Genomic DNA, 72,089 nt, shown 5'->3' on the forward strand with positions numbered 1-72,089 from the left:
TTAATTTTTGTAAGAGTTGAATATCAAATTCAATAAAAATGTTAGATACTAAATTAGTACTAATATATTATAAAATATAAAGATAAATTAGACAACAAGTATTAAAATATAAGAACCTAATAAATAATAAGTAGTTAAATATAAAAACTAAATCTAATAGTTTAATAAAATTAACGACCTTTTTAAAATATTTATAATCTCAAGACTTTATTTAAAATCTTCTTAATTAAATGTTAATTATTCATGTTGCTAAACAATAATTCAATTTTTGATGTATGTGTGATGATATTCATACACACCTCATACCGTATAAGTGCAAGTATCTACTATGCAAATATTTAATAAATTCTAATGTATTTATTTATATAAAAGCAATTATTACTATATTTATATCACATATAAACATAACACATACAAATATTAACTTATTACTTTTATATTTTTAATTATTAATTTGTGAGGATCAACAACTTATTTAAAATAATATAATATAAAAGAATATAGCTAACAAAAATTAATTTTTAAATAAAAAATGCTTATCAATTTAATATTCCAGACAATCCAATTCAATAGCTTTAATTTGATACGATGTTATTGTTAAAACATCATAAACAACACCAAAAACATATAGAAAATTTTGATGTTTTTTCTTATAATATGGATATTTATATATAATTAATATGATAATTGAATAAAATTATTCATTTTATTTACGTATACTATTATACTATCTTTATTATCTATTAAGTTTCTAATAATTGAAACATTCAATAATTTTATTCGCAATTACTATATGTTAAACTACAAACTTCATATTTATTTTTTGTCTTCCTAGTGTGAATCAAAATTTTCAAATCACAAAAGTCTTCTCTTTTCCCTTTTTTTCAACAATTTAAGTCTAAATTACAAGCCATAATCTATAATCTTTTGTTAAAAAAAGAAAAAGTCCAAACCACAATATAAAAGATACGGTTTGATTTATTTTACATCAAAATTCAATCAAATTATCTAAAATAAATATTTATAGTAATATTTTAATTAAAGTAATTTAATTAAATAAATGTTCTTAAAATTAAATATATTTAAATAAAGATAAACACAATAGTACTTTAGAATTTAGTTAAAAATATAGCCATTATCAAATCATTTATTTATATTATCTTATTAGTAAATTAATTAATATTTTGAAGCAATTTAATTTGGAGGGTAAGAAAAGTTAAGATTATTTAATAATTTACCTAAAATAAACTATAAAATGATAATGAAAATAATAATAAGAAAAGAAAGCGTATAAAAGAATCTTAACCCTAGATCTTCATTCTCCACCAAACTTCTTTCTTCTCATTACTCAACAACCATCACACTTTCCTTTTTCATTTCATTTCCCTTTCAATTTTCATTTTCAGATCTCACAATTCACACTCCTCTCTTCAAAAAGCCCTAATTTCTCATCAAGTTTCACTTCAATTCCTTCCGATTTCGCATCCCATTTCGTGGGATCGTGGTGCTAGTAGTATAATTTTGTACTTTTTAGTAGTAGATTGTGAGAATTTTATATATTAATTGTGATTTTCTAGTTAGTGAGTTAGTTTTCATGGCAATGCCAATGGGAAATGCAGTAACACCGGAGATTAAGCATTTTCCGGCAGTGGTTACCGGCGGGGAGATGCAGTACAGGCCACAACAGTGGTTTGTTGATGAGAGGGACGGGTTTATGAATTGGCTTCGCAGCGAATTTGCAGCTGCGAATGCGATTATAGATTCTCTTGTTCAACATTTGCGTGCTGTTGGCGAGGTTGGTGAGTATGATTTTGTTGTTGGTGCAATTGAGCAGAGGAGAGTTAATTGGACTCAGGTGCTTCTTATGCAGCAGTACTATTCGGTTTCTGAGGTTGGGTATGCTTTACAGCAGGTGGCGTGGAGGAGGCAGCAGAGGCCGGTTAAGCCCGTTGTTAAGGAGTTTAGGAAAGTTAGGCAATGGCAGAGATTTGAGGCTGCCAATGGTAAGGAAGGTGGTAATTCTAGTGTAGAATCTCGCCGTTGGGAAGCGAATTCTGTAGCAAAAGGGTCTCAAGTAGTTGATAAGAGTGAAGAACTTAAATCTGGTGGCAAGGTTGGAACTAAGGATGATAAGAGTTCAGACACTGCCGAGGAGAAGAAAGGTAAAGGATGGGTCTTTTGGATTATTCGACTAGTAGTTTTAAATCGCGGTTGTGTGTATGTGATGTTAGATTTAGTAATAGGAGACCATTAAACCATAATGTTAGGGTCACACAGTTGCTGTTGTAAATCACTATTTGAAACTGTGATATTCATTATACCATGTGTTGTCAAATAGGGACGCTAGTATAGGAAAATCGAATAAATCGTTAATGTGCAGCAATAGCGCTGTGGTATAGCAGAATTTGAACAAATATTATTTTCTGTTATCCACAATTGGCAACACTGATTATACTACAACATGGTTAATCTTGGATTTCTGGGTGATACTGTTCTTTGCAGCTTTATCCAATATTTGTTCTTATGATCTGGACTTTATGTGTTATTATGGTTTTGAACTGCAATGTTGCAAACTGCAATTTAAAATTATGACGTGCATTATTCTACAATACTGTGAATATTGGATCTGTATCTTTATACATGAATTCAGACCTTTTGACCTGATAAAATTAGTAACATTTCAAAGTTTCTGTGTTTTTGAATAATCTCTCTGCTTGAAGCCATCTTGATTTTTTCATCTACTGGCTGCTTGAGCAGATACTGAAACAAATCATCAATCTGATGTCATTTCGAAGAGCTCTGTCAATTCTCAAGGATCACTGTCCAGTGCACAATGTAAAGCTGTGGGTGTAAATGAAGAATGTGCATCAAAGTCTGGAGGTTTTATTCCTGTTGACTATGATTTGAATAATGATATATATTGAATTCTAGAACTCATGAGACTATGCTAGGTTTATACAGGAACTTTCGGAATAAAGTATATACTATATTATCTTAGATTCTAACAGCAAGTAATGCTCAGACTCTGTCCACTATCTTCCCTGTATTTGTCACATGTATTCTATGTTTTTTTAAAATATCAATCTATAGTTTCTTACGATGCCTAGTTAGTTTTCGCATACCATGTAAGGGTTGGCCTAGTAGTGAAGGCTTGGGTCCTAGGTGCAAACAATTGATGTGTTGGGCCAAAGTCCATACAGAGCTTTGTTTTGGCTTTAAACGGCCCCCGCAAGTGGACGGTGGGATTGGTCCCCTTAGTAGGGGTGTACGCGGGTTGGGTTGGACCGGGTTTGGCCTAACCCGTTACCCAACCCATTCAAACTTCAATGGGTTGGGTCCGTCATCCAACCCGCAATTTCATTATCAAAACCGACCCGTTTATTAATGGGTTGGGTTGTGTTTCAAATAAATTTTTTTTTTTTATAATTCTTTTTTGTTGGTTTTAAAAAAATGTAACACAACTCAATACAATCATACTCATTTATAACACTCAAATTCAATGAAACACTTCATATAATATCTAATAGAATTTATCTACACGACATAACACTTTATAATAGTATAAAATTCAACAAGACACGTTATTTCCATAAAATACATAAGTTAAAAATGATACAAAAGAAAATAAGAAACAACATTTAATCTTGGAATTACGTAAACTCATTGATCTAGTAGTAATATTGGTGGAGAATATTTTTTTTGAAAAAATTATGGTTATTAGTGAGATATTAATTTTATATTTTTATTTAAAATAATAATAAATTACTAAAGTCACGTGGACGGGTCAACGAGTTGCAAAACTCAAATCCGATACCCGAACCAAAACTATACGGATTGTTATGGGTTGGGTTGGGTATACCCGTAAATGAATGGGTTCGGGTAATTTATGGGTTGGGTTGGTTTGGGTCAGCGGGTTCGTGGGTCGACCTGCATCCATGAACACCCCTAACCCTTAGATTAGTTGGTCGCAAGGCTGGATACCAAGATTTCAAAATAAAATAAAATTATAGAATCAGTCACCTTATACACATAGTTTTCTGTGAAGATTGGTTTGATGTATGTTTTTCATCATATTGATACTCTTGTACAACGTGTTTCCAGAAAATGATTCACTTTCTATGCAAAATCAACAGCAGAGCGAGAATGGTTCTACCACAGGAAAAACTTATATTAGCAATGAGATGTTTGACGGGAAGATGGTAGGATCTTTTAAATAGTTTCCTTTTTCATCATCTTTTCTTCCTTTTTTCTATCTTTATTTGCTATTTTATGGTGCATCTGTTTTTAATCTTTAGGTTAATGTGGTTGAAGGACTGAAGTTGTACGAAGATTTATTAGATAGTAATGAAATTTCTAAACTTGGTTCATTGGTCAATGATTTGAGGGTTGCTGGAAGAAAAGGACAATTGCAAGGTAAGTTACATCTTCATATTGGAGGAATTTATTGCTGATGCCTGATTTGTATTGGTTCTTTTTTAATAACTTTTCTCTGATTGTTATGCATTAGCCAATGTGTGCGGCAAACACTTGATACTTGATAGGCTCTTCGAACATATTTTCAATGTTGGCCATGTCAGTGAATAATGATAGTTTATATGCATTATTTTTCCAGTCTTTAAGTAGTTGAGTAGTTATAAAAAGGAATTCCTTAGCATTACCTATGATGCTAACTAGTAACTAACATCTTTAAAGTGGGAGCTCGACATTTGCTTATGCCAAGTCAAATATTTACTCTACTGTTTATTTTCCGACTCTTGCAATAAACTTTATGTATTATCTCTTTCTATTTGTTAAGATGCCATAAAAGGAGATTGCTTTTGTAAAACCGTTACAATCATTTCTGAATCTTTGGTTAAAATAATTCTTTATCTAGAGATGAGGGCTACAAAACAAAAGAATACTAACTCTTCCTAGTGCAATGAAATAAGAGGAGGACACAGTATTTGAAGAAAGTGATATCAGCTCGAAAGGACATTTTCTTACAAAAAAGCAATCAATATTCTCTTCTTTGTTCTTTCCTAGTGAAATCCAATTATTGAAGTTATAGGTTTTCAGATAAACAAGAAGAGAATAAAATAAAGACTTAATTGTCATTATGGTTTGATATGATACTTACCCTTATTTATGCTAGAACTAAACTCCTAATTCTAATCAAATAGGGATGCTCCCAACGCGTTGTTGGCATGCTCCCAACATGTCATCGACACGTCCTGCCATCATCATTTAATGTAGGAGAAACAATGTAAGGGGATGCAATTGAAATTGTATACAATGCGAGGGTTAGGGCAGGGGAGGACGGTTAGGGAAAGGAATGAAGATGAGGTGGCAAATTGACTATCACATGTGCCTCGATGAGTGTCAATGAGGATGTTTACATGGATTTTCATGAGTCGTCTCAACTTGAATTTTAATTTCTGTTGACCATAAACACCATGTTTGATAATTATTGGTATTTGAGGGATTAGAAGTTTGTGAGGACCGATAGCGAGATTCTTTAATTTTTAGACCAAAATCATATTTAACTATTTCAATGGTTCACCTCATTTTGTCCATTGACCTTGTAACTCTAAGGGTTATAATTCAAATCTGTACGATGAGTTAGGGTTCTCTCCGTTATGGGAGATATAGATACAAAAGGTAGATAGTGGGTCCCTCAATCAAGCGAGTCTCAGCATCATTAATTGTTTCTTATGTTTTTTCGAACTTCATTGTATCTATCTCTCTCCAAATGGATCTTTCCATTTTTTTGTTGAGAAATAGAGAGGATCCTAACCCCCTCACGATAGTTTTAAAATGACTATTAGTACAGTTTTAATAAATTGCAAGTTCTTATTTCCCAATTTTAAAAATAGTCCACTTCATTTTATTTATGAGTTAAAGTAAAATATTTTTCATGTGTGGCTTTAGTAAAAAGATAAACAAAGAGGTGGGCGTTGTGAGCCTTGGTACTCATTCAGGATACAAACAATGAGATTAGATGATGATGTTTTAGAACATTAAGTAATAAACTAAAGTAGCACAGTCTTAGCACAAGTTGAAAATTGTTTGTTAAAGCAAAAGCTCCTCCTACCTATAGTTTCAACAACCCAACGAAGTTTCTACTTTTGAATACCAATTGCTAACTCCTAGTATTTTGTTAATGTATATTTTGGTTGTGTTTATTTCTACAATAAATTTTAGGTTAAAATCTCTCTTCCACATTGATTTTAAAATTTTCTGGAAACAGAACAGAGTAATTAAACACGCCCTGCCTAAGTCAAGAGTTCAACCATTTTAACTTATGGACTTCTGCCAATAGTTAAACTCTTAAGCCATCCCTATTAGTTCCTAGGACTTTAACTAATGCCCCATATTATCCCTACATTAAAATGCTGTTAAATAGCCAGTTAATCACAACCATCTATCTGTTAAATCTAGACCTTTGATTTATTTTTTTATTTTTAATATATTCATATTAATTAAATAAAAGCTATAAAAAAATTAAAAATGTTAATTCAAGCAGTGTGCCATTCTGGAATTTGTTTAATCGATTGCATTTTGTAGAATATGTATGGATTGCTCTCTTGTCTTCTAAAGTTATCAGTTTTGTTTTTGCTCCAAGTAAAACCATAGGATAAAATTGCCATTTCTGAGAGAAATAAATCTACTCATACCATTACATCCATTTCATTCTTTCTGGGAATTATGTTAAAATCAAAATTTGATATATTAGAGGTTATATATAAGTTTTTATTTTTCAAATGAATTTTTTATCATATCATTGGGTAATGTGTACTGAAATAAAGGACTTATTTCTACAAACTGCAGCACAAGTTCCTTTGCTAGTACAAATTACTTTTTCATTTTTAACAACTGCTAGTTGCTGATATGTTTTATGAACAGGAAGTCAGACATATTTGTTTTCTAAAAGGCCCATGAGAGGCCATGGGAGGGAGCTGATTCAGTTGGGTGTTCCCGTTGCTGATGCACCACTAGATGTGGACAATGTGACAGCATCGTTCAAAGGCAGGTTTTCCATCTCACTCACACACACTCAAATACAAACAGAGAGAAAGAGAGACTTACATATGTCTAGTTCAGTTGTGTTTTTATCTGCAGTCATGCTATTTGTCTTTCGCTACCTCTAATAATGACCCATGGAATTTCACTAATTGAATTTGACAGATAAGAATGTGGAACCTATGCCTTCCTTGTTTAAAGATATCATTGAACGCATGGCTGCCTCGCAAGTGATGACCGTGAAGCCTGATGCTTGCGTTGTGGATTTCTATAACGAGGTAACTTCTTGTATGTTGTTTTGGGGAAAGGTGAGTTATATTGGGAATTTGGCATGTTATCAAATTTGCTAATGTAGCCCGATATCTGTATTACAATTATCTATAGGGTGATCACTCGATGCCAAACAGTTGGCCGTCTTGGTTTGGAAGGCCTGTTTACATGCTTTTCCTGACTGAATGTGACATGACTTTCGGGAGGACAATTGTCCCAGATCACCATGGGGATTATAGGGGCAATGTCAAGCTTTCTCTTGTACCTGGGTAATATTTGTTAGCCTTATTTGTTGTGTATGCTAGTGTTTATGCTGTTATTATTATTATTATTATTATTATTATTATTATTATTATTATTATTATTATTATTATTATTATTATTATTATTATTATTATTATTATTTGTACTTAGGGTCTTTGAGAATCATAGAAGCCAGGTAAATTGTGGTATTTCAATTTCATTTTAGAAATGTCTATTGTTTGGTTTCAATTTTGGAAGGTTTGAAAGCAATTCTAGAGATGTAGAATTGATTTTTAGTTGATTTTAATGTGTTTGGTTCTTCAAGTAGAATTGATTATGCCTCGAGAATTGATTCTACCCGATGTTAGGATTTGTAGCTTTTGAGCTTAAATGTAAATTTTACACAAAAATTTACTCTTCAACTCACCAAACATAAATCACTTTATCTTCAACTCACTCTTTACCAAAATAAGTTTTATAGAATCAATTCACTAAAAATCAATTTTTCGTTTCCACGGAACCTAACACGCATGTACTTAGGAAGAGTAAAATTGCCTTCATTGGTTGAAACACCTCTAAATGTACTCTGACAAAGCCAGAGGTGTTATTATCTAGGTAGATCTTTTGATAATTGAAAAATATACTAGTTGAAGTTTAGTTGATAACTATATGATTTTCCTTGCATCATGACGTGTTGTGTTTCATCATCTATGAATTCTAGCTTTTTTGCATCCAATCAAAATAAGCTCTATTTTTTATGTTTGTATTTACAATTTCTATGGATAGTATTTACTTCTTAGTGATACATCTGTTTTCTACCATGATACTGTGCTTATAATTTGGCTCTTGTAACTTGAAAGGCATGCTTTTAGATAATTATATTCAAAGGATTTTTGCTGCCATGAATCATAAAGCATGTGATATGGGGACTGGCACTATTTATCATTGTCGCAGTTTTTCAACTGTTGCTCAATACTAGGTCCTTGTAAGCTTAGAAGAAGTCTTGTACATTTATGTTTGTGGAGGTCAATGGTTAAGTTAAATACATTGGTTATGATTATTAAGGGCAGATAGCTTATTCTGTATAATACTGCCTATTTTTTCTTTACTCAGATTCAATAACTCAACACCTGATTGATTATTATGGCTTATTATTATCTACTCTGTTGCAACTGTAGATCCCTTCTAGTGATGCAAGGGAAATCAGCTGATATTGCCAAACATGCTATTCCTTCTATTCAAAAACAACGCATAGTTGTTACTTTCACAAAGTTTCTACCTAAAAAGTCTCAGCCAATCAATGCTCAAGGTCTTACTTTGCCGGCAACATCACATTATTCAGCCAGATCTCCAAATCATATCAGTCATCGGGCGTTAGCTCCCAAGCATTATTCTGCAGTTCATGTAACCGGAGTACTGCCGGCTCCTTCCCTACAAGCACCTCCTAACAGCATGCAGCCATTGTTTGTGCCGGCACCAGTTGCTACTCCCATGCAATTTGCTACATCTGTGCCGATCCCGCCTGGCTCTACGGGATGGACCACAGCTCCTCCAAGGCATCCTCCTCCTCGAGTCCTTGTTCCCGGCACGGGAGTCTTCCTTCCTCCACCTGGCTCAGCCAATTCATCTCAGCACTCACAAGGTACCTTATCTGAAACCAACCTAGGTGTTGGAGTTCCAGCATTGTCGATAAAGGAAAATGGGAAATCTAATCATAACAATATTAATGGTTCACCAAAAGGTAAAACGGATGAAAATATTCAAAGGCAAGAATGCAATGGAAATGCAAGTGGAACTGAAGTCGAACAAGCAATGGAGCAAACTATTGAGAAAGAAGAGGAAAACAATGGAGAAACAGTTGCAAGCTAATGAGAGATTAGAGAGAAAAGAAAGGTTCATCAAAGAAAAAGATAGACAACTTAATTTGAGTTTGAATCAAATGTAAAAAGCGGCAACATTTGAGATAACATTATATACTGCAAAGGAGAGAGCAAGAGAAGGATGTAGAACATTTTGGTTCTCTTCAAAATCCTCTGTTTGATCCATCCTTTTTTTTTGTCTTATTAACTTCTATAACTTCTATAGTAAGAGAAAACTCATTCTTAATTCAGATTTAAATGCAATATGGCTGATTTCTTTTGCGCATTTTGCTATTGATTTTTATTCTAGTGATGTTTGCTTCACGATTTTTCAAAAAATATTTAGTAGCTTGAAGCATGTAAGATTCTTGTCTAATCCATGAGAAGCTTCTCTGAGCTTTGCCGAGGCAGAGAGAGATAAGGGAAAAAGATAGAATGACCTCATTTATTGAAGTAGTGTTAGTGGCAAAGACTATTTAAACTGCTTCTGTATGATACAGAGTTATTCTATGACTTTGTTTGAGAGTTTAGACCGAGGACAAGACTTTGAGAAAAAGAGATTTAGATATATAATAGATTAATTTTTAATATTTTTAAAATAAAGAATTTATAAAGAATGATAAATAAATGTTTATTACCTAGAATGCAAGTTTAGTAAAAGAAAAAGTGTTTTTAATCTGGAGGTGAAAGATGAAGATCATATTATTCCACAAGTCATGTAATTTAAATATTTTTAATATGAAATATAAAATGATGGAGAAATAGACGAGGATGTGTGGTTGAAATGAAAGAGGATTTCAGAGATTTCATGGGATAGAAAGGTACTGTTCAAGTTGAAGGGAAAGTTTTATCGGATTGCACTAAGACCTGCGATTTTATATGAGACAAAATGCTGGGTGTTGGATATATGGTAAGTCTAGACAGAGTATTGAGATAACACCTATAGTAGAAAAAATGGTAGAGAATAAACATATTCAAGTTGAAGGGAAAGTTTTATCGGATTGCACTAAGACCTGCGTTTTTATATGAGACAAAATGTTGGGTGTTGGATATATGGTAAGACTAGATAGAGTATTGGGATAACACCTATAGTAGAAAAAATGGTAGAGAATAAACATAGGTGGTTTCGATATGTAGAGAGAAGACCTTAGATTAAGGATAGTAAATCAGATAGAGATGGGTCAAATAGTTAGAGGAGTTAGAGGAAAACTTAAGAAAATTATAAAAGAAATTATTAAAAAAGATTTTGAACTTAACAATTTAGATAAAAGTATGGTTCTAGATAAAATATTTCTCCGACTTCACTTAATAGGATAAGACTTGGTTGTTATTGTATTAATATTAGTATATTTTTAATTTTTTGAATGTTATAACAACATAAATTGAAATTGAAGAATTTTTTTAAATTCATCGAAACCAAACCTCTTCTCCGGTATAGTTTTTGAGTTTTTTAAATTAAGAAATTTTTGTATCATGAATATATAAAACTCTAAAAAAAAATCATTTTCACATAAATCTCTCAATTCTTTTTACTTAATTTTTTTAAAGGATTACTATTTTCATCCTTATGGGTGCTCCCCCACCAGCGTGAAAAGTCTCATCTCCAAACGCATCTCTTTTTAGGAAATCCTCATCACAAATTGTTTAGGTATCCTATTTTTGCCAAAATTTAATTTGGAGATGTATATCTTTATGCGTAAATGGTGAGTCTGGAGATACATTTCTGTAAATACCATTAATTTAAAATCCAGTGGATGGTTCGAAGATGCATCTCGGGACACTTTTACTTCAGATACTCATGCCAGATCATTTTCTTCCCTTTTCCTCCTTCATTTTCTAAAAAGTACTAAAAAATACCATTTGAGCTCTCACATTCATTCAAGCTTCTACAATTGCAACTATTTCTCACTCATTCAATCTTCTCATCCATTCAAACTTCTCTTTCTCATCTATTTGATTTGGTAAGTTTTTCAAAATTCTTTCTTTCTGTTTTGAATGATGTTTTAGAGAACATAAGTTGTTTTAGCTATATTAGATAGTAGTGGAATCGAAATAAGTAGCCTAAAAATGGACATGTACTGACACTTGTTTAGAGGGTTAGGGAAGCAACTGCGTTTCTATCATTGCCGAGAAAATCACGACTTTATCCGGGGTCCGAATAAAAACACCATAATTGAGTACATAAGGTATTTCGAAGATGCATCTATGGATAAATTCAAATAACATACGAAGATGCATCTCCACACCATATTTTTATTGAAAATGAGGTGGATATCAGAAAGACATTTGTGTGATTTTGGGCGAGTCAAAAGACGCATCTCCGGACGTATTAAGGGTAATTTTGGGTTTCCAGAGGTGTCTGGCGCACCCCTAAGGATGGACAAAGCATTTCCCTTTTCGAAGTTCACCATCCTTCTTCAAACTTCTACTACAAAGCCTAAGTAGTGTAATCGAAATAAGTAGCTTAAATGGACATGCATTGACATTTGTTTGGAGGGTTATGAGAGCAGTTGCACTTCTTCCATTGCAGAGAAAATCACAAATTTATTCGAAGATGCACCTCTGAATAAAAACAACTTAATTGTGTACATAGGGTATTGTAGAGATGCATCTATAGACCATATATTTGTTCAAAGTAGGATAGATATCAGAAAGATGAAGACTTGTGTGATTTTGGATGTCCGAAAATGCATCTTTAAACGCCCTAAAGATAATTTCAAATTTTCAGAGGTGTGAGAAAAATTCCTTAAAGTGGAAATATCATTTCTCTTTTCAAAGCTCTCCCCCCTTCTCCAAACATCCAATCAAAGCCTAAGTAAATATTTAAATATTTGTTAATCTCTAACCCACTTGCTAAAGTCTAAAATTACCTATAACTTATCCTAACTAATTTAATCAATGTGACTAAGTAACTTAATCAATGTGAGTGATTAGTTAATCTAATTTATCACTCACACTTATGGAGGCTGCTGAAGAGAGCCAACAATGGGTTTGCTGAATAATTCAGTGGGTCTGATAGAGAATAATGGCTCGGTAATAAAGTAATCTAACTAGATAGTGGTGGAAAAATGTTGAATGCCTAGATCTTGGTTGGCCATCTTCTCTATAACAAAGTGAATATCAAAATCCACATGTTTGTGAGAGGGATAGTGTGGAATAAATAAACGGTACTTAGATTGTCACACATCAGGTCTGCAGTGGTTAACACCATGCTTTCACATTCGACAAAAGTTAAATTTTGATTTTTTATTATTATGATCACATACTCCAATACCGTAAAAATAAAGAAGTGTTATACGTTGGATTTACATGAGACCAAGGTTAACGAAACCTTTGAGACTGCATGTTAGTGAATTGAGACATTTTATTTACAATGAAGACAAATTTTTGGCCTTCTTTCTAATCATGACGTTGTATGTGAAATGAATAAAGATTGTGGGTGAAATAAAGGTAAAGTAGATTTTGAAAATAGGAGGTCTAAATTCAAGAATTAGAAAATAGTTACGTGTTATAGTAGCAAATCAATTGGGCATTGGAAAAGAGAATGTTCGAATAGAAAGTAAGACTAATCTAATTATGCAAATGTGATTTAAATGTATGATTTTAGAAGTGGAGCAGTTATGCTTTATATTTAATTTAGCAAGTGCACCGATGTGTGGATGCTTGACTCTCGTTGTGTATTAAAAATTGTTCACTACATCCAAGTCTCATAATTTTGGATTTACTTATATGGATGATGATAAAACATGTATTATCATTGGAATGAAACAAATTAAAATTGTCATGGACGATGGTGGCGTCCGAACATTGAGGAAGAACTTGATTTCCATAGATACTATACATGCAAATGGTTTATCCTACATGTTTGATAGAGATGAGGATATTATGACAGTTATAGGGTGTCTTGACCGTGATGAAAGCAAGGAATACTGGTGGTAACATATACAAACTATTGGGGAACACTATTGTAAATGATGTTGCATATGCATTTGGAGTATTTACCAAATTCAAGTTATGGAAGGTAGAGATAGAGAATCAAACAGACAAAAAAAAATCAAATATTTATGATCAAATAATGAGACATAGTACACTGAATCAAATTTCAATAGGTTATGTGAAGAAAATGATATTCAAAGGAATTTATCAATTTGTAATGCACCATATTAAAATGACGTGGCATAGAGAATGAATAAGTCTATAATAGAAATGACAAGATGACTCTTACAAAATGTTATACTATCAAAAGGTTTCTAGGCAGGGGCACTTAATCTGGTGTGATATCTTATCAACAAGTCACCACATGCTTCATTAGAATGGAAGGTTGTAGAGAAGGTATGAACAAATATTCACATTGTTCTTGAAAATTTAAGGATTTTTATATGATCAACTTATGTGCATATATCCAGTAAACTTGATCTAAAGTCAAAGAAATATATGTCTTCTTCGATTACGCAAAAGGCGTGAAGGGATTCAAGTTATATTATCTGATTAAAAATAAAATGATAATCAATAGATGTTATTTTTTTTTAGGTTTAATACTCTTTTTGGTCCCGTATATTAACTCCAGAGTTTATTTTGATCTCTTAACTTAAAAAAGATCTATATTAGTCCCTTAACTCTTTAAAACGTCATATGTTAGTCCTTTTCGTCTAATTAGCAACGAATTTACTGACCAATTTTTGAGTTTTTCTGACATTAATTAGATGAAAAGGACTAAGATGATATATTTTGAAGAGTTAAGGGATCAATATAGACCTTTTTAAGTTAAATGGTCAAAATGAAATATGGGATTAACATACGAGAGCAAAAAAGATATTATTAAGCATATTTTTTATGAGTAGTTAATATTGAAGCACTCAGTTGCAACAAATGTGTGTCAACATCTAAAGGAGAAACTTTCAACAAACAGGTGATTAATGTGAATGTTGATTTACCACCATGGAACAATATGTTGGTATTACCTGAACCATGAGAAGAACCAAACTCTAATACTAAAATTGACCATGGACCTACCATTTCAGATAGAGTACATGATTATATTTCAACAAACAGGTGATTAATGTGACTGCATGAACCACGAGAAGAACCAAACTCTAATACTAAAATTGACCATGGACCTACAGTTTCAGGTAGAGTACATGATTATATTCTTATACGTGAGTGAGAGCGTCATTAAACCAAACCACCAAAAAATATGAGTATGATGACTTGACAGTATATGCACTTCTTACTAGTTCTAGAGATCCTTCCACCTTTCGAGAGGCTATAGCTAGCCAAGAGAAAGATAAATGAATGAGTAGAATAGTGGAGAGGATGGAGTCCTTGAAGAAAAATCAGACATGGAAGTTCGTTCAGCTTCCTAAAGGGAAACAAGTCATCCACTATAAGTTGGTGTTCAAGAGAAAACCAACAATAATAGAAAAAGAATAGAAAAAGTTTAAGTCTCTTCTTGTAGCAAATTGGTACTCACAATAGAAGGGGATTGACTATGATGAGAGTTTCTCTCTGGTCGCTAGACATTACTTATATCAAGGCAGTATTAGCCTTAGTAGCTACCTAGGACATGCATTTAGAACAAATGGATGTGAAGACAATATTTCTTTTCAGTAATATAGATGAACAAATTTACATGAAACTGTCAAATGAGTTTAGTGACACTGAAATGACAAACTAGTTTGTAATTTGAAGAGATCTTTGTATGGTTTAAAGTAGTTTCCAAGACAACTTTACAAGCGCTTTGATTCATAGTTGCTTCAGATTAGCTACAAAATATATGAGTATGAATGTTGCATTTATATTAGTAGTCTTGACGATGGATCTTTTATTTTCTTATTATTGTATTATTGTATGATGATGATATGTTGATTGAAAAAAAAATCATGTTGAAAAGAAAGTTTGACATGAAAGACTTGAAAAAAAAATCACATTGAAAAAAAGTTTGAAAGACTTAGATGCTACTTAGAAGATTCTTAAAATGAGAATTCACAGGGATAAAAGTGATAGAAAATTATGGCTCTTGGAAAAAGCTATGATGAAATAAAAGTGGTAGAAAATTATGGCTCTTGGAAAAAGCTATGATGAAAATGTGTTCTGATTTGAAATGAGTAATTAAAAAGCTGTGAATACTCATTTACAAATCACTTTAAGCTCTTATTGTATATCATTGTCCAAAGACTGATGCAAAAGTTAAGTATAAGTCAAATATTCCTTATACTAGTACTCTTATTTATACTAGTACTCTTCGTTGTTTAATATAGGCTATGGTCAGAACACAATTCACTGATGGCTATCAGAAAAAAACATCCCACGCAAGAACAACATAAGCTAATATGTAGTACAAGTGGATCATTCAATCATCATTTTTCTTTTTCATTAAATGAATCTAAAGTTATTAGTTACTAGATAAAAATTACAACAAATAGCCTGATAAATTAAAAAAACTAGGCAATTGAAGAGTACATCAGTATATTCATCCTTTCATTCCACTGTTTCCATATTTGCCAACAATGATGATGGAGGAAAACCAACTCCAATCATTTGTGTTCAATCATACTTCCAACTCCTTGTTAAAAACCTTCAGTAAGCGCAAAAGTTCGACCAGCTAACGACGGTGGCAATGCACTTACAGCTTGTTGAATTTCCTGATTATCACAAGCACACAACAGTTCATCAGCAGCCCAACAAAAAACCATAACAGGCAAAAACTAATATTGTTTGAAATATGGAAAAGATTTCGATTCAGAGTCACTAGATTGGAGTCGTTGGACGAAAATCAAACAGTTCACATTCTGAGAGTTTATTTTAAGTCCATTTTACTTAAATCCACACGAGTCATTAGATTTTCAGCAAACGACTCCGATAGTACGACTTCAGTGCACCCAAGCACTTGCTAAGACCAAGTTTATCATTTTCAAGAGGCGAAAACAATAATGGCATACCTCTACTGTATAACGAGCTGAAAAGTGAATCAAAAGGACTGATTTATTCTGTAACCTATCAGCATGGTTTATTATCTGAAGAAGACAATGAGACGGAATAAGCAAATAAATATAAACAGAATGGTAAATAAAGCACTGAGATTTGCATGAAATTGTATGCTATTATTGCAGAAGGTAGCAGCGTACCTCAGATAAATGAGTGTGTCCATAATCCCTGGCATGTTCCACGGTTATTGAATTGTTAAGAAAGGTGCACTATATGAATAATGGAGAAAAATAAGATCGATGGTAAACTGTGAAACCATAAGATTAACATGTGAATCACCAAGAACGAGAAACAACTACCAAGCAAATCAATTCAAAATTCCGTTTGAGTATGACATTTAAGTTTGAAGGCTATATGGACCGGAAGAAAAGTACATATTCTAGATTTATTTGTACGTATAGCCTCAAAAGTATTGGACAGAGTAGATTACCTCCAATACAAGAAGTTTCGCCCGCAAGACATCAGTGTTATTTTCGTCACTTATGAAATCTGCTGTGGTGTCTCCTGTGAAAGCAATCTCTGGTTCTGCCAAAGTGTTTGTTATCTGCCAAAAACCCAGTTTCGTTGAGCATGCGTAGCGAAACTAAAAGATATAGAAGATGGACAGGACTACTAGAACTTGTAACTACCAACTGAAAAGTTTTAAAACTCGTTTAAACATACAGTACTTAAGACTCACCTCCACACCAGATGACTTCAAATTCTTAATTTCATTTCCAGAGAGACCAATATACTCTGGTTTAAGTTTATTTCTTACAGAGTAAAGTATATAACCCTGCCAAAAAATGCATAATAGTTAGGTCCCATATGTGATGTTTCAGCTGTCATGATAAGAATGCTGTTGGATTTGATTGAAATTTGTTCTTAAAAAAGCAATAAAAGATGCGGCATATGATACATTAAAAGGGTATTTGTTGAATATCATATTAAATATCATTCGCTAGGGTGTAGTGTTGTCTGTGGCAGATGGCGGGGGAGTCAAAATCCCACCATACAGGACGGTTGGTGGCAAGGTCAGCGGAAAAAATCGCAATATCGGCTAATATTTACCATTGCAGCGATCCCAAAAACCGCTACTTATATCCACCATAGTGCCGCCATGACTGATATTCGATAACCCTACAAGGGTGTTACATGAAAGTTCATGTGGCCTTAAAAAACAACAACGTGGTCAATCGTGGATCACTAAAAATAGCCGTTTGTTCAAATTATGTCATGCTAATATGCTATAATGCTTCTATTTGGAAACAATTTGTCCTAAATAGCATATCATGGAACAATAGCGGTTGTTCAAATTCCGTTATGTCATATCACTATACTGCTGCAGTTTGACAACTGTGCAAAAAATAGAGGAAATAGCAAGAGCCAAACAATTTAAGAATCCGTAATTTATTACATTCATTTTCAAAAACCACCACAATCAATTCAATTCAAATCAAACACGGACCTAGTCACTAGAAAAATTGAATAGTTACCTGGCTGGGTATCACATGATAAGTCCGAAAAGCTTTAACTTTAAGATCGTTTCTCAGAGAAAATTCTTCTCCTGCAGAGAATCATGAATTAGAAAGAAACCATACATAAGGGAAAAAATTACTATAAAGTTTCAATGTTTATTAATTGCAGTCTCAATCTTGAAAGAGAACAAGAATTACCTACATCCAAGCCTATGAGATTGTGCTTAAGCTCAGATTGATCCATTTTCCTGTGAATCTCAAAGAGTTTCTCTACATCTTCTTTCACTGAAATTGGTACAATAATCGTTGGCGGCTTCATTCGGTATAAACCTCGTGTCGCAACATACATTGGTAAACCTCCCTATCAAAAGTTTAACATACATCATATAAAGTTCAGCAACACTTTCAATTCATCAAACAAAACCCCACATGTTACCTATACAAGAAATGTGAATGAAAATTGCGAAAAATGAAGGAAATGTTAGCATTAGCAATGAAATAAAGAGAGTAACTAACTAATAACTAACAATATGATCCATGTGAGCATGAGAGATTAAAAGAAAGTCTTGAGAAACAGCACGAGGTGGGCAACGACCAATATCGAAGGCTACGTTAAGCTTGGGAACAATGATGCAAGTTTCATGGCCTCCAATGGATAAACCCTCAATTTGGTATTCTCCAATGTTCAAACCCTTTGATTTCTTTGAACAAGACTCTGTTGAATGCTCAGTTACATGCTCCATCAATAATGATTGGAGATGGAAGTGGATTGGTGTGGAAAAGAATCGAGGAATGGCGGTGTGTAGTGGAGCTCTGATGCGACGGAACATCCGGTGTCGGTGGGTTGCAGTTTTGCCGGGGCGGCTAGCGTCGCCGCAGATGGTGTTGACGGATGACAAGACAGTGCGGTTTCCTCGTATCCTAATTATTTGTCTCTTATTTTATTTATTTACCTCTATGAAAGATTAACAAGCTAAGTCACAACATATATATATATATATATATATATATATATATATATATATATATATATATATATATATATATAATATATATATATATATATATATATATATATATATTATATATATATATATATATATATTATATATATATATATATATATATTATTTTTTATTGGACTAAATTCATTTTCTATTCCTTCTATTTTAATGTTTTTTCAGAATTTAGTCTTTTAATGATATAAAATGACTAAGATATTATTTAATATTTTTTATATAATTAACTAATAATTTCAATTTTTTTTTTAAAATGAATTAATTAAGTCTTTTTAGAAATTAATTAATTAAATTTTTTAATAAAACATATTTGGCCTAACCATTTTAGCCCAGGTTCACAGGATATCTTTTCAATTCAAACTAGTAAAGGACCCGTGCGTTCGCACGGGTCGCGCAAATGCAATAATTTATTTTAAAAAATTAAAATTAAAATATATATATATATATATATATATATATATATATATATATATATATATATATATATATATAGTTGGATCAACGTACACAAATTTATTGCATAAGAGTTTTTTTTAATGTAATGGATGTTAAATAATCAATAAATGGGTTCAAAAAATTTCTACAAATAACTTTTTCCAGTTTGGGACATAATAAAGTAAAACATTATTAATTTATTGTAATATAATTTGCTTAATTTTTTTGTATACTATATTAAGGAAATAATCAAAAAATATAATACAAAAATATTTTTACAATTTATTGGTATATTGATATATAATAAACATTCCATTGTTAATGTTATGAATAAACATTCCATTTATCATATTGAGATTTTGGACATAAGAAATAAAAATATATTTATTTAGTAATGGATGAAATTTTCCAATCTGTTACTAATTTGAGGTATAAAAGCGCAAATATTAACTTTCATAATAAATGATTATTTAACCAAAATACATAAACCATGTAAAAGAAATACCAGAACCTCATTTGTTTTAAAATATAGTAATGAATACTACCAAATATTGAAATTAATTGCAATTGATACAGTAAGGTTTAATGCAACAAAAGATATTGAAACAAAAGGTTCACAATTTTAGTTAAAATTGTGAGAAATAAGTCCAACAAAAATGATTTAACTTCGTACAATTCTTTGGTCCTTAAAAAACTGGGTTTATACAAAACCTGTCCGCAACCTTTTAGGAAGTGATGATTCATTACCCAGTAAAAAACAATTACATCAATGTAAACAAATGTTAAAATATAATGTATATTTTATACAACTCATTCAATAAAATTCTAATAATAAACAACGACATTTGTTGATATAATATAACTAATGAAAAACTTACGTTCTATAAGTTTTCAAAAACTTCTTTGAACACGACGTTTGTTGTAGAATTCAATGGATGGTTATCCTTGTCATGGATTAATATCTTAAGCCCTTTTTTGCTTTTGACCCTTGCTATTGCAACATATAGTTGACCATGACTAAATACACTTCTAGGCAAATACAATCCAACATAATCCAATGACTGACCTTGAGATTTGTTAATTGTCATAGCATAACATATAGTTATGAGAAATTGCCTTCTAGTCATTTTGAATGGCCACGGAGATTGTGTTGGAGTCATATCCATTCTTGGAATATAGATAACCCCTCCAATATTCTTTCCAGATATAATCTTTGCCTCAATAACGTGGTTTGCCAATCTTGTAACTATAAGCCTTGTCCCATTGCAGAGACCTTTAGGTTGATCAATGTTTCGAAGCAACATAATAGGGGTCCCAATCTTCAATTTAATCTTGTGGTTAGGTAGACCGGAAGTTGTAAGTGTATTAAAAAATTCCGGGGTCAAAACATCAAAAGCTTCATTTCCTTCATCGTCAAAAGTGTCTACAGAATCTGAACTTAAATATTCATTTTCTTCACCTTTAGGAAATTTTTTGAAATTTTATTATTATAAATCTATGTTAGTACATATAAATATATGAATGTATCTATAAATATGTTTACAATGGATAACGCATACCTGGTATGAATCCCAAAACGTATTGATTTATGATGTCAACCGTTTCAATTGTTCCTGCCAATATAGCTCTTGATTGCAAAAATTTTGGATTCTTGTAATTGTTAAGAAAATTCGGATATGTTTCACTAACAATGGCTTCTAGTGGATCATCATAGTTAGAAATTAAGAAATCATTTGGAATAGGAATATCCGTGTAACCATCGTTAGGTTCTTCCAATTTCCCATCGCCAACTTTTAATATCCAATTAGAAAACAATTCTAATTCAGATGTACTTGAAGTATTTCCGGCTTGTTGGAGTCGCATGTTCTTTGTAAGCTTCAGCACAACACAATGATCCCAGATGTATGATGAATTTATTGTAGAATGTATTATATCTGAACGGCTGCCCCTTGGTACAACCGGTAATATTTGCCGAAAATCTCCACCAAATACAATTACTTTCCCTCCGAATAATTTGTCAGAACAATTGGAACGCCCCATTATGTCTTTAAGGGTTTTATCAAACGCTTCAAAACAAAATCTGTGTGCCATTGGAGCTTCATCCCAAATTATCAACTTTGCCATTTTTAGTAGCTTTGCACAATCACTACCTTTGTCGATATTACATGTAGAAGACTCCATTGTAGGTATTGGAATCTTGAACATTGAATGAGCCGTTCGACCTCCTGGAAGTAGTAGTGAAGTTATGCCCGATGAAGCAACAGTTAAACAAATTTGTTTCTTTGATCTTATGTAGGAAGCTAGAGTTCTCCACATGTAGGTTTTCCCTGTGCCACCGTATCCATACAAAAAAAATACGCCTCCTTGTTGATTGTTTACTGCTTCCATTATTCGCTTGAATACACCTCTTTGCTCATCTAATTTAAAAAAAATACATATCAAACATGCAGTGAATAAATTAATTATACATTAAAAAAAATTGTAAGATAAAATCATACTTTAAAAGTTAACTTTATAAAATTATGACAAAACTTACAAACATTTAACATATTTACCTGTAAGATTTAAGAACAAATTATTGTATTCTTGCAATTGTTCGGCTGGATTGTAACTCCGCTCTTCGTATATGAGCTTATTTCCCAACTGCTCAACCACATATCCACTTGACAAAAAAACTACAATAATAACTAATTTGATTTCAGGATATTGATTTCATTTTGGAATGATAAGATTGCAACAACAATAAAATAACGGTAATATTTTTTAGTAGTATAAATAGGTAATTTATTTTATCACATTTTTCACTCACATCTAGTCTAAATTTGACCAATTTATTTTATTTAATTTTAATTTTTTTGTGTACACATTTCATTTGAAAATGAACCTCAATCAACATAACACATGCTCCATTTTTATGCAAAATGATGGAAGTCCTCTTTGTATCCCAAATCAACAAAACACCCCATATTTTGGAAATCCACCTCTTATTCCAAATCCACACCATAATTCAAGATTTCAAAATTCTCTTTTTATCCCAAATCCATAAAATAATTCACCCATTAGAAATTACTCATATCATACATCATCTTACCCAATGAAAAACTCTCTTTTAATGTATTTTGATATATTTGAATCAATTTTTTAATTATATTTTATATAATATATAGTGGGATTTAGTGGGGCCCATTTTCTTAGCCCACTTTAATTATTTACAATCATTTTCTTGTACAACTAAATGTATAAAGAATTGATATTCTTATTGATTTATTACAAATCATGCATAACATTAATTATCTTACGGCTGAATTATTTTAATACTCCACTGACCTAGTCAATAGAAAGGAGGCAGTTGACATAATTATTCATTTCAACCCCCAACTATATTTTGGCAAATAAATAATTTAAATATGTTGAGTTATAATACTATATATGATGACGTGAGAATGGTAAAAAGTATATGATAATTATTCACTGTATATGATAATTATACCTTGTTTTTTTATAAATCTTTAATTCAGTTGAATGCAAGATTCAAACATTGCTCCAACATTTCTGAACTACCTGCAATTTTAACATATGTATTAGACTTTGAAAAAAAATTGTAAAAAAATGTGTTTCTATGTGTTTTCTATAATTAGTTTTGAAGGATTTCATAATAAATTTTTATGTAATTGTTTTTTTAATTTCTAACACCATTAGGCATGCTGAAACCAAACATGACATGCAATAATCTATTTATAATTTAGTCGTATACACATATTTCATAAGATGACAACGTATTTTGTTATCAATCTAAAATACTTATTAACATTTGAAGATATGATACTCATATAAATTTTGTAGTTGAAAGAACACACAAAACACAATGTTCAACATAACAACATAGGATTTTGAATAATTTCACACACATGAATTAAATACTCATTATCATCCTTTAAATCCTTTAAATCATACATGAAATATAAATGTCAATTGTAATCCCACAAAATAAACACTTCAAAAAAGTAAGAACACATCCTACAACCAAAACATATCATGTTCTTAACAACTTCATACTTAAACTCATTCTGGTGCTAAAAAGTTCATAAAATATATTTCAATATCAAATTTCCGAAAATTCTAATTAAGAAGATGGTTTTATCTTTACTTTCTTGGATGGTTTGGTGCCTGATAATTGCGTAGCGCCAGACGCTTCAAAATCAACTTCTTCACCCTTGTCAGCAATTACAACATCCTTAGCCGGAGTCATTAGAATGATTGATTCTGGATCATTTTCACCAGATGCAGATAATGTTTGCTTGCAATATAAAAAATTAATTGTCAGATATAAAATGAATTATAATAATACAATATTTATCATAGAAAATTATTATGTTAACAAATGAAGATACTTACTGCGGAAGTTTCCAAATTTTCTTTGTTAGGGACCAACTTTGCATATTCAGTTTTAGACTGATTCTGCACATTGAAACATCGAATATTTATTATACTTGTTAAATGTTTAAATAATACATGAATTAAGTGAATATTATACGTCTTCTACTATGTAGTCATTTTCAATCTCTTTAACAAAGGCTTCATCATCACAAAGCTTCCAAACAGACGCTTGGGAAAACGTTGGCTGCACCTTAACTCTAAAAGCCATTTTCTTATTCAACAGCATTTCAAGCTCATCAGGATAAACCATTGGATCATCTTCTCCATTCTAATGGAAAAATAAAATATCAACCATGAGTGATAATCTGAACTTTACAACTCGACAAACTATTAACATTTTAACTTATGTATAACAATGTACCTCCACCATAGAGTTATGCATAAATTCAGCAGTCATTCCAAGTATAGCAGCACATTCGGAATCCCAGAATACAAATCGATATTTTGATTCACCATTGCTAACATATATCTCAATCTTGTACCTATAGTATTTTAAACGAAGAAAATAATATGATTAATAACAAATCCATTACCAAATTTATTTGCAATTCATCTAGATTATATGTACCTTGGTATAGGCTGTTCGACTTTTTGCCCACATGAACATTCATAAGCTTTTTCAGGATTAGGTGCCTTCGAAGAACACCTTGTGCAGCCATAATAAAACCATCCATACTTTGAGACAACAAATTTCAATGTGGTTGCTACAGTAACACATAAAGTTTCCTAAAAGCAAATCAAAAATGATATTAATTTCAAAAAGCAAATAATATAATTGTAATAGTAAAGATAAATTCGGCTCTATAGTATTCAACTTACATGTTTGATTTTGCAGAACTGACTTAAGGACATACATTTCGCATTATGAACAAACCTTTCTACTGGCGAATACTGAGAACCACCAGACCAATTAGAAAGAGATTTTGCAGATTGAGTAGGCTTCTCCTTCTGTTCATTAGTAGGCAACCTATAGAAATAAGATTGTTTTTGAAATTAAAAATTATGTATAATAATCTGAATATAAATAAATAAATAAAATCCATACTTAGACATAAAATCTTGAATTTCAAGGATGTCTTCATTTATCAACAATTTGGAACCACTCCATGCATTTGACACTGTAAATTGTATAATTAATATAAATATTATTGAACGTATAATGAAAAATACAAATCAGCTATGTATTTATAAAGTCTGATAGTGTAATACCTTGGCCATCCTTTACCATTGCATGATTGAGCAGAATTACAATAGCTCCATTGTTTTTAGGATCATTGTAGTAAGCCAAAAATTTTGATCCATAGATTTCCCATAAATTGCAATTTATGCAATTACCCCTATTTTGCAATATAAATAAACAATATTATATGATGGGATTCAGTGATGCAAAATATATAAATTTATCAAACACATAAGTTATGAAAACAATGCGCATTACTTCAAATCTTTTAGCACAACAGAAACAAAAACTTTCTTCCCCGGAGTGTTGGATTGGATATGGTTTATCTCACTAACAACACCAATAATATCTACATTAAAGTAAGGTTCATTATTGAATGTGTTTGCAAATATATAAGTTATATAAGTTATAATAGAATTTAAATTACCTTCCAGTCTATCGGTTTTGCATTTGCCTTGAAGTATCTCACCAAAATCTTTAAAGAAATATCCTTTAGGTGGAATATTTTGAAGTTCGATTGCCTTCATTGTGGTACCACCAAGAAACACAATTTTTTTTGAATGATCACATACCTTCCACTGAAAATCATTGTTATAGACACTGGCATTGTTTATAATGCAGGTCATATTCTCCTTAATGACCTCTTTCCATTTCGGTAAATGGTCATGACGAATAAGGATCTGAATCCGATCACTCTAACAAAATAAAAATAATCTTCTTTTTATATGTTATACAAAAAAGCATTTTGTTGTAATTACTAACTATCATACAAAAATCTATACTTAAAAAAAAGAAAAGCAATTTACCAAGGAATCCATAACAATCATCTCCAAATGTTCAATACCCTTATTATTCACAACACTCCAAACATCCATTATTTGAACAACAAAACATCAAGTTTCTTTTGAGTCATTGATGTCTTTCACAGAATCAACCTTTCTACTCATTTTCACTGAAAAAAAATTCAAAAATTAATGTAACTGCAAATTTAGATGACTATAAAATTACAAACCTAATAACCTGGAAAAAAAAAGAGTATATAAAGAAACACACGCTCCTACAATTTAAGTGGTTCATATTTATTATTAAAAAAATTCAATTTGTCATTTAAAGAAAATCAAACAACGATAATATTTGGCAAAAAAAATACAATAATAATTAATTTGATTTCAGGATATTGATTTCATTTTGGAATGATAAGATTGCAACAACAATAAAATAACGGTAATATTTATTATTAAAAAAATTCATTTTGTCATTTAAAGAAAATCAAGCAACGGTAATATTTGGCAAAAAAACTACAATAATAATTAATTTGATTTCAGGATATTGATTTCGTTTTGGAATGATAAGATTGCAACAATAATAAAATAATGGTAATATTTTTTAGTAGTATAAATAGGTAAGAAAAAATATTGTCAATGTAAGAAAAAAACAGTATTAAGAAAAAATATTGTCAATGTACAGAATGAATTTATAAAAATTGCAATTACATAATGATTTTTTTAAAAAAAAAATATATGAATCCAAACAGAATATTGTATTATTCAAATTTGGTTTCTATCTTTATTATTCAAATTTGGTTTCTATTATTATATTATTCAAATTTGGTTTCTATCTTTATTATTCAAATTTGGTTTCTATCTTTATTATTCAAATTTGGTTTCCAAGCTGAATAAAAAAAATATTATATTATTCAAATTTGGTTTCTATCTTTATTGAAAAGTATGATAGATATAGGTTTGATGTGATGTTAAAGTAGAGCATTAATGATGGTTACTTTTGGAAAAGTTTGCTTCAAATATAAGCAAAAAATTTTGAAGTGAAAGGTGTGGATATACTGATTTTTTAGGGTTGAAACACGTGTATTGGAAGTTGCATATCTGTATCCATTACATTTAAAATGGTATAATATTGTCAGTGGTTTTGGAATAGTGGTTTTGGAATATTTTGAGTTATTAAGTGGGTAAATGAGATTAATAATGATGATAATAAATATTAATAAATAACAATATTAATAATAATAATAATATCAATTTATTCAATTAAATAAAACCCTAATTTTTATCAAACCGTTTCATATTACTTCTTCCTCTTTTCATATTCTCGATTTGACATCTCAGAAAGACCACTTAAAAAATCAGTATATTTATTATTAAAAAAATTCATTTTGTCATTTAAAGAAAATCAAGTAACGATAATATTTGGCAAAAAAACTACAATAATAATTAATTTGATTTCAGAATATTGATTTCATTTTGGAATGATAAGATTGCAACAACAATAAAATAACGGTAATATTTATTATTAAAAAAAAATCATTTTGTCATTTAAAGAAAATCAAGCAACGATAATATTTGGCAAAAAAACTACAATAATAACTAATTTGATTTCAGGATATTGATTTCATTTTGGAATGATAAGATTGCAACAACAATAAATAAGTAATTTATTTTATCATATTTTGATATATTTGAATCAATTTTTTAATTATATTTTATATAATATATAGTTGAATCAATTTTTATGTTGTCGAGACAAATTTATTAAATTGTAAAATGGTAGAGTTAGTTAGAGTATTAAATAGAGTTTAGTACGAAATTACTTATAGGAACATGAAATTAGCTGTATTATGGATTGTAATTAGGGTAATTAAGTAATTATGGTGGTAATTAACTTTTATATATTAAAAGTAGATATTTATTGGTTCATATTTATTGTTAAAAAAATTCAATTTGTCATTTAAAGAAAATCACCAACAACAAATATATATTTTTTAAATTAAGCCTACATTAGTAAAAAAAAAATTCATCAGCCTGTTTTTAGTGAAACACCAAAACCAAATGAAAGATCAAAATTAAAATTCACATAAGTAGCTCTTATTTAAATCCACAAAATAGATACATAACTAATTTTAAAATAAATGAAAATAAAAAATCACCAAAGATGAAACATAAAATTCAAAACATAAAAGCGAAAAAACATTATACAAAATCACCAAAATCGATAATGCAAAATCGAAATAGATAGAAATCGAAATAAATCTAAATCCAGAACACAATAATTAGAACTTAACCGAAATAGATGAAATCAAAAGTCAAAATAAAAAATCTTCAAAATCAACAAAGTTAAAATATATGGAATCAAAATCAGGAATATTATAACTTGTCATTGTCACCATGCTCACTTTAAATTGAAATTTTAAATTGAGATAGAGGAAAAATAATGGGTTAGAACCAAAATTCGGGGATGAAAATAGTGTAAATAAAGAAGGAAAAAGAATTGAATAAAATTAATTTGGTTATTTGAGATGGATTTTGGAGTAACATAGAGAATGCACAATATTTATGAAAATGGATTTTCTGGATTTGTTTAAGAAGATATAGAGAATGCATAGTATTTATGAAAATAGTTTTTTTTGGATAAATCAATAATGATTTGTTTGTTTCCCGTTATTCAAACAGAATTGGCATAACTGTGAAGGGAAGAAAGTCGAGAAACTAAATTGAGTTGACTCAAAGCACCCATGAGAATAGAATGAGACCTTAAATCAAATAGAAATATTGTAATGTTACATAAATTATATTTGTAAAAAATATATATCTTCTAAAAAAGGAAGGTATTCATGTTCGAACAAAATAATTGGAATTGAAAAGGAAGAAATTCCTATAATCTTAATCAATAGAAACTAAAAGCAACACGTTAATCAAAATCCATCGCAAATATATATATATATATATATATATATATATATATATATATATATATATATATATATATATATATATATATATATATATATATATATATATATATATATATAATATAATTATATATATATATATAATATATATATATATATATATATATATCATTTAATTTTCGACTTTGTAAAAAGATGAGATTGATAGACAAAAAAAAAAAAAATCTTACCTTTTCTCCTTTGCAACTCTGACACACAAATGCGCTGATGGATGAACAAATCAACTGAAATTGAAATTGAAACGAAAGGATTGTAATCAACCTAAAATGATTTGTAAAGCTATATACTATTCAATTTTGATTTTGTAAAAGATGATGAGATAAGTGGATGAAGAAAATAAAACACATACATTTTCTCCTTTTGAATTTGAAACTCCGCCACACCAATGCATTGACAGATGAAAATTGATTATTATGGGAGAATCAAGGAGATTTAAGGTTAATGGAAATAGTGAAATACATTGAAAGAGTAAAAGAAACCGTAAAAAATGTCTTTGGAAAGATGAAATTGTGTTTATTGGTATTTGTAATTGAAAGGGATACAATTGTGTTTATTGGGTTCATAATAATTAATATATTTTTCTTTAAAATAGAAATACAATGTAATAATTATTAACATTGGATTAACAAATACCAATAATGCAAAAAGACAATTAGAGACTTGAATAACCATGTTTTATTAATTTTAATTAGGTTATGACGTAAATTTGGTAGTAATTAACTTTTATATATTAAAAGTAGAAGTTAATGCATGTATCAACCTGTGTGATGGGTTAATGCTGAAACGGAACCCAATAATTTATTTTCAATATTTAATTAATTAATTTTTAAAAAACAATTAAAATTATTAAATAATTCTATAAAAAATATTAAATATTAAATATCCCACTCATAAATACTATCTCATTAAAAATATATTTTTTGTCCTAATCTTCACCGTCACATCTAAAAAAAAATGGAGGACGGACAGAATCCTAAGATAGGTAAAAAGATCAAAAAGTCAATTTTTAAATTGGGAGGACTAAAAATTAAAAATCATTAAATCATGGGGATCCAAAGTGCATTTAACCCTATTTTATTTAACTGAAGAGATTTTATATTTGGAGGTTAAATATCCCCGCAACCATAAAGTGCGGGAAGCATACAAATATAACTTAAAGAAACCTTACCGATCAGTGCTAGAAAAATAAATCAGTGTTACAATTATGCTCTCATAAATTTCTAAAACATCATTTTGAAACAAAAAATAGTCACTTTAATTAAAATCCAAAAAAATTTCAAGTTAAAAACTAGAGAGAAACTATCATGATTAAGCTATTTCACCAATGGAGAAAAGATAACAGAAAAGAAAAGAGAAAGAAACTTCAAGAAAGAAGAATCATAGCTTCATTGGTTATGCAAATTTGGTAATACAACTCTTATATAGTACAACCTTATCACATAACAGTCAATCAAAATGGAGCTAACTAACCAAATAACCATACAACTATCAATGGTCTAACCAACTGTATTAATCAACCAATTTAATCTACAATGATTAAAGTAGTTAATCTTAACAGCCCCTCTCAAGCTAAGCATGGCGAATGTTGATCATGCCAAGCTTGGAAATAAACTTGTTGAAAGTTGAAATTGGTAATGCTTTAGTTAGAAAATCAGCAAGTTGCTCATTCAAAGGCAGGGATTTCACTATCACAACGAAAATATTGTTTTGATCTCTTGCAGGAATCTGGTATGCTTGGATCCAAACCAACTCCCACACCTCGAGGCCAAGAAAATACTTGAGTATGCCCAGGTTTTTGATGCTAAAATTTCCATCTAGAATGAGTTTAATACGATCAAATTCAGACATAGAGGCTCCAGCTAGGATTATATCATCAACATAGACTAAAATGGCTGTAAAGTGAGCATCAGTTTTCAAAGTGAAGAGGGAATAATCAGAAGTAGATTGAGTGTACCCTTGCTGGAGTAAAAGAGATGTTAGCTTTTCATACCATTTGCGACTGGCTTGTTTCAGACCATATAAACTCTTTTGGAGTTTGCATACTTGATTGGGCCTGTGACATGTAACACCTTCAGGTATGGTCATATACACATCTTCCTGCAATTCCCCATGTAAAAAGGCATTGTTAACATCAAGTTGATGTAAAAACCAATTGTTGATGGCTGCAATTGCAAGAAGAGTTCTGCCAGTAGTAAGCTTTGCTACAGGTGAGAAAGTGTCAAAGAAATCAAGCCCTTCAATTTGGTTGTAACCTTTGGCAACAAGTCTAGCTTTATACCTCTCTATTGTGCCATCTGCTCTATGCTTTACTTTGAACACCCATCTGTTACCAATTGGTTTGACATATGGTGGCAAATCAACTATGTTCCAAGTTCTATTCTTGTCTAATGCATCTAATTCAGACTTCATGGCCTTGATCCAATGTTCAGACAAACATGCTTCTTTGTAGTTCTTTGGCTCATGTGTAAGAATGATATTGGATGCAAAGGCACGATGAGATGCATACAAAAAATGCAGTGAGTCATAATTTGAAATAAGATAATTAATTTTGGTTGTACCTGATGATGACTTGACTGCTGATGCATCAGATGTATTGCACACATAATCTGAGAGATAATGAGGTGTATGTTTGGCTCTAACAAGCCTATATTGGATGTTGTCATTTTCAATATCTGGTGTATCAGGGACAGATTGAGTGTCATGGTTCTCATCAGCATTTTCTAAAGATTCAGGGTCAATGTTAGAATGGTGCAGTGTGTCAATGGTTGTGTTAGGATGATGTTCATGTTCCTCAACTGTGGATTCAATGCTTTGTGATGGAACATGTATGATGGGATCATGTTGTGGTGAGTCAATGGGATCTTTGTAAGGATGATAGTTCCAATTAGTGGAATTGGCATTTGAATAGGGGAAAATGTGCTCATGATGTATGACATTTCTAGAAACAAGAATTGTATTATTGTTGATATCATAGAGCATCACACCCTTCATACCATTCTTGTATCCTAAGAAAACACATTTTCGACCTCTTGGCTCAAGTTTTGTTCTATGCATATGTAATGTGGATGCAAAAGCTAGAGATCCAAACACTTTGAGACTATGCATATCTGGATGTGCATTGTGCAATATGAAATGAGGAGAAAGATTGTTCAAAACTTGTGTAGGAAGTTTATTTATAATGAATGTTGCATGTAAAATAGCATATGACCAGAATTCCTTTGGAAGTTTTGATTGAAAAAGAAGGGCTCTTCCAACATTTAGTAAATGTTGATGTTTCCTCTCCACTCGACCATTTTGTTGTGGAGATTCAACACAACTTGTTTGATGAATGATTCCATTAGATGCATAAAATTCAGGGATGTTAAATTCAGAACCATTATCAGTTCTGATAGTTTTGACATGAAGCTTATGTTGATTTTCTATGAGACTAACAAAGTTTATAACATGTTGTCTAGCTTCAAATTTGAATTTCATTAATGTTATCCATGTGTATATGCTATAGTCATCGACAGCAGTTAAAAAGTATGAATGACCATGTAAAGATTGAACTGCAAGAGGTCCCCAAGTGTCAAAATGGATCAAGTCATAAGGGTGTGCAACTCTATTATTACTAATAGTATAAGAAAGCTTTCTTTGTCTAGCATAGCAACAGACATCACAAACATCTTTATGATTAACTTTGATAAAGGGAAATTGAGAATGTAAGTACAATAATCTGTTTTGAGATAAGTGTTCTAATATAAAATGCCATAAGGCTCTATCTGGTAAAGTGACATTGGCTGCTAGGGCAGAAGTTAAATCAGGTGTGTGTGTAGTAGGTGGATCATTATCTCTTAGTGTTAGGTAGTACAATCCATCTTTCTGCTCAGCAGAACCAGTCATCTTAATGGTGATTTTGTCATGTATGACACATTGTGATTTGAGGAAATTGACATTGTAATTAGAGGATTCACACAACTTTGAAACAGATAATAAGTTTAGAAAAAATTCAGGAATCAAAAGAACATTATGCACAATGAAATCAGGAGAAAAATAAATTGTGCCAGAGTGGTTAGCAACAAGGCATTGTCCATTTGGCAATCTAACAGTGATGAGGATAATTTTCTTATATGAATGAAACCATTGGACATAACTACATATGTGATAAATAGCTCCTGAATCAATGATCCAAGAACCACTACTACTACTATGCATGCAATGATATGTGTTACCTGTTGATGGATGACCAACAACAACTTGATTGGAAGAAGCATGTCCTGAAGATTGGCCAATGCTTGATTTATGAATTAGATCCATTAAAGCACTAAATTGACCTTGAGTCATAGGTGAATTGCCACTTTTAATGTCAGCACCATGAGATGAAGGTCCATTATCATTTCCATCTGATGCCACATTGTTAGCTGAATGCTGAAACTGTTTTTGCATATGAGGTGGTACACCATGTTTTTGAAGCAATTTTCCACAGTGTGATTAGTCTTGCCACAGAATGTGCAAACACGAACATCATGCTTGAATGTATTATTTCTTGCTCCAAACCTCTTGGAATCAGCATCATTAATCAGTGTTTGAGACTCATCATTGGGAATAGGGAGCTGAATTTGTCGCTCATGTTGGATAACTATGGAGAATATCTTATTCATAGTTGGAAAAGGATCCATTAACAAGATTTGGGACTTTACTACAGCAAATTGGTCATTTAAACCAGTCAAGAATCTGATAATTTGCAGCAGCTGATGATTAGATCTTGCACTGCGCATAGCTTCACAGGAACACTTTATGTGACACATACAAGTTGGTAAAGGCAAATACAAATCTAGTTCTTTCCAAAGAATTTTAAGATCAAAGAAAAAATTAGTTACTGATTTGGCTTCTTGCTTTAGATTATATATTTCTTGCTGCAGCTCAGAAATACGTATGAGATCACCCTGAGAAAACCTTTCTTTCAAATCGTTCCATACATCAAGCGCATTCTCCATGAAAACTATAGACTGAGAAATTGAATCTGAAACAGAGTTCATGATCCAAGAATGTACAAGCATGTTGCAGCGATTCCAAGCATACAAAGATGGATCAAAAGAATCAGCAGGAATAGGAAGAGATCCATCAGTGAACTCAATCTTCATTTTGCCACCAAGAGCCCTCTTCATGCTTCGAGCCCATGAATGATAGTTGGAACCAGTGAGTTTCGGAAGAACTGTAACGAAACCGGGACCATCGCTGGGGTGAACAAAATAGGGTGAAGTTTGATCCAAAGTAGGATCAGTTGATGAAGCTCGAGAAGGAGCCATGGATGCAGAAGGAAGTGAATGAAGAAAAGAAATGGCGTAGAAGGATTCAGTTGGATAGCAGCGGAAGGAGGATCAAATTGGCGAATGATACCATATTATGATGAATCTATTTCATCAATGGAGAAAAGATAACAGAAAAGAAAAGAGAAAGAAACTTCAAGAAAGAAGAATCATAGCTTCATTGGTTATGCAAATGTGGTAATGCAACTCTTATATAGTACAACCTTATCATATAACAACCAATCAAAATGGAGCTAACTAACCAAATAACCATACAACTAACAATGGTCTAACCAACTGTATTAATCAACCAATTTAATCTACAATGATTAAAGTAATTAATCTTAACAGAAACAACTTCAATAATATTACTTCATCGCCGCCATTTTAATTACCTCTAATTTAGATTTGATGTTACCAACAATGCTAAGACAAAATATGTGATATGGAGAAAAACATTTTATCAAAAGATATAAAATTTGAGAGGATTTTAGAAGAGATAGACCAAGACAACAAAAATTTGGGGCAAAAAAAATAAATGAAAAGAGGATTGTAGATCTAAACCTCAAACGACTTGGAGATCAATTTTTTCAGATTCAAATAAAAAAACAATAAACACAGTACAAGAATCACAATAAGAAGAAACAAGAGAAGAAACATTGATGGATTTAATTTTAAATGAAGGATGCAGAGATATTAATGGTTACTCATTGTTATAAGAAGGTGCTTTGATTTGTACGACATTTTTTAGGACAATATTTGTGGGAAGAGAGATAGAATGTGTGGCATCTAGGGTTCCAATGAATCATATGAATATTGAATATTTATAATATAAAAAGCCAAAAAAAAAGTCAAATCATACCTGCAACGTAGGTAGGTAATGTTTTTTTTGCTGAAAATTTATGAGAAGAGATCAATTAGGCTAACGAAAGCGTTTTAAGGAACTATAATGTGATATTTTTTAATTAAGAGATCAAAGCGAAATAATAAATTAAGTGATCAAAAGATGAATTAATCCTTCTTTTTAAAAGGCAAATAAATATATGACAAAAACAAAAGAGAAATTTTTTTAAGTTCTAATTAAGGAAAATACATAAAAAAAAATTGTCAAATTTTATACAAAGCCGCGATTGAACCACCTTGTGTTTAGGTTAAAGTCGAAATCTTTTTTCTTGTTTTTTAATCACCTCAAAAAAATCTTTTTACTTTATTGAATAACTACTTACACAACATTTAATTTTCTCCAAACACCCAATTATTTCTTTCCTTTTAAATACACAATTTGTTGGGACATTTATTTGGAATTTAACATGAGGGAACATTTACATCAAGATCTTTCTTTTAGGAGGAGCACATATGGTGAGAAACACACCACATATTTGTTGGAACAATTAGATTTTCAAGTTTCAAGAGGAATGAAGAAGAAGAAGAGAGTAAGAGAAAAAAACTATATTGTAAAAAAAAATATATTATTAAAGTATAGTTAATCATGACAACGTAACTCGTACCCACAGATATCCACTTGAATCCACTTCGAATTTGGCGGAGAAAATCTGCTTTTAATGTGTTTGAGCTCGAATTTGAGTTTTTCTGGATTACAAAATTCGGAGACGGGTCAGGTAATAGGGATACTAGTATCCACCTCGAACCTGTCCAATTTATTGCATTATGTATTTTATTATTTAGTTTTAATAACTTATAATATGATTAAATGCAATTTTGGTCCATCTATTTTGATGTTTCTTAACTTTTAGTCTCTCCATTTCAAAATTCAAGTTTTTAGTCCAACAACTTTACTTTTCTTGAAATTTTGTTGGTCCCCTCCAAATTTGTAGACGTGACAATGATAATTAGATATAAAATTTAATTTTTAATGACTGAATTGTCTATATTGTGAAAAAGAAAATATTATTAAAGTGAGGTTGATGTACATTTGATTTACAATGTCAACTGTATATATAGACAAGAAAACATAATTTACAAAAATTATAGTATTCAAGTCTGTGGAATACTTGCTTTACACACTTCGACACACATGTTGTATTCAACTCTGTCGAATACAACATGTGTCGAATGCATCTTGCCTACTAAAACACCGAATTACATCCTCTAATAATACTCACCTAAAACCTTAAAGTGATATGCGTGTGGATTATCTCACTTATAAATGGTCAACTCTCCATTTTTCTAATCAATGTGGGACTTCACCATGCTATGTTTCTCAAAGTTTCCAACTCACACTTGCCAACACAATGAAATGTAAGGTTTTATTAGTCTCTTTAAGAAATAATTGGCGCGCGTAAGGGCACGCGTGATTAACATAGCATAAGAAACACCTAACTATTTAAAAGTTATTGTTCATTAATTTTTGTAGCGGTAAATTCATGACCATTAAGCTATGGATAAACTTAACGTCAATAAAACCAGAGTCGCCACCGCGCTTTTATTGTTTCCAAGGGAAAACGGAAAAGTACGAACAAAACACAAAGATAAGGAGTTTTCAAATCAAAACTAATAAAATGTTAGAGATTAGAGGTAAGGGGGTTGGTTACATAGAGGGAAAATGTTAGCACCCAAAGTGTCCTAGGTACTCCTAGGGAGCCCTTTTTTATGTGTGTATGTATTTTGGCATAAAAGATGTTTGTAATAAATAAAATGTTGGGATGAGAAAAGAATTCATTAATTATATATTTGAGTTTGACAAGACCTTCAGACTTGTGCCTACGTACCAACATAAAAATGAAGGATCAAAACCCCATAGTTCGTGGTATCAATTTCAAAGTGAGTGGACTACTTTTAACAAAAAAAATTAAACTTAAAAGAGGCACAAAGGGCCTAAGAGAGTTTGAATGAGTGTTAGTTCTTTTTATCTTTTTTGAAATTTTAAGTCAAGTATGGTTAAGTTCATTTACAAGTTTGATCTAAGAAAAGAGTTTTAAAATGCAATGGCATCAAGTCAAAGTTTCTAATTTGCAATGAAGTCTAAGTTTAGAAATCACGAGCAAAAAAGATTTAAAAAGAGGGGAGATATTTTAAATTTAAGAAGTGGGAGAAGAAGAAGAGGCTAATCCTAAGCAAGAATTTAAAAGTTAAGAGTTGAAAAGATCTGACCAATGGGATGCAATCCAATAGACAAGAATGTCATATAGAAACCCATTTTTCCCTTGGACTTTAAAATCAAGCAATATCAATACACAAGTAGCAAGATGAAGAACCAAGCATCAAATAAAGATAGCCACATCCAAGTTAGCAACTTCATAGTCTTCTTCATAATCTTCCCCATGTATCAGATGACATACTCCTTGATTGGCTCAGAATAAGGCATTAGACACAAGTTCAAAGTAACATTTGCGTCAAGACCATGTAGCAGATGAACTTAAAGGGATCTCAATACTTGCATCAGATGAAAGTTCAGTTCACAATGACTTGGTTTCAGAAAAGTTGACATTGGCCAAGTCCTTTTGCGTAGGGAGTGTTGCCTAATTCTAAGTCCAAGTCTCAGATCAAATCCAACAGTCCACACAAATATTTTTAAAGATTTTTTGTTGTTTATTATGTACATTAAAGTCCTAAGACCACAAACACAACTGAGATGCACAAACAAGTATATACAAACACAATATATGACTCAAGTGAGCAAAGTGAAAATGACATAAACATAAACAAGTTGAATGGTATGTATAATGGCAAATAATAAATGGCTTGAATTTAAATTGCATAAAGTAAAATACTTGAAATTAAAAGTTAGCCAAATGTTAGTTGATTAGAAGTTAATGGAGTTTTGCTTTTCAATTATTTAAGTCATTCTTTGGAGAACACTCAACCCTCTATTCACAAGCATGGATCCTTGAACCAAGACATCTTCCAAAGGAAGGAAAAAAGACCAAGTTTCCACACAATACCATGAAAGGGAGGAAACTTACAATCCCACTTACTAGAATTATATGCTTTTTTGTGTCAAAATTTAGCGCTATGTTAAGCAATCGTAATTGGACTTATGTAGAAGTCACAACTATCTGAGACCGGACAATAATTTTTTTGGTGTTAATGCATGTTAGAGATATGATATAATGAACCATACTCTTAAAACATACCACACACAAAAAGAAAATGATCAAAAGGGAGGATCTAATCTCATCCATATTTATATTGTTTATGAACCAATTAGCCTTAGGATATTGAGATGTCATTGACCAATGAGAGGAGTAGGATGGAAAGGGATTGAAGATGAAGAGGAAGGGGAAATGAGACAAACACAAATTGGTCATGGGAGGAATTTTATCAAATTAAAATCATTCATTCATTTTGGGAGATGAAATGTACATTTTATCAATCCCCTAAATCCAATGATTTTAATCCAACAAAAGTCAAATCAACCTTGACCAAGGCCCAAACACAATAGTCAAACCCCACAAGTCAATAAAAATAGCTCAACACAAATTATTTCAATTAAACAAATTAAAACTCAATTAAAAATGCATTAGATTAAATTATGTTTGATCAAAAAACCTAAAACCTCTTCAAAACACCAAATAAATGGCCAAGAGATTTATCACAGGTCAAACAAGGTCAAAGGATCTTGGAGAAATTTTTTCACTATTTTTGAAAAGTCAGAAGTATTTTTAAACAATTAAAAATATGCACAAAAATAATTCAATGATGAAAAATATTAATATTGATCCAAAACATATTTTTAATTCAGAAAATGAAAGAGAAAAATATTTGAATTTTTTAGGTGAAAGTCCCATATTTTTTGGATCAATATTAAAATTAATATGTATTAATGAAAATAAAGAAATTAAAATTAAAATTCAGAAATCCCAAAATACGTGGACCATTTGATCTCCCTCATTAATTGAGGTGGCATATCAAATGGTCCAAAGCGCGTGTTCCATGTGGTCATCAGTCAACTGCGTAGAACGCGTGGTAATCATAACCAAAGCTCAAGATTAAAACATTTTAAATGGATCATGTGGTTCAGAAGCTTGCCAACACATCGCTGGAGCCAGAGCTCCGGTCTTCTTCTCCGGTGGACCTCACCGGACTGGTCCACCTTCAACCATCACCAAAATGAAAAAGAAAGACATGGATTTAAAGAAAAAAAGCTCAGGAGCTCGAATCTGGCCTCAATTTTGTCTAACTCCAAGTATATAAAAAGATACAGGGAGTTGAATTTTGAGGATCATGATCTGAGTTGCTTCGTTTGACCTCATAATGAAGCAAATGACCATTTGAAGTCCAAACTTGCCAAAACACTTCCCATAATGAATCCATGCGCAAGTCCTTCAATTTTGATCCAAATGAGGTGATCTTGGATATTTTTGAAAAGGTAAGATCAAGGGGAACAACTTTCATGTTGAACACTTTTTAATTTGAAGCTTGGATCATGATGAATTTTGAGGTGGAAGTTTGGGAAATCAAACATATTTGAAAAGCTTCTAAGTCCCAAGTCAAATGTTCACTTCTTCCACCTTGAATAACTTTTTCTATGGACTTAAAATGAGAAACGTTCCTTCATCAAAGTTGTAGCTCTTTCAAACTTCTTCAAGTTGGTCACAAGTTTGACCTCATTTGAATTTGGCATGAAGGAGTTATGCATTTTAGAAGTTGAGGAAAATCACTTGTTCAATGGTATTGGTCCAAAATGACCTATAATCTTTCCTCTTGGCACATGCATTTTCTAGTTGAATTTGCACTTCCTCCAAACATCAAAATTTAAGTAGACATATTGAAATTGATCATGAAATTTGAATGGCTTTCATATCATAAAAAATGAGCAAGCTATGGTCCTGGGAAGTTGACCTCCAAATTAGGGTTTAGACAAAATGGCCTATAATCTTTCACCATAAACAATGACTTTACAAGCAAAACTAGATCTTGACCTTAACATGAAAGTTGTTTGAAATGTCACTTATAGTAAAGTTTCTCTTTGAATCATTTTCATATGATAAAAAGTGTAGGACATAGGGTCTAGGGAACCCCAGTTTTGACGAGTTGATTTCCCCTGATCAACCACCATGAACCATCTTGCTAGCTTGACATTCTCTTGACTTTTGGGACTCATGGAGGATCATATATGCATAAGATGATGAAATTTGGAATATCCCTTGAAATATTTGATCAATTGCTAAAGAAACTTGTTGAAGAAGTCACATGAGATACCCAGATGAATTAGAGTTTCAAAGGCAAACCAACTCCAAACTCTTGATGATTTCTTGATCAAAATAACATGTGAAGATCATGGTGGATCCATATACGAAAATTAAAGCCAATTTGGACCAATTCTTGATTGAGCTCCTTGCAATGAGGGTCTTAAACCCTAGATATGAGCTTGATAGATCATAGGTGGGCATATACACTACCTACAAAAGAGTTAAACTATACAATGACATATTTTTGGTATTTTGGTTAGTAAATAAAGAAAAAAAATAAAGTATGATACAATCAAATATGCTTGGTGATCTCTCCTAATGCAAACCCCATGAATGAGGGGTAAGGAGGATGCCAAGTTGTGATCCCAATGCTAATGCATATGATGGGATAACATGAGGGATCTTAGGGTCAAAATTGAAGTCTTACAGCTGCCCCTATTTAAGGACGTTCTAGTTGAGGATATGAAGTTTAAAATCTTCGTATCGACTCAGTAGAATGTGCTCAAATAACAACATAGAAGCAAATTTTGGTCCCTCAGAGACCTCATGATGCATTTGAAAGAAACGGTCAATCAAAGACTCAGTCCAATGAGGATATAGCTCAAGGGGAGTGGTTCCATCCAGACAACCGACCGGGGAGGAAACCGAAATAATGATCATCCACGAGGAAATAACTCAGTGGGGAATGAGAAAGGTTAAATTCTTCCGCTTAAGGGGCTGACACTTTACAATTGAAAGAGGACAGACACACCAAATCTGCATGGGAAAGGATACCATCATAGTAGAGGATCAGAGAAATAATGAATCACAAAGTGCAATAATGCAATAATGAAATCTATGAATGTATGATTCTGATCGGTGACGTTTGTATCCTTTGTGATCATTTTGTCAGCATAATCATATATATATATATATATATATATATATATATATATATATATGATTATGCTGACAAAATGATCACAAAGGATACAAACGTCACCGATCAGAATCATCAATACAACACTCAACCAATCTCAACAGGAGGGAATCAACTAGAGAAAGAGAGGAGAAGGATGAGCGCAAACTATCCATCTCAAAGGACCAAACAACTGCTCTAGAGTCAGTGCTGAATGAGAACAGCTGGAGACTTGAGAGGAAAGCATAATTTGCTGAGACAACGCGCCTACAACTCGAGGAAGGCACTCACAAACTCAGCTGGGGAACCCAATAAAACTCGGTTGGTGATGCTGAAATGCTGCTGGAGGGGATACAAAACTTACACCAACTGCTTGGGGAGAACCAACAATGCATCACATTTAGGGCTTACCGTTTTTCAGACTGCTGTTGATATTCCTTAAATAAAATCAATTTAAAAAGTAACTGCTTTTATTATTTTAAGAAAAAATGTTTTTGTTTTAAGATTTAATTTCAAAATGATCATAATAAAATTTAAATCTATTTGGCTGAAATAAATAAGATTAGAAATAATTGGATAAAAGCTCAACTTTATTTAATAGAATGGTAGTCTCTAAATGACAAGACTCCATAGATCTTTACAAAAGTTGAAAAATTGTAATTTACATGGAAAAGGGCTACATTAAATACAATGATTACTATTCCTTCTACCCTCTTCAATATCCATTGTGCTCTTGGCTTTGGTTGAGAATGATGAATCATAACCAACGACTGTGCTCAAGAAATGTCTTCAAAACTGAAGATCAACAGGACACAGTTACTTGTCATAATCCCTAATTTTTGAATAAATTTCCCCAAGGTGGGATACTCAATTTATCGGGATAATTTCTTCTGTTTTATGTCTCTAACTTTTGCATGGATCTCCCTTTTGGGTTTTCAATCCACGGAGACGCTCATTTTTGCCTAAGTCGCCCTTTCGGGTTTTCAACTTAGCGAGCTATTCTTTTCTTTTTTAGGTGAAGTATTTCTTGACTGCATCAGCATTCACAAGACGAGTGAACTCTTCACCATCCATAGTTGTAAGAATCAAAGCACCTCCTGAAAAGGCTCTCTTAACAACATACGGGCCTTCATAATTAGGAGTCCATTTGCCCCTATCATTTGGTTTGAAAGATAAAATCTTCTTGAGCACTAGGTCACCTTCTCTGAACACCTGAGGTCTGACCTTCTTATCAAATTCCTTATTCATTCTTTGCTGATATAACTGACCATGACACATGGTAGTTAACCTCTTCTCTTCGATTAAATTCAGCTGATCAAACCTGGTTTGACACCGTTCAGCCTCGGTCAACATGACTTCTATCAAAACACATAATGATGGGATCTCAACCTCTACCAGGAGCACAACCTCCATACCATAAACAAGTGAGAACGGGGTTGCCCCTTTTGAAGTACGGATGGATGTACGATACCCATGCAAAGCAAAAGGGAGCATCTCATACCAATCCTTGTATGTTACAACCATCTTCTGAATGATCTTCTTAATGTTCTTGTTCGCAGCTTCAACAACCCCATTCATCTTAGGTCTGTAGGGAGAAGAATTATGATTTGCAATCTTGAAATCTTTGCAAAGAGCTTCCACCATATTATTATTTAAAGTCGATCCATTATCAATAATGATCTTACTTGGAACACCATATCGACATATAATCTGATTCATGATAAACTTTACAACAACTTGCTTGGCTACATTTGCATACGATGTCACTTCAACCTACTTTGTGAAGTAATCAATAGCCACCAAAATGGAACGATGTTCATTCGAAGCTTTGGGCTCAATCATGCCAATCATAATAATTCCCCACATGGAGAAGGGCCATGGAGAGGAAATGACATTCAACAGTGTCGGAGGAACATGAATTTTATCTACATATATTTGACACTTGTGGCATTTCTTCATAAACTTGCAACAGTCAGATTCCATTGTCAGCCAATAGTAACATGCTCTCAACATCTTCTTAGCCATAACATGTCCATTGGAATGAGTACCAAAGGAAACTTCATGGACTTCAGTCATCAACAGGTCTGCTTCGTGTCTATCCACACATCTGAGCAAAACCATATCAAAATTTCTCTTGTACAGCACATCACCATTCAGGTAGAAGTTGCCGGCTAATATTCTCAAAGTCTTCTTATCTTTCAAAGATGCCCCATGTGGGTAAATCTGACTTTAGAGGAAACACTTGATATCAAAATACCATGGCTTTTCATCTTTGATCTCTCCAACAGCAAACACATGAGCTGGCCTATCAAGACACATCACAATCAAATTGAGAACTTCATTCCAATACTTCACCATAATCATTGAAGCCAATGTTGCAAGAGCATCTGCCATCCGGTTTTCATCTCGAGGGATATGATGAAACTCAACCTTTGTGAAGAAAGTTGAAATCCTCCTCGCATAATCTCTATATGGTATCAAATCGGGTTGACTCGTCTCCTATTCACCTTTGATCTAATTCACAACCAAATCTGAATCTCCATAGACGTCCAAATACTGGATTCTGAGATAAATGGTCTCTTCAAGCCCCATAATGCAAGTTTCATACTCAACCATATTATTCGTACACTTGAAAGTCAATCTAGTTATAAACGGAAAATAAGTGCCTTGAGGAGTAATAATCACTGCTGCAATGCCATTACCATACTGATTAACAACTCCATCAAATACCATACCCTAACGGGAACCAGGTTCTGGCCCTTCTTCAAGAAATGGTTCATCACAATCCTTCATTTTCAAGTACAAGATATCTTCATCAGGAAAATCATATTGTAGTGACTGGTAATCTTCAATCGGTTGGTGAGCCAAATGGTCAGCCAAGACACTTCCTTTAATAGATTTTTGAGATCAGTATTCAATATCATACTCTGATAACAACATCTGCCAACGGTAAATCCTCCCAGTTAAGGCAGGCTTCTCAAAATATACTTGATTGGATCCATTTTGGATATCAACCAAGTGGTATGATTCAACATATACTGACATTGGTAATGAACAAAAGGTGTGCAAGTTTGTTAAATCCTTGTACGAATTAAAAAAAGCACCGGAAAATGACATCAAAAGTTTGACTCTCTCATTGCAAGATTCACTAATTATGAGGAGACACACAACTTAGGGGAGACCTTTGTAAAACACGAATTCAAAGAGTTTGTCATCATCAAAAGGGGAGGATTGTGAAGAATACATCTTATATTTAGTTCAATTTTGATGAATACAAAGATTATGAAAGAAGAAAAGGATCAAAGAAAAAAATGATCAAAAACATCGTGCACATCAATGATGAAATTGACTAAGAAGGTTGAACATAGAAAAGTGAAGATTTGAGACAAGTGAATATGACTAAGGTGCTCATTTAGATTTATACTATACTACTTTAAATTGCTCATAATTTCATCTCTCACTTTATCTAAAAACCTTCATGCATCATCATGCATGATTATCTAAAAACCTTCTTCATTTAATTCTTATGACAAGTGTTTATACACAAAGTTGTGTGAGGACATTGTGATATTTCTTTGTCGCTATGTTGATACATGTTGATCAATAGCAATAAGATCAATGGAATTTTAGAAACAAAGAGGTTTCTAGCTTCCACATTCAAAATGAATGATCTTGGACTAATTGACACACTTTGTGGATCAAAGTAAAGCGAAATTGTGGGGGTTATGAACTTAGTCGAACAAATTATGTTGAGAAAGTACTTGACAAGTTAAAACACTTGCATTTAAGGAAAGTGAGTACTTCATTTGATCCTAGTGTCAAAATTCAAAACAATAATGGAAGAGTTATGACTCAATTGTAATACACAAGTGCATGCAATATACTAGACCTGACATAGCATTTGCAATTAGTAAAATGAGTAGATTTTACTAGCAATCTAAATGGTGAGCACTGGAAGACCATCATTAGGATTTTTGGCTATCTTATGAAAACCAAAATCTTGGTCTTTGTTATGGTAGGTTTCTTGCCATATTATAAGGATATACCGATGCAAGTTTGATATCAAGTGTTAAATATCATAAATCTGCACTTATGTGGATATTTACACTAGCCGCGGGTGCAATTTCTTAGAAGAGCAAGAAACAAATTTGGATCACTCTCTCAATCATAGAATCAAAGTTTGAGGCTTTTGCTTCTGCTGGTGAAGAAGCTAAATGGTTGAGGGACCTTCTATTGGAAGTTCTAGTGACTAAAGACAATGTTTCAAAAGTGTTGATACATTGCGATAGTCAAGCCTCTTTACCTAGACCATACAAAAAGTGTATAACAGAAAGTCTAAGCAAGTAGGACTTAGACATTCTTTCATGAGAAAATTGATTAAGTATGTAATCATTTCATTCACATCTATATGATCAAATTATAATTTGGATGATCCATTTACTAAGCCACTGGCCAGAGACTTAGTAAAGACAACCTCGAGAGATATGTGGTTGAAACTCATTGAATAAGAGCTCCAACAATGATGACAACCCAATCTTACGTTAATAGAACATTAACCTCAATATTTAATGGGTAACAACAAGTCGTTGATTTGGATGTTCGTCGGACATTTGATAATAATGTTGACTATTTTAAATTGAGGGTTGAGTTTTTCCGAACTCTTAATGAAGTTCAATACTGAGAATAAATATCTCATGGAAAATGATACAATATGAACTTCATCTGTGTGAATTTCGAGATGGTGTCATCTTAAAGTGGGAGTTGGAATTTCTTTCACGAAAAATTCACGAAACAGGAAAGCACATGGCTATAAATAACCGTTAAAGAATGTGTATAAGGTAACACCAGTCTAATCATATGGATTATTAGATTAAAAACATTGCTACCTAACATTCCGATTAAACTTTGCATTGTCCTAACCAAGGTTAAGTTTTAAATTGAAAGATACCTAAATGTATTAACATTCTTTATTTCTCTTTTTCTGGAATTGATCTTGTCATTATTAGAATAAGTGGAGGATTGTTATAAATTATTAACAATTAATAAGCTTGAGTGTGTTTCAAAATAACAAGAAAATATTGAAGTGAAGATTAGTTTTTGAATCAGAAATAGGAAACACTTGTGAAGTGTTGCCGTAGGTTTAGATTCAGAAATAGGCAACATTTGTGAAGTGTTGCAGTATGTTTGAATTCAGAAATAGGAAATACTTCGTGAAGTATTGCAGAACGCAAAATAGTACAACCTTTGAAAACTGTTGATGTAGGTGAAACAATGTAAGATTTGGTAAAAGTGTTGCTGTAGGCGAAACACTACAACATTTAAAAAATGTTGTTATAGACAAAATAATATAATACTTAGCAAAAGTGTTGCTGAAAGTGTGTGTTTCATCAAGGGTAGCAACCTTATGAAACAACACCAGTTTGACCTATTAATTGAGCATTCTAGATTCAGAAAAACACATTAGAAAATCCAATCTTCTTCATACAAAATTCCGGATTTCATCTTCCCTACATTCGAGTTTTCATCGATCTTGTGCAAACTCGAGTATATGCTGAATTATCTTGGGTATCCTTGCGTTCCAACTCTAAGATATTTGAGAGTGTTTGAAATACTTATACGGAAAGTGATATCATTCACGATTATATCCTCAGTCCATTTTATTTAAATTAATTTTCTAACAGATAAATTTAGGAGATGAATAACATCACAACATCTTATAATAATAAAGCTAATCGCAACATGGGCACTTTCATTCTTAATCAAATCTAATTCCTTCTTGACCAACAAAGCTTCAAAAATCCATGCTCAGAAAGAGAACAAAGCTTCAAAAATCCATGCTCAGGAAGAGAATGCTAATAAAGCACATAAAACACAAAAATTGATCTTCATTAAATCCACAGTCCTATATCCAACAACATAAAAGAAACCCAAAATGTATTTATTGATTTTTTTCTTTAAACTCTATTTTTTTCTCTAAAAATAATATAAAAAAAGATATGCAAGGTTTTAACTCTCAAAGTGAATTTTTTATAATATTATTTAATTATTTTAGGATTTTTAATATTAATAAATGATTTTTTAATTAAATAACATAATAATAATTATTAAAGAAAATAATATGGATTTAAATTTGGTCAATATGGCAATGACATGTCATCACTACCAATGACATGTCATTGAAATTTGGTCTTAAATTGATAGAGGGACTAAAATCCCGTTTTTTTTAAATGGATTAAAAACCCAGATTTTAAAATAGGAGGACCGAAACTAAAAAAAGGAAAATAGATGGATCAAAGTTTGAATTATAAGTCGTACATCATACATTAAAAACTGTAATTGAACATATACAAAACTCTGATATATTAATTACGATATTACAATAGTGATGTTGGTTGAAACACCTTATTAGATGACTCCAAAGAAAATGGAGGTTTATATTTAACATAGCTGGAGTAGAGGTCTCTTTGAAGTCTAAGAAACCAAAAATTATATTCAACCAGTTATGAAATTATAAACGATAGTACTTGCCACTGCTAGTTAAGAAATAAGTTAAATAAGATTGTTGCTAGCAAAGATCTTTTTTATGATAAAAACAAAGTTGTAAAGTGATATGAAATAAACCTCTAATTACAAATCAAAGAAGCATGATTTCTAAAAATAATGAGAGGATGATGTTATAAAAACTCTTAATGAGATCTATACTCCATGATGAGTGGAGAATACTCTTAACATACTCCCCCATGTGAATGTGGAAGTGAGACCGATTCCTATGAAATTTTAGACAAAATTCCTAGAGTGTTCATTATAATGAGATATGTGTTTAAGGACATTAAAGAATATGATTTTAAATAATAACAACTATGAAATAATTATTTGTAGGTTTAATGTCGACGATCCTATATAATTGTCGACTCTTCCAGTGAGCTTGGAAAAGAGGGTATGCAATTGCTTTGACTATTGTGTGATCCCTCTATATGAGTGCTTGTTCACAAGGATAGGATTGTGGCTACATTTATCCTACTTCGATATGGTAGTCCGGAAACATTTGAAAGTTGCTCCTTATCAACTTCATCTGAGGTCCTGGGCCTATATGAGGGTATTCCAGTTGTTTGTCACGCATAAATCTTGGAAGCTTTCCCTTGAATTATTCCTTTATTTGTTCCATCTGAAGCGCTCATCTCAAGACAACTTATGCGACCAAGGGCTTATTAGTTTCTATCCAGATGATATCCTTGGTTCGACCCTTTCACCTATGACTGAGGTAATTTTCTAGGGTTCTTTTTACTGGTGAATCCCGTTACGCTAGAGGCCTATCTCACTTTGTTCTACTCCCCTTCTGAGTCTTCTCCCTTCTATAAGAGCTCATTTCTGAAGTACTTGTGTTCATTTCACTTCAATCGAGATATTCCTTCCTACTGCACCAAGTTGGGTCCTCTTTCCCTTGACGAGGCAGTGATGAAGGATGAAATGTACTCCTGGTTTTATGCACTTGGCTACGAAGATGAGTTTGGTACCGGTGAGGTACCTTCCACCAAGATGAGGAAGAGGCGAATTAATACTTAAGCCATCGTGAGTGCGGTTAGCCGGAAGGAAAGAAATGAGATTTTTGGTGAGGACATAATCATAGAGTTTTTTTTTTGTTTTTTAAATAATTTTTTTGACATGCGTGATTGCATTTTTTAGATAATATGGACGAGTTGCATATGTTTTATGATCTTGCAAGTGCTCAAGGTATTCAGGTCATGGTGTCTTCTATGACGACTACTACTTCTATTCCAATCATCACTCTGATCTCGACTATTAAGACCCTAATTTCTGCCCCTGGGGTCAAGCAACTTGTTACTATTGCATAAGGAGTCGTCACTGTATCTAATTTCAACAAAGAGGGCCCGAGGAAAAAAGATCAACACGTCCCCCAAAAGAGGGTTCTCCAAAACGGACTCACCTTGTGAGAAGGACGATTAAGGGGAGGTAACTCCCTTCTTGCGGATGCCAAATGTTTTCTCTTTCCGGCTTGTTTACACTTCCGAGGAGGACGCTGCTAATGTTCTGACGTCAGAATTGTCCTTCATTTAAAATCTCTCTGAGGCGAAAAAGATGAACCTTGTATTTGAAGTCACCCACAACATGTATCAGGTTGTTTCTCTATTCTCTCTTGTTACTTTTGTCATATGAGACATATCGGGTGTTCACAATCCTTCCAAGAAAAGGGACACTTGTGTGAGGCTATAAAGTAGAAGTACTTCGCTTTTTAGAAGGATATGACTGAGCTATAGAAGAAGGTCAAAGTCATTGACTCTCTGCAGTATGACTCCCGTTCTACATTGGTTGCCTGGATAATTGAGTTGGAGATTGCTCTTAAGGCATAGGAGAAATTTCATTATGATGCCTCTGAAGTTATTATAGAGAAGGCCCATCAGGAGGAAGAGGATAAGAAAACTCTTCTTCGAGAGCCAGTGCTAATATCAAGGCCCTTCAAAATCTAGAAGACGAGGTTACCAACTTGAAGATGACGCTTCATGATTCCCTACAACAGACTATGGAGACTATTTATGGGGTCTGTGACCAGGTCGTGGAGCAGGTGACAAGGTTTTGTTCCATTTCCATAATTTATGCTGAGACGCTGAACCCATTCCAGACTGCTCACTAGAGGACTCTAGATGGTGATCTCGGTACCCTAGCTCTGGGTGCTTCGACTTAATTTCATCTTTTCCCTTTGTATTAGTTATTTCATGTAAAATTTCCCAAACTTTGTGCCTTTGGTGTAACGAACAATAATATTTATAAAATAATTTTACCTCAATGATTTGTGTATTGTTTAGCTTAAATTTTTGTATTTGTCTCCATTTAATTGTTATTTCCCTGCTGCAACCCTGGTAGTTCGCAATTTGTTATAACACCATAATTCTCTTTGCACCTCTGCAATGAAAGGTTTATAGACCACAAAGCATGACTGATGGTCACCGGTGAGTTGTGGGTATGCACCTTGGCAAATGCAAAGGGTTGTTTGCTTAGAGTGCGGAAACCCTGATTGCTTGCCTTTGGGAAGGAAATGCATGCCTCCTTGCAATGAAGCATTTGATGCGCTCTTCACACTCTCTTGACAATGGTCTTTGTGATTTGAGGCATACTACATTGAATTACGTCAACTACCATTTTTGATCGATATTTTTGTCTTATATATTTAGCATTTGTTTGCATGTTGTATTTAGCATCCGATGTAGTAATATATTAACTTGTGCGATATACTAAGCATGTTGATAGCGTTTCCCACGGTGCAGATCCTACTGGACGGGACCGATAGGATGCATTCATTTTTTTTTGCGTTCCGTATCACAGATGACCGTTCCCCGGCCAAGGGCAGGATCCATGTCCCTTATAAGTTTATGTGTGGTTTCTAAGAGGGGGGTGAATTAGATTTATTGGACGTTTCTCAATTTGAAGGGTTAGCACTGGTTTTGTTATTTTTCAGAAATGATATGAAAGTAAATATGTTGAAAAATAAATGCAGAAAGTAAAAGACACAACAATATATCCTGGTTCCCCTCACAATCCAAGAGTAATGAAGTCCCCTCACTCCCTGTGAGAGATTTTCCACTATGTCAGATCTTTGTACAAGTCTTCCACCAAGACCTATCCTACAATCTTCTAACATAAGCAACACAATAAATAAGGAAAATCCCCTTATGATCTTTACAAAGTACAACAAGAGAATAATCCTCCCTTATTCACTCTCTTGCTTCCAATAATCCTGGACAACAAGGAAATCACAACAATTTGAATTTTTACAAGTGTTTGAAGTTGTATCACAATGTATATCAATTCCTAGAATTAATCTTCTCTATCAAGTAGGAAATTCACAATATGTAATAGTGCTAAATGATTATAATGTTGAAAATTCCAGAGATGAATGAAAATGTATGCCGTAAGTTTCAAACAAAAAGTTAATTCACAAGGCACTTGTTTTGAAAAAGAGAGAGTAATGAGTTTGAATTGCTATGAAAGAGAGATGAGTTTAAAATTCTGAAAGAATTATGAACAAGAACAAATTACTACCTATTATTTCTCCCCCTTTTGACATCATCAAAAAGAAGATAAAGTAGAATAAAGCAAGGTGATAACATAGAAAGGATATATTTATAATTGAAAATTAATAGCACAAAATTAGACACTTGTCCGTGTCCCTAAGGATGGGCTTAGATTGAGGTGGACGTCTTTAGGCTCCACCAACTAACGCCATTGGATTGGCTAGATCCAAAGGGATGCACTAGCTACGTAGAAATTCGTTTAAGCCGTATCATATATGCAGAAATGTGTGTAACCTGTATCGGACATACAAAAGTGCGTGTATTCTTTGTCTTTGCAGAAATGTTGTAATCTTTATCTTCATTGCCTTTAGCACTCTAAGAGATAGATAGATAGATAGATAGATAGATAAATAGATAGATAGATAGATAGATATAGAGAGAGAGAATTCAACAAATGAAATAATAAACAAATATTTATATTTATAATGAAGTAAATTTGTTACAGGGAGACAACTGAATGATTAGGTAAGTAAATCTTCAACTACAACACCGTTTTAGCTTGTCTCTAGGCTTGCTGCCAGATTCCACTAGGGGCCAAGAATATTGACGAATAGAGGTGAAGCTCCATGAGATACTCGTCTCCCGATCTTTACGAAAGAAGCTTGGTTAGCTCTCTTTAAAAGGTGATCTTTATAAGGACAAGTGATGTTGGGCGAGGGTGAAGGAGAATGGCGATCCAAAACGCAGCGGAATTTAAAATTTCTCCTTTAATGATCCTTACGAATGGGCATGATCAGTGATAGAATCGTTACCTCTTGTGGCGATCACGAACGTTGAACGATGACAACGCCTCTACTCAGTCCACACGAACGTATTCCTTCAATCTCAGTGCTAGCTGCTACGAATGAAGGCTTTGAATGAGAGAGAGAGAGAGAGAGAGAGAGAGAGAGAAAAGAAATTGCAAGTGTAACAATGCTTCTACACAAGGGTTCTATTTATAGAACCACTTGTGTGGGCTGCAAGCTAAAAAGCCCACTCAAGTGTATATGGCCCATATCTTATAATATGCCAAAATCACTTAAGCGTGTGGTACCTTACCATATTTCGTATTCTACTTAAGTACACCGTGCCTTACGATGTTCTATAATTCACTTAAGGGCACCGTACATTACATTATTCCTTAATTACTCTATCTCTCATCAACCCGTCCTTTGTGTGTGACCCTATAGGTTTTCGCGCCATTGGCAATTATATTAAATCACGTATTTAACATAATAAACAGTGAGCGGTATCTAGCAACACATCACTGCTACCCAAGACACGAAAATGTCATGTGATCTGACAAATCCTTCTGTGCTAATAATTATGTATATAATTACCCTTTTGCCCTTATGTCTATATTGAACACAAGGCATAGACTGTGTCATCCTTGTCCAGTTCAATATTGGGCCCATAGACATTTATCCTGTTACGCAGGATGGGCAAATTCCATCTAGGTCACTCATGTCCCTTAGCATGCTTCGTGGAGTACCCATCAACTGTCATTATGGTCATCCAATTACGGACAACGTTTGATCATCAATAAGGCACTCGACTCTACATCTAGGGTCCATAGTGGTTTCAGGTCGAAGGGTGGTATACACCATTATCACCATGAGAATAACTTATGACACTTTGCATAACATTCTATATAGTATTCTCATAGCGGGTCAATCCAGTATAAATATTACTCTTAATATTCATACCTATGTTTAAGACTTGATAACTCTTTATCCATGATCCATGAGATGTGATCATCAGTCTATAAACATAATAGTCTTCATGCATTAATGTTATCCCACTTCACAATAAATCTTGACTACGGATACTTTAAGAATAGTGTCCTTATGTTTAATGTGATCTCATGATTAAGTCATACTTGATACATTAAACGAACTAGCTATTCTAGGGACTTTATTAAATAAACATAATAAAGAAAAAGCCTTTTATTATTAATAAATAATTCGATACAAGTACCAAAAGTATTGGCCTCTAGGGCTTACACCAACAGAGGGAATAGAGATAATTATCGGTCATAGATGCCTTTGGAGGAGACTTAGTTTCCTTGCTACCATAGTCTGAGGATCGTTTCCTTGCACATAGCCAATGATTCTTAGTTACCTTGTCAGTCCGACCATGGGGATTTGGTAATCGACTACGTTGGGCAGGATGGTGACACATGGCGAATGCTTCTTACCAATTATCTCGCACGGGCTCTAGCCTCGCTAGAAACTGTTGTGTTTATTGGGCAGCCTGAGGCTGTAGTTTTTGTAGCATTCTTATTCTTCGACTGCATTTGCGCTCAAACATTTATACTTCTTGATGCAACGCCCCAGAGTCATAGGGAAGAGGAAGTTTATCAGAAGGTCACTTCTAGAATCAATTAATCCCCTGGTAATAATTGACCAAAAACGATAAGGAAAAGATGTAGCAGAGTCTGCATGCTCCATCGCGACCTAATGGATCTGATAAGAGGAGATCCCAGTTCAGCGATCAGAGATTATTTGGTACCTATAGGAGATGCTCCTGCACTGGATCTATGTTGGTCATTAAGTATGAACTCGTCGTATCTTCGATGCCACCACTATAAGTATCACACTGGCTGTGGGATATAAATGCGATGTTGGACCAGAAGATGGATCATGAATCTTCAACGTTATCTTCAAGGAAATTGCCTTCACTTTTTGGTAACTTTAGTGTAGATATGGATTTAAATCTATGATCATTTCTTCTTTTACTTTGCGAAGTTCTCGAGAGAATCATAGATTTAAAAATCTGATGAATCGTAGTTGAAACGATAACTGGATGGATCAAATGCGGCATATCTCAACGTTTAATTCAAAATGTTTTTGATTTGGTGGCCTAGGGAGGTTAAAAATTGGTAAATCGGAGATTGGATTAGAAATCATAATAATCAGAAATCGATTCTCATAGACGACGCCACTATTCTGTTCAGAAATCAGAAATGAATACAGTTGATGAATAGAATGTCTTGAACCAACAATGCTGATCTCCATTACAACGACGCATGGTGGAGTGACGGACCAGAACTATATATATATATATATATATATATATATATATATATATATATATATATATATATATATATATATATATATATATATATATATATATATATATATATATATATTTTATTTTTAGAATTGGTTTAAAATGTTATATACTACAAGCAAAATGGAATATTATATATATATATATATATATATATATATATATATATATATATATATATATATATATATATATATATATATATTATAACTGTGAGACTTTTTAGATGATTTATAATTTGACTTTTATTAGTTTGTATAGAGTTTTTAAAACACTTCAATCTTGCCTATTTAAAGACACTCGAGTTTGTTCTAAATTCGATTGGGTCTATTTTCACCTCTTTATATCTAAAGATTTCAAATATTAGTGCTGTAGATTTTTATTTGAACTGTTTAATGAGAGAAAAAGTTTAATCAGATGCACATTTCATTATCATAAATTTTATCAATAATGATCAATTGAGAGATATTTTCACAGAATCCCTATAAGATCTTAGAATCAATCGTGTATATATATGACAACTAACTTGAAACGCATGTGATTTATATGATCCAACATGAAAGAGTGTTAATATCTTAACAATATAAAAATGATATAAATTTAATCTATTTAGAGACAATTTCAAACATATGCATCCCATATTCTCTTACTTTCTCTCTTTCAACAGAAACAATAAATAGAATAAATCATGTCTTAATAGACGCATCACATACATGGCATATATACAAAAGATATTTGAAAAACCTAACACAACCATTTTGCATGAACTTATTTACAATATACTAGTTAAAAATATATCAAAAGAATCATGTAATAATTTTTGCATTTCCATCTCTTCAATATGCATGCACCTATGATAATTAAGTACATGGTTTTGTACACAATACCCTACTAATAATCAGTACCTAAGAGATGGATAAGAAAGTCTTCATAATGTCCACTTGTATCTGAACGAACTGCATGTGTTAATGGTTTTCCATATTGACTATAATATGCTGCTTTTATATGCACCATGTCAATCTCAGTCCTTGTCACAATTACCCTAATTAGTCTACGATCATCAGTTCCAATGCCCTTCATTGACTTGCGCAAAAGCTGCAAAGGTATATACAATAAATTGCATCATTCGAGTATAAACCCAACCAGTAATAATATTTTGAAAAGACTATTGGTGTTAAGTTGTAACTTGTATAAAGCAAAAACTATTAACATGTGTCGCACGACACGTGTCGGAGCAGCATGTGTCGGTATCCGACAATTGTATAACATCCGTACGACACATGTTGAAAAAATTAGACAAATGTCAGACAAGTGTCAGAAAAGTTAGTGTCATAAGAAAATGTTTTTTATATGTTTCGACACTTGTTGAATCGTTGTCCGACATCCGTATGACACTCATACAACACGTGTCATATAATGTAGACACTATTTTCAGAAATATATATATTTTTTTTTTCATCATCACAGCTTATATATTTTTTTGACCAAATCTCATACACTTCTGAAATGATTAAACATATTTTGAAACAATAATATAAATGAAGAATTAAAATATTAATTTTGATTAGAATACTTTAAATTCTTTTAATGATAGATGGATAAATGAAACTCAAATATTATCATATACATAGCGGTGTCAATGTCGATATTTTAATATTATTAATGTTGGAGTGTTTGTGTCTGTGTCTGTGTCGGGTCGGGTGTCCTTATCGAAATTTGTGCTTCATAATACAAAAATACATGAGGTCTATAGATGAAAATGAATTATAAGTCATTAGTGAAAAAATATTCATTTAGACATCACCACACCGATTGTAATTGCTCACATCTTTTGTGATATGAGTTTAAATGCAAAATCCCTCTACTATGTTGTACATCATACTATTCTTCTTTACTATAAATGTAATTTTTATCATTTTTTTTTGTATTAATTTGTATTATCTTTAATCATTAATAAAATTGATTTTTATAATTCATAATATATAGTATGAGAGCTTTTTTTTAAAGAGTGTTTTAATCCTTGAATAGTATATTGTAAAGTGTCCACTAGAACGGAAGAAAGGGACAATCCAAAAGAATAAAAGAATAGAAGACCCAAACTCCCCGTGAGACAAGACATGCCATTAAATTTAAAGGAATAATGATCGATACATATTTCGTTTATGACAAGTGTTCTCAAGAGAAAGTTTTAGATACTAAAATCTAATAAATGACTCATATTCATGTAGACTTTATTCTAATTATAAATACCTTTTACTTACTGTAGTTATAGTCACTGACATGGAAATTTGAGTGTTTATAGGTATCTCATTTCCCCACTATCAGAGTAGAAGGATATTCAAATCTTTAACAAAGTTTTCTATCACATCATAATTTATCCTTTTTACATGAATCAGAAAGATCAACCTAACATCATTTGACGTTGTCTCTGGAATCATTCCTTAACGTTTCTACTCTTTTCACTTTGATGGTAGATTTTCACGACGGCATACTCACTAAATTCTAGATGTCACATCATCAAAAGTTACGTCGCTCAAAACTCTAAAGCCATAATGGTAGTTACATTTCTTAGATGATAATTATTGCACACCTATTCCTAGGTCAACATCCCTAAATGATATACCCTACTTAACAAAAGGAAAGACCGAAAAAGACTAGTAAATCTCATGACACTATTACGAAGAAAAATTGAAGAAATTGAAAGGCCAAGAAAGACCGCGATAAATTCCAAAATGAATCCTCCGCGAACAAATTCAAATTTAATAGCATGAAGTTCAAAGCACTTATAGAAAAATATATTGGATTAAAAAGTCATGCCCCATTTTCCTTGGCCCAAGAATGGGGGATACCGTTCTGGATTGGGAAAATACCCAATGTAGTATGACCCAATAAAAGGAAAATCCAAAATATTGAGGGTCCAAATGCCCCACGAGACAAGATAAATCGTCAGATTCGGGGGCTCATGATCAATACATATTTTTCTCTAGGATAAGTTTTACCAAAGAAAGGTTCTAAAGAATAGAATCCTATAACCTAACTATAAAATCCTCACAAAGGTCTCATATTTAGGCACACAATATTTTAACTCTAAATACTACTCACAACAGTCTTTGACTTGGGCATCAGAATTTTTGGAGATACTCTAACCGTCGGATCAGAGCAAAAGGATACCCATAGTTTTAATAGAGTTCACCATCCAAACATAATTCAATCCTTTTATGTGAATCAAGAAGGTCCATTTAGGATCACACAATTTTTTATATTGTTGTCCCCTATCCTACATTGATCCAACAACTTCGTCTTCTTTTTTCTTATAGATTTTTTTGTACCGTTGTTGACCTCTGAGCTTCAATCCATGAAATCTTGAGTTGCTCCACTATTAGTACATCTACAACTAGATTCCATTTTTTTTATGTGCATGCAAGCGATGGTCCAAATTCAGTCATTTTTACACCTAAATTGAATGATTCTAACTATCCAGCATGAAATCACTCCATGTGTAAAACCTTAGTAGTAAATAAAAAGCTAGTAATCATCGATTGATCTAATTCATTTCCTAATTCACTCGATTTGAACAAAGGTGTGGGGGAAATATGTCATCATCTATTATATTAATTGATCATGAACTGGGTCTCTGATTTAATTACTTAAACTATCATTTTTCAAGAAAGGTTTATTGATGTTTGGGTTCTCCTTTCTTTCGTCTTTTTAAAACTCAGCCTGATTATAGTTATTTACATACTTTTTGATGTGTGTGTTTTGTTCACTTACCTCAGTTTGAACGAAATAAGCTTGGAGCACAGTCTATTCAATGTGCATTTATGGGGTATAACAACTCTCATAAGGGTTTTGTGTGTTATGATGTGTCTAATCACCACTTTCGAGTTTCTAGGAATGTTACATTTTTTGATAATCAATTTATGTTTCATTCTCTTCCTCCTGTCACAAATGAAGTTGTTATTCTTCCTAATTTTTCTATTATGCCTCGATCTATAGAACGTTACAAACCAGGAATCACATATGTCAGACAACGTAGAAAACAGGTTCCCACTGCCCCTCCCGACACAGATCCGCCACCTGATCCTGAACTGGTCAAACAACGACGTTCTAGTCGAATATCTAAAGCACCAGATAGATATTCACCAGATAGGTATGATTCCTCACATACTTCTCTGACCGCCTCACTGTCTAGCATATCTATTCCTACTTGTTATGCACAGGCTGTTAAAGACATGCGTTGGATAAAAGCAATGAATGAGGAACTTCAGGCTCTTCAAGAGAATTTTACATGGGATATTATCTCTTGTCCCTCTGATATCAAACCCATAGGCTGCAAATGGGTGTATTATGTGAAACTGAATTCTGATGGGTCTCTCAATCGTTTCAAGGCTCGATTGGTTGCCTTAGGAAATAAGCAGGAATATGGAATTGATTATGATGAGACATTTGCACCGGTTGCCAAAATGACATCTGTTCGTACAATACTCTCCATAGCTGCTTCTAACGGGTGGTCTCTTCATCAAATGGATGTGAAAAATGCTTTTCTTCATGGTGACCTAACAGAAGATATTTATATGACTCCTCCTCAAGGTTTATTCTTGTCATCTAAGGGTGTGTGCAAGCTCAAATGCTCCTTATATGGTTTGAAACAAGCGCCTAGAGCATGGTATGAAAAATTCCGCTCAACTCTACTTGGGTTCTCCTTTACTCATAGTCAATATGATTCTTCTCTATTTATTCATAGAACTTCTACTGGAATTGTCCTACTTCTTTTGTATGTTGATGATATGATTATTACTGGTTCTGATCATGCTTCGATTCAAAGCCTTAAACAACAGTTACAAGAATCATTTCATATGAAAGATCTTGGTAATTTGCATTACTTTCTTGGTCTTGAGGTTCATTCTACATTTAAGGGCATATTCCTCCATCAACACAAGTATGCCACATATTTAATTTCTATGGCTGGTCTACAATCGGCTAATACAGTGGATACTCCTCTTGAGGTTAATGTTAAATATCATCGTGATGATGGTGATCTCTTGCCTGATCCCTTATTGTATCGTCAACTCGTGGGTAACCTTAATTACCTGACTATTACTCGCCCTGACATATCTTTTGATGTTCAACAAGTAAGTCAATTCATGCACTCTCCTCGTCATCTTCACTTGGCAGTAGTTCGTCGCATAATTTGCTACCTGAAGGGAAGCTCTCATCGTGGTTTATTCTTTCCCACTGCAATTGCTCCTAAACTGAGTGCTTATATTGATGCCGATTGGGCAGGATGTCCTGATACTCGACGATCTGTCACTGGTTGGTGCATGTTTCTTGGCTCTTCATTGATATCATGGAAAAGTAAGAAACAAGCGAGAGTTTCTAAATCTTCTACTGAATCTGAGTATCGTGCCATGTCTGCTGCCTGTTCTGAAATAATTTGGCTTCGTGGTCTTTTGGCTGAACTTGATCTTCCTCAAATAGAGCCAACTTCACTTTATGCGGACAATACAAGTGTCATCCAAATCGTTGCGAATCCTGTTTTTCATGAACACACCAAACATATCGAAGTTGATTGTCATTCGATCCGTGACGCATATGATGACAGACTAATATCACTTACTCATGTCAGTACTCAGTTGTAGGTTGCAGATATTCTTACCAAAGTTGTTTCGCGTCCACGTCATCAGTTTCTTGTTAGCAAATTGATGCTCATTGACCAACATCATCAATTTGAGAGGGGATGTGAATAGGAATTAGTTTATTCATAGATTAAGGATTTGTTCCTAGAATAAGGGAAACAAATCAGAAATTGATTTGTTCTCATTAAATGTAATTAATTAGTGTAATTACTTGTATAACCCTAACCTCTATATATACCAGAAATAATAATGAGAGAGATATCAAACCTATTTTTCTGACATATAGATCTTTACATAACTATGAAATATCTTTGTCTATTTTGTGGAACTTTAGGTTAGATCATTTATCACCTACTAGAACCACTAATATGTCACAATTATATCCCTCTATTATTACTAAAATTAAAGTTGTTTTTGACATTTCCCATTATTCTAGACAAAAGAAAATGCCTTAGAGTTAGTAGTTTATAGCTTAAATAAGTTAGTTAATTCCACTCCTGTGTTGTACACCATAAGAAACCAAATAAAAAGGTATATTAATGCAAATGAAAATACAAACATTTACCTTAGCAAAGTACATGTTAGAGTCAGTTGCACATCTAAGTATGGTCAATAAACCTCGCATAAAAGATCCAGATGTTTCACTCTTTATTGCCTTCATGACAAAATATGAGTTGGACTATGCACAAATAATAAATGTGAAATAGAAAAATTATCCCATATATATATATATATATATATATATTACCTTATCTAATGAGTTTCCAAATGAGGCAGTGTATGCAGAACTAACTGCAGCTAAATGTGTAGTACTTCTTTCAGTAAAGATTCTTATAAACGTTTTCTCATCAGTTCCTATTTTCTTCTCCCCAGATTTATATAGTTGTTTAGCATCTTCTTCTACCATTAGATGATCAAATTCTGGGCCTTCATAACGTGGTGTAGTTATATATCCAAGCAACAACTATTCAAATATTAAAGATTAGTATGCAAAAATCTTACACACTCTAGGAATTTTTAGAGATGGGGAATGGATGAAGCACCTTCTTATGATCACCACTAGTTTGATTTTCAATGTCACGCTCAAGAGGAGAATGATAATTTGAGAGATAAACTTCTTTTAATCTCCTTAATTGTGATGGTGTACGAGAACATATTATTTCTGTAGTTGCTTGATTATCAACAACCGATGAAGTTAATGCACTCCTTGTTATTTTAGCATCTCTTGTTGGTGGATCATGCAACCAAAGTAACAATGCTTTCTGAAACCATTTAGATAACAAACGAAATAAGCAACATACTAGAATGTTTTTTGATGAGTATTTTGTTTATACCTTGAGATGGCCACGAATCTCTGAAGATAAACGTTTGGAAAGTGGTTCAGAATAGGTAGTTTCATACTCTTGTTGAATAAGGGAACGTTGTTCTGAATTCCTGTGAGCAAGGATTTGAATAACCCTTGTTGTGTCACACCCAAGACCTGTAACAGATAATCATGAGAATTTCCTCAGCCAAGCAAATTCAAGATGTGCCTCTACAATCTACATGATAATCATGGTGTGATTCAAACATGTAGTGCATCGTGTTACAATGTTAGAAAACGTTTAAATATCAAAATATGCATGTTTTTGTCGAAGTCATTGTGAATCCAAACTTGCACTACATCATGTTACAATGTTGGAAAACATTAAAATATCAAAATATACGTGTTTTTTTTTATGTGCATGGATAATTAAAAATGCAAACCTTTGAAAGCTTTGTGCAACTTTTTAGCATCTTCACGAGGGGATGGTATCGTAGGAGGTATGGTTAAGGTTGTCATTGTATATATTTTTCTTGTGTTTTTTTTTGTTTCTTAGAAAAAAATAAAATGAATTCTAGTTGTATCTAATTAACTGGAAATGTGTCAAGTATTGTTATTACAAATTTTTCATCATTATCTATTGGATAATGGAGTTTCGAATAAAATACAAAATAAATCTAACTAAGGCCTAATCTGCTAATGGAGTAATATTGATGTTTTTATATGAGCTTAAATTTCGGACACAAAAATGGGTTTTAGCTAATTTTAAGGGTGACAATCCACTAATATAGCCAACTATAACAATGATTTTGAGGTGCTCATTACTCTAAAGTTCCGTAGATCCTTTTAAAATTTTAAAATTTACCAAGTTTTTGTTTGTTGTTTATGTATAAGAAATATATAGAATTTGTTTTTTTAACAAAAATATTGTTGTGAAAATCAAGGGAATCAAACACGCTAAGAACGGGGATATGTAGGACAAAGAATAAAATTAACTACACTAATCATTCTCAAGTAATAATAATACATCAACTAATGTGAATATAAAATATGGGATAGCAAGAACATGGTAAAAAGACGTGAATTAACACACAAAAAATTGTTTATTTATTTAGATCTAAAATGATCTACTATGGAGAAGAAAATATTTCTTCAATCCACTATCGATCAATAATCTTAGTCAAGAGATTGCAAGTTCATAAGAACATCACCTAGTTTCTTCTCATTTGTGACTCAATCTCTCATCATCTCAATAAATAAATAACTCAATCTCAAGGCATTTAGAAGTATTTTCCAATCCTTAAATAACCCTTAAAGATTAACAAACTCTTAGACCAATAAATGCTAAGAAGTTCTCTTTTTATCTCTCTAAACTTCTCTCTCTAGAAAACATTTCCTCTCTTAAAAAAGAGAAAAAAAATACTTAAATGTGATTCACATCTTGACATTATGCCTCATACAAGTAGGAGTGGCGAAAAATATAGATTACACAAACTTACCTGCACCTAACGCATCAGGCGGAATTAAAAAAAAACTATTCATATCTTTCTTCACAATAGATATTTTAAGACATACAACAACAAATCTCCATCTTGCCTCAAATTGACGGTGATGTAAATTTACCCATCAATGACTTACAGTTCATTAAAAGGTTGAATCATTCTTCGAAAAAATTGATAAAGTCCCAGTAATGTTAAACCTTGACCTAGGTAATGACTTAGTGAACACATCTTTCACATTGTCTTCGAAAGAAACTTTCTCCATCACAATATTTTTCGACTCAATCATGTCTCTAATAAAGTACAAACTGATTTCAGTGTGATTTATCCTCTTATGATACACTTGATGATTAGTCAAATAAATTGCAAATTGATTATCACAATATATCTTCACACATTTTTGGATAATTCCTAACTACCTAATAATTCTTCTTAATCATATGGCCTTCTTGAACACTTCAACAAGGTTAATGTACTTTGATTGAGTTCTAGATAATGCCACACTGGAATATTGGTTTTCCTTCCGATTAATAGTCATCCCAAACAATGTAAAAATAATGAATTTTCTTATAGAAATTTGTATCCAAACCCAAAAAGACCTCAATGTTTCTTCTAATTATTATTATTTCCATTTTTGTTTTTTAAACAAAATCTAACAAATATTTTTTAATTCCCATATTTTCTACATATACCATATCTACATATCCCTCCAAATCATTTTTCCTATGATCTTATTTTATGTACTTCAAACCATCATATAATAAATTATTCAAATACCTCAATACCCACTTCAAAGTTTCTCAATGAACTCGGTCCATAAACCGACTTACTATGATAATTTCATATGATGAGTTTAATCTACTCTAAATCATATCATACATGATGCTTTAAACCAAACTTTAATAGGGAGTATTCTCCATCAACATCTTCTCTTATTTGGTTTGAGGATATTGTATAGTATGATGAACCAAGGGAGTGTTGGTACTTTTAGAATTTATCATTCTACATCTCTTCCATTCTTTCTTCAAGTAACTAGATTGAGACAACAAAAGTTCACTCAATTTTGCAGTTTCTCGTGATATCCACCATTGGGATCATATTACAACTCAAGATTATAATGATTCAAAATAGCCATAAAGACCTTCATGGAACAATGTTTTATCACAGGAGGAAAGATTTTGCTGTAATTAATTTCCTCCACCCGAGTAAAATCCTTTGGTATAAGCCATAAATTATAATTTGGCTCTACAATCCTCTGGATATCTTCCTTCTTCTTGAATATCCACTTGCTTATAACCCTATCTTATCTATTATATAATCTTTTAAGCTTCCAAGTATGGTTCTTCTTCAATGAATGCATTTCATCATTCATCATTTTCAACTAGTTTTTTACTTTCTTTTGCTTTCATATGCTTCCTTAAAGGTATTTAGCTTTGAATATTGAAACCATTCAACTAAATTTAAAGCATAACAAATCAGATCATCATAACCACATCTTTTTGTTGGTACAATTTTCCTCCTTGCCTTATCACGAGCCAAGTGATAGTTTTATCTAGGGTAGGTTACATCTCTCTATAACTAAAAGCACGAGCCTCAATTTCCTCTCCATGTCTAGTCTCATTATTAGGAACCTCCACCTCAAATAGAGTATTTTGCACCTTAATTTCAAATTATTTCACTTCTATATTGTTATATTTCATCCCATGTGTATCTTATCAAAGCTTGTCTTAATTGATATGTGCAAATTCTAAAGTTCCTAAAACCATCAAATTGGATTAGTCTACCAATTTCCTACTCCAAATCTCTATGGGTGTCTTGAAGCATATTCATGTTGATAAACATTTTTTTGATCAAATAAGTTGCATTGTAAACAACTTCATCCCATAAACATTTTGGTAACTCAGTTCCTAACAACGTGCACCTCGCCAGTTCCAAAATGATCTTATTTATGCGTTCATATAGGCCATTCATTACAATGTGTAAACTACAATTCTATGGCTCTTTATACCTTATTTTCTACAAAATTCATTAAACTAATACGAAATTAACTCTAAGTTATTGTCAGCTTTTAAAACTTTCAATTTAGTTCCCAATTATTTTCCTATAAGAGTATGGTATTCCTTAAACTTTTCAAATGTATCACTTTCATGTTTTAAAATTTGAACCCATACTCTTCTAGAGAAATTATCAGTCATAGTGAAAAATATAAACCATATTTATGTGTTGGCACCCTTGTCGGACTCCAAAGATTCAAATGAACATATTTAAAAAGTCTATTAGAATTATGCATATCACTCCTTAACTTCATCCTAGGTTGTTTTCCTAGTATGAAATAATCATATAATTCTAGTTCGTTTAATTTTTCACTATCAACCATCTTAGTTATTTCAAAAAACCTATTTCACTAACACGCCTTAACCTTAAATGCCATAGTTTGTCTTTTATCTTCAAAGTCTTGATTAACTAATGATGTTGTTATGGTCTGATCACATGGCCTAACTATTTGTCATTTGGCCTAATGTAGAGAGTTCTAAAGACCTTAATAATCGAAGAGTCTACAAACCATCACATAAGATAATCACCAAATAAGGATGTTACTACCATGATGTCAGGATAATGATGTCATCTTCCAAGATGTAATCCACAAAACGACTATAGGCTTGTGAGACATAGGGTGTAGATGTCCAATAAGGAAACTTGGTCAAAGGAAATGATTGGAATAAGACTCTTGGATCACATAACCAATGATTGTGTAACATACATCCCCCTTTTAATAATTGTCCAAGGTGGAAAGTTCTAGGTCCTTGAAACCCTATAACTTCCATAAAAGGCCATTTAAAACATTACTTCGAGGTACACACTTTTCTAACCCAAAAATGAATATCACCTCAAATAGTTGTGCCTTTGTGTTAGAGTGTTTTGTAGGTACTCCTCCCTTATTTCCATACTAGAAGCATCAAAATACCTCTTGTACGTCATAGTTCATCATCATATTCCACTTTACAAACCTGTTTGTGAGCATTTGGGGTCTTTGAAAGATCACTAAATTCGTTTGTGGGACTCGTTCATCAATGTTTCCACCATATTAACTAACATCATAATGGATAACCTAGGGAAAAAACTAAAAATCCTTCGCCGTTCTTGTCAATCTATGACTAGTAAAATCATCAGAGTCAACAATAAGCCTAATAAAGACCTAACACCATCTTCTTCATATTGCACAAAATCAATCCCACCACCACCAGGAATCATGACATTCTCGTCTTCTCCTATGCATCTTGAAGACATTACACCTCCATAGATATTCTTTCCAAACAAAAAATACCATTGTTTCATCCAAATCAACAAGAAAACGATAGTACACCACCTATATTGTTCCCTATAAAAAATGATAAAACAAACACATTTAAAGCTTGTTGATGGATGTCTAGAGGAAATTAATGACCTAAGAACTAAAAAACAAACAAACCTAGATAATTGAAATGGTCAATCAACCCACCAAGCACCACTGTAATCCTAGAGCCCGTGAGAGGTATGATTTGGATCAATGATGAAATGTTGACATACTATAATGAAGATCAAGATAAATTATCTCACAATCACTAACTCGTTGCCATTGGAGGTGAATAACATGCTCTCCAAAACCAGAAAGACATTTACCCTTCATATCTTAATCCCATTGTTACCACATTAGGAAATATCATCATCATTGTAGATACATTCCAAAGGAGACATAAATACTACTTTCAGAAACACCATTAGTAAACAGATTAACGAGTACCTAATTCACAAAGAGATCCAAAAACCATTGGGAATGAATGCATATGCTGGAATGAGAAATTAAAATGAGCACATGGAACTCGCAGATGTCATCTAAAACTTCATAGGGGTAAAATTCCCAAAGAAGTGTAAGTTGTTTCTTTTTACCTTTAAGGTCGACATCATGGCAGGGTTATAAGGTTTAAGAAATGAATTCAATGACACATAGGGAGAAATGCACGCAGTTCACCATTTTTTTCGACATTATGAAGGAAGCCAAAAACGGTGGAGAGCTTACTCTTAATAAGGCAAAAAAAGGTGAACCTTTATGGTCATGCATCGAAAAGTTTAACCAAGATGCCATTTTGGTTAAAAATGTTTATGACAAGATGAAGAAATATTTTCGAAGTCCTGGGCTTTAACTTAGACCAAAGTTCGCATAAAACATGCATATCAAGACCCCAAAAACCTTTAATAATTTTCTAGAAAGGGAGAAAAAGTATATATAATATGAAGAAAAATTAACCGTTAACAATATAAATTATTAAGGAAGTACCAAAAGTGTCGAGGTTAGTATAAAAGTTGTTGAAGATCCAATGGGTAACTCAGAACAAGGGAACGATGGGGATGCAAATAAGGATAATTGGTCGGTTGGAGAAATAGAGACAACAACTTAAACACCCCCCCCCCCTAATACCTTTGGGGAACACATTATGCAAGACTAATTAAACACTTAATTTTATGAAGAATAATTTGAGAACCCTAAACAAATCAAAGAATGTTCTAGTATGAAAAAATGCATTATACTAATGTTTTCACGACAGCAACAGTGAGGGTTATGTCCAACTAAAGGATGCAATAGAAGATTTGATACGGAAAGGAAAGTTGTCAATATTTTCTAATAAGGAAAAGTTTAAACCAATAGACGTAAAGTGCGAGAATAGAAGTTCACATAAGAAAAGAGTATATGTGGCCTAGGTTGCCAAAGAAGAAAATAGTTCGAAGATTAAAGAAAAAATGAACTATCAGTGTCGTACACCATGGTCGAAGGAAAATCTCCCTCATCTTGATGAACATCAAGGGAGAAACATTCAATTCTTGGGAAGACCTCACCATAACCATGAGAGTTGAGGTAGAAAGGATACCATACACAAACAAAATATAATTACATATCAAGCCATGACACCAAGGTGGAGTTTGATGAAAATTATTGGAGTAGTCTCGTGGACAGAGCTGAATTCGGGTAAGTGCGGCCTGACCCACTACACATAGCCTCAAAATAACAGAGGCCTCAAATTTTTATTTTATATAAGGTACTGCACAATTAATTTAATAACTTAAACAAAATTAGTAGCCCAAATAATTGTTTGAAATGCGAAAAAAAAAGTAGTAGTCCAATCTAATTATTTGTTAAAAACGCGTGTTGTACTTGTTGAAATTAGGTTATACATATAATATGTACACATTAGTGTTGTGTTACACACTCCAAAGCACATGTACGGCAAAGTAATTTGTTAGCATACTAAAGCACGTACCAACGTTGAAGCATCTTCTTATACATTTACTTTTTTTTATGGTTCTACACATTTATTATTAAAACTATTAGTTCTTCATTATTAATATATAATAAATTGTATAATATATATATATATATATATATATATATATATATATATATATATATATATATATATATATATATATATATATATATTCTTAATAACCTTTTTTTAATTATTTCTTTTAAAAATTATAGAATTTTTATTGTTTACATTTTATAGCATATTAACTTTTTTAATGTTATACATTTATTTTTTAATTGTTAATTTGTTTATAATTTTATTTTTTTAATTACTCATTATCGCTTAATTTTTTTATTGATTCAAAATTTAATGTTGTCTATTAGGCTCAAACTTAACACTAGGGATTTGATCAAGAACAACGAGAAATTTTAGGTTTTAGTTTTTTTTTCATTCTTCCTTTATGTCTCTCCTAAATTGCCTTCAAAGATTAGAAAGTTTGATTATGGATATGAGAAACGTAAAAAAAATGAAAAGATTTGATGAGTTAACTCAATATCAATCAGGAGCTCTTGATAAATACATCATAAAATCATCAAAAGTTTTGGTCGAAAACTAGAATGTTGAAAATGTTTATGTAGGAATTATTGAAAGACGTGGTTACTATTGAAAATATGGAGAATAATATTGATGTTAATGCTACTAAAAATGATAATTTATACGCAATAAAGGTTAATATTGAAAATTTTGATTAATGAAAATGAGAAAGATATATTTGATCCAAGAATTTGGGATTCTTTTTAGTCTAAAATTATTGATTTATTAGCTATGAAAGTTCCTAAAAGAGATTTATCTATTATGAAGGGTCCATAAGATAAATCATCCTGACGCTTTACGTCTAATTTGTATACGAGAGCTTTATCAAATGGAGAGATAGATATCAAATGGAGAGATAGATATCAATTACGAGAGCTTTACGTCTAATTTGTCTACTTAAAAGATTTTGATAGAGCAATTTGTTTTTTTTTTGTAAGATTTAAAAAAAAGGGGTTGATAGATATCAATTAGCAAATGAGGGTTTTCGTGATTGGGCATATATTGTCGAAAGACTTACAGAATATAAAATTGGCATGAAACTTGTTAAGAATATGACTACTTGGTATGAGTTGTGTCAAAGGATGAAAAACTTTCAAACTATTGATAAAACATCTCAAAGATTGATTAAAAAAAGGATCTGAAAAAGTGTTTTAAAACGAACTATTTCAATAGTGAAATTAAACAAAATTTGGCCTTTCGTGGTGCTAATGAGATATTGTACCAAAATGGTCAAGACACTTTTGTATTGCACTGACTCATCCCAGAAATAACTCATTGGTAAGTGATAAAATCTTTTTCTTTGTTTGGAATTGAATTCTGGAGGAACATATATGATGACCAAATAATTAACTATATCCGCATACCAGGGAGTAATGACAATAGTCATCAAGAGAAACTACTCATCAGGAAATTCTTCTTTGATGTCCTCCCTATAAAAACTCTCGACTTCATCAGGGTGAAAAATGGTATGCCACTGAAATCTCCACTCACTTTTTGTCTCTTATCTCCAAATCAAACTCTTGCACCAATAATACCTTTCTAATCAACCTTGGTTTTGCATATTTTTTAGCAATAACATAATTAATTACTACATGATCAATGTAAATTACCACCTTGGTGCATACTAATTAGGATCTTAATTTGTCAAAGGAAAGTACAACAACTAGAGGTTCCAAGAGGGTGTGGGTCAGTTATTGGCCTTGAGTTCTCTCTGCCCAAGAAACATCTTATCCCACTTTTCCTATGATTGGGAGAGAGGAAAGCATATGGTGAGGCCATGGGTGTTCAAAACCTAACCAACCAATAGAAAACCACAAACTAAATCAAACCAAATCGAAATCACAAAAAAATTGCATTTGACTCATATGTGTTTGGGCCATTTTTCAACAAAACTGCATGGTTCAATTTGGTTTGCGGTTTGTGTTTTGCAAAGCGAACTAAACCAAACCAAATTGCATTATGTTACTACCCAAAATTCACTTATCCATATCCAACCCAAAAATCAAACGTATTATGCCTTAACCTCACTATTATGATCGCTTTTCTCTTACTCATAGTAGTATAACACATTCTTCTCATCTTCTTTGCCATGTATGTCTCGCCTCTTCTACTCTAATCTCTCATCTCTTATGTTTTTTCTTTTTCATCTCCTCATTTTTATGTTAATATTTTCTTTTCTAATTATGTTTTCATTGCACCTTTATTGTCTAATCTCACATCTCTTATGTTCTTTCTTTTTCATCTTTTTTAATCTCTCATCTCCTCTATTTTTTCTATTTTATTATAATGTTTTTGATATTCTTTTATGCTACTATTTTTTCCATTTTTGTCCAATATGATTTTTATATATTGAATGAGAGGGTTTTGTCTAAATATGATGAGTTCTTTTGTTATTTGGTAATCTATGAATGACTAAACAAAAAGTTATGTTGTTCTCTATAGGTATATGTATGACTCAATAAAAATCTTGTAAAAAACTGAACCAATCAGACTAATCCAAACTGCATTAGTTTGGTTTAGTTTGATTCAATTTTATTTCTAAAATCCAATCGAACCAAACCGAACCACATGTTTTTTCTCTTGCGGTTCAAATGATTTTTAGCGCCAAAACCGCCCAAATAGAACCACGAACACCCCTAGGTGAGGCGATACTTTCGTGAGGGTGATATATAATCGTCGTGATTCTTGAAGGTGGCATATGGTCGTCACCCTCACTAGGTATTTCACAAATATAACACTACATAACCCCTATAGTACGAGGTCCTTGATAGATGACATAGTGTTTTTTAGACCGTGGTACGGGGGAGTATCCCGAGGCCCTAAATTCCTTGACAATATGTGTGACGTGTTAGGCCTATCGGGCTCTGGATTTTTTATGGGAAATTATGTTGTTTGGTCCCGCCTGAGAAAACTCGAAGTTCCTCGGGCCGAGAGTTCAATAGCCTAGGAAATCTAAATCCCTCAGAAGAGATTACATGTAGCCTGGAAGATGAGACTATAAGTCCCTCAGGTGAGGCGTTGGACCCTTTGGGTGGGACTTCTATCAAGCCCTCAAACAAGACTTGTGACTAAGTATCTTAGGCTATACTTTGGTCGCGCCTCTTGGGCGAGATTTATATTTTTGGTCACGCCTGAGGAAACTCCAATTCCCTTAACAGGAGATATAATTAGTCTAGGAAATCTAAGTCCTTCAATCAAGATTACATGTATCATTATTTATGAAACTACGAGTCCCTCCGACAAGGAGTTTGACCTTTCAGGTGTGACTTCTATCAAACCCTTAAACAAAACATGTGACTAAGTCTCTTAAGCTAGACTTCAGTTGCGCCTCTTGTGTGATATTTTTATGTGTGGTCCCGCCCGAGGAAACTCCAAGTCCCTTAGGCAGAGAGTTAAGTAGGTTGAGAAATCTAAGTCCCTAGGCAAGATTACATGTAACTTGGTTTATGAGACTACAAGTCCCTCAGGCGATGCGTTGGACCCTTTAGGGGAACTTATCAAGCCCTCAGACAAGACTTGTGACTAAGTTTTTTAGGCTAGACTTTGGTCGCACCTCTTGGGAGAGATTCCTATGATTGGTCCCACCCGAGGAAACTCTAAGTACCTTAGGCAGAGAGTTAAGTAGCCTGATAAAGCTAAGTCCCTCAGGCGAGATTACATGTAACTTGGATAATGAGACTACAAGTCCCTCAATGGAGGCGTTGAACCCTTCGTGTGAGACTTCTATCAAACCCTCAAACTAGACTTATGACTAAGTCTCTTAGGCTAGACTTCGGTCGCACCTCTTGGGAAAAATTTATATGTTTGGTCTTGCCCAAGGAAACTTTAAGTCCCTTAGGAAAAGAGTTAAGTAGCTTATTCTTATTGCCCTGAAGGGAAGAAATGATCTCTGTTATAGAGTCCAACACACGAAATATTGCCTTAATAGGAAAAAATGATCTTCATTATGAAGTACAACATACAAAATATTTGCCTTAAGGGGCATAAAGGAACTTCCCTAAGAAGTATAACATGAAAAATAGTTTCCTCACAGGGTGGAAATGATCTTTGTTATAAAGTTTAACATACAAAATATTTGTCATACCCTAATTTTTAACCCTAAGATCCTACATATCATTTGAATTTTTGCATAGAAGCAAGGTCACATCTT

The 72,089-nt window shown here is 32.5% G+C and overlaps 4 protein-coding genes across 6 annotated transcripts; 1 reads left to right on the forward strand and 3 right to left on the reverse strand.

The window, feature by feature from the left end:
* Window positions 1–1,312: 1,312 nt before the first annotated feature.
* Window positions 1,313–9,657, forward strand: LOC127096413 (RNA demethylase ALKBH10B). Of its 2 annotated transcripts, XM_051034984.1 has the most exons (9): window positions 1,313–2,162; window positions 2,758–2,880; window positions 4,102–4,199; window positions 4,296–4,413; window positions 6,883–7,005; window positions 7,165–7,277; window positions 7,384–7,538; window positions 8,691–9,154; window positions 9,254–9,657. In XM_051034984.1, exons 1-9 carry the CDS (start codon window positions 1,595–1,597, stop codon window positions 9,379–9,381), a joined length of 1,890 nt encoding a protein of 629 aa, XP_050890941.1. In that variant the 5' UTR covers window positions 1,313–1,594; the 3' UTR covers window positions 9,382–9,657. The 2 variants fall into 2 exon arrangements, with proteins under 2 accessions (XP_050890941.1, XP_050890940.1); XM_051034983.1 differs by having other exon boundaries at window positions 8,691–9,657.
* Window positions 9,658–15,716: 6,059 nt separating this feature from the next.
* LOC127096414 (tRNase Z TRZ1) lies at window positions 15,717–18,780 on the reverse strand. Of its 2 annotated transcripts, none has more exons than XM_051034986.1 (8): window positions 18,340–18,780; window positions 18,011–18,173; window positions 17,831–17,901; window positions 17,035–17,130; window positions 16,786–16,899; window positions 16,496–16,564; window positions 16,310–16,384; window positions 15,717–16,012 (listed from the first exon to the last, which is right to left on the reverse strand). In XM_051034986.1, the coding sequence occupies exons 1-8, from the start codon at window positions 18,640–18,642 to the stop codon at window positions 15,938–15,940; spliced, it is 966 nt and encodes a 321-aa protein (XP_050890943.1). In that variant the 5' UTR covers window positions 18,643–18,780; the 3' UTR covers window positions 15,717–15,937. The 2 variants fall into 2 exon arrangements, 1 of the variants encoding a protein (XP_050890943.1); XR_007792715.1 differs by having other exon boundaries at window positions 15,859–16,012; window positions 16,496–16,523.
* A 1,367-nt stretch (window positions 18,781–20,147) lies between these two features.
* Window positions 20,148–21,654, reverse strand: LOC127094958 (uncharacterized). The gene is made up of 2 exons (XM_051033714.1): window positions 20,826–21,654; window positions 20,148–20,725 (listed from the first exon to the last, which is right to left on the reverse strand). The coding sequence occupies exons 1-2, from the start codon at window positions 21,652–21,654 to the stop codon at window positions 20,148–20,150; spliced, it is 1,407 nt and encodes a 468-aa protein (XP_050889671.1).
* Window positions 21,655–55,017: 33,363 nt separating this feature from the next.
* Window positions 55,018–61,584, reverse strand: LOC127093510 (annexin D5). Its single transcript, XM_051032452.1, has 6 exons — window positions 61,509–61,584; window positions 61,097–61,242; window positions 60,806–61,024; window positions 60,511–60,726; window positions 60,328–60,417; window positions 55,018–55,221 (listed from the first exon to the last, which is right to left on the reverse strand). Exons 1-6 carry the CDS (start codon window positions 61,582–61,584, stop codon window positions 55,018–55,020), a joined length of 951 nt encoding a protein of 316 aa, XP_050888409.1.
* Between the last annotated feature and the right edge of the window lie 10,505 nt (window positions 61,585–72,089).

Source organism: Lathyrus oleraceus, chromosome 6, assembly GCF_024323335.1.
Source record: "Lathyrus oleraceus cultivar Zhongwan6 chromosome 6, CAAS_Psat_ZW6_1.0, whole genome shotgun sequence".
NCBI classification, from domain to species: Eukaryota; Viridiplantae; Streptophyta; class Magnoliopsida; order Fabales; family Fabaceae; genus Lathyrus; species Lathyrus oleraceus.

Coding starts and splice junctions, on each gene's coding strand:
- LOC127093510 (XM_051032452.1), bottom strand. CDS start 61,584: ATGACAACCTTAACCATACCTCCTACGATACCATCCCCTCGTGAAGAT. Junction 61,243..61,508: donor GTTGCACAAAGCTTTCAAAG/GTTTGCATTTTT, acceptor TATCTGTTACAG/GTCTTGGGTGTGACACAACA. Junction 60,727..60,805: donor CTAGTGGTGATCATAAGAAG/GTGCTTCATCCA, acceptor ATATTTGAATAG/TTGTTGCTTGGATATATAAC.
- LOC127094958 (XM_051033714.1), bottom strand. CDS start 21,654: ATGGAAGCAGTAAACAATCAACAAGGAGGCGTATTTTTTTTGTATGGA. Junction 20,726..20,825: donor CGTTTTGGGATTCATACCAG/GTATGCGTTATC, acceptor AATTTCCTAAAG/GTGAAGAAAATGAATATTTA.
- LOC127096413 (XM_051034983.1), top strand. CDS start 1,595: ATGGCAATGCCAATGGGAAATGCAGTAACACCGGAGATTAAGCATTTT. Junction 2,163..2,757: donor CACTGCCGAGGAGAAGAAAG/GTAAAGGATGGG, acceptor CTGCTTGAGCAG/ATACTGAAACAAATCATCAA. Junction 7,006..7,164: donor TGTGACAGCATCGTTCAAAG/GCAGGTTTTCCA, acceptor TGAATTTGACAG/ATAAGAATGTGGAACCTATG.
- LOC127096414 (XM_051034986.1), bottom strand. CDS start 18,642: ATGTTCCGTCGCATCAGAGCTCCACTACACACCGCCATTCCTCGATTC. Junction 18,174..18,339: donor ATGCTCACATGGATCATATT/GTTAGTTATTAG, acceptor AACTTTTGATAG/GGAGGTTTACCAATGTATGT. Junction 17,902..18,010: donor TCTCATAGGCTTGGATGTAG/GTAATTCTTGTT, acceptor GATTCTCTGCAG/GAGAAGAATTTTCTCTGAGA.